The sequence below is a fragment of the Megascapheus bottae genome, chromosome 2 (genome assembly GCF_031878675.1).
Source record: "Megascapheus bottae isolate mThoBot1 chromosome 2, mThoBot2.hap1, whole genome shotgun sequence".
Classification (NCBI taxonomy): domain Eukaryota; kingdom Metazoa; phylum Chordata; class Mammalia; order Rodentia; family Geomyidae; genus Megascapheus; species Megascapheus bottae.
This window is the reverse complement of record NC_143510.1, coordinates 49255823-49324469: the sequence shown is the minus strand read 5'-3', so window position 1 is coordinate 49324469 and position 68647 is coordinate 49255823. Positions and strand designations below refer to the sequence as shown.

Below are 68647 nucleotides of genomic sequence, written 5' to 3'. Positions count from 1 at the left end.
TCTCATGAACCACTTGGTTCTCTCCTTGGTCTCCAGAACACCAAGCTGGAGGCTGCTGTGTCCCAGTCTCAACAACAGGGTGAGGCAGCTCTCAATGATGCCCGCTCCAAGCTGGCCGAGCTGGAGGGCGCCCTGCAGAAGGCCAAGCAGGACATGGCCTGCCTGCTGAAGGAGTACCAGGAGGTGATGAACTCCAAGCTGGGTCTGGACATCGAGATCGCCACCTACAGGCGCCTGCTGGAGGGCGAGGAGCACAGGTGAGTCCTTGCCTAGGTTGGGTCAGAACCACCCCTTCTATTTTTTTGCAGAAACTCCACCATACTCTTGTCAGGGTTTACAGGTAAAACCTGTTACGTATTGCTTGGGAAACTGTTATTTATGGTAGGTAGCATGTTCTCTAGCTAATGGATTCCCAGTTCTGTGACAATTATTAGCTTTACCTGAAGACTTTTGGAATAGTCCTTTGTTATTGTGTCACTAATTCTCTGTGTCTGTTTCTCTCTCCCTCTCTGTCTCTCTCTCTCTTTCTGTCTTTCTTCTTCATCCATTCTCAGGCTGTGTGAAGGTGTTGGATCTGTGAATGTCTGTGAGTATCTGGGCAATGAGAAATACTTAGTTCCTATCTGAAAGGAAGGCAGAGAAGTGGGATGGGAGGATTCCTTTCAGTGAGCTGAGTCTAAAATGGCACAGCCAGACAGATTTGGGGCAGACAGCTCGAAAAATCACTGCTTTGGCAATCGATGAACCACTGATGGTTCACTGAAAAGATGAGCTGGATTTCGGGGTGGGGGGTTCGTTTTGTTTTGTTGGTGATTAAAGGGAGAATAGGGTCCTAATTTCCTTCTGAAGCTGGCTTTGAACCACACTCACTCAATCTCAGCTTCCTGAGTAGCAAGGATCATAGGAGTGAACCACTGGCATCCTTCTGATGGCTGGTTTTAATCCCCAGAGCACATAGGTTTCAGGAAATGGGGACCACTTCCTCCAAATCCCCAATGCTGACTCCGTCTCTGGTTGCCCACAGGTGTCAGCAGCTCCCGGGGCGGGGTCGTGTCTGGTGACCTCAGCATGTCCAGCTCCCGGCCAGCGACAGGCAGTGCGCGCAGTGCCCCAAGCAGTGGGAAGCCGAGGGCGAGCACTGGCTTGTGCCCACCCCGTGGGTCTGGGGCTTCCCACCGTGGCGGCTCCTCTGGAAGCAGCTCCAAGAAATGTTAGATTGGGCAGATCCACACCCAGGACCCTCAGCTGCGCATCAATCGATCCTGTGCAACTAGCCCTTTCCATTCAGTCCTGGGGCCTGGAGCATGACTTCGACTACTTTCGCACTCTCAATGGTCCCTCCCGCTCTCTACCCCATCTTGGATCTCTCCATGGTCCCTGATGTCTGGCTTTGATGCCTAGTCAGCATGGGGATGGGCTTCTCCAGAAATCTTGGAGACATAAGAAGGGGGCCCAGGGCTGGGGAGGACTGAATCCTGGGCTGCTGTAGGTCTAGAGCCTCAGCCTCTCCTCACCTCACCCCCTTGCCCAGTCCCTCCCTCACCCTCTATAATCCAGTCTCTATCTTGCTTTGTGTTTCCAATAAATCAATGTAGCCAGTGCTGTGTCTTGTCTGCATGTCTGTGAACTTTCTTGGAGGATGGGATGGGGTGCAGTCAGGATTCATGGGCTTCCTCCAATTCCCATGAGAAAGAAACAGGGGGCTCCAGATCATGTTACCCCCCTGTGAAAACTAGAATCTCACTAAAAACAGGGGTGATTTCTCTTCCATCCTCTGGCCCTGAGCCCTGAGAATACCCTACCTACCCTGAAGAAAAGGGAAGAGAAGAGTGAGTGGGTTAGTTGTGTGCTACATATAGCAGCACCGCTATTCAGGTGCTGCCTGTACTGAGGGAAGGTGACAGGCAGGTGGGAGTACAGGAGACAAACACATCCTTCCCACTGGAGTCAAGCACACAAGCCTGAGGGTCACCTCTGTCTTTCTCAGCTGAGCACATCTCTGAACTTCCCTGGTCCTGAGAACACCAGCCTCAGAAGATACCTGTAGGAATTCCTGCCTGACCACACATGTTGGGCTTTCCTCAGAGTATCAAGTATGAATTGAGATGAACATTGAGAGATTTGTAGGGCTAAAGTGGAGCTCAGTTAATTGAGAACTTGTCTAGAATATACAGGCTCTGGGTTTTATCACTAGCACCACAAAGAGGGTAAGGGAGAGAATTTCGTTTTAGGGGGTTGTCTATTCTTTGGTGCCAGTCCTGGGGCTTGTACTCAGGGCCTGGGTACTATTTCTGAATTTTGATTTTACTCAGCACTAGCACTCTACTTGACCACAGTTGTACTTCTAGCTCCTGGTGATTCATTGGAGAGTCTCCTAGACATATCTGCCCAGGCTGGCTTTGAACAGTTTTCCTCAAATCTTAGCCTCCCAAATAGATAGGATTACAAGTGTGAACCTCTGGTACCTGGCAAGATTTATTTCCTTTTAATTTTGAAGAAGACTATCACAACACTAAATACATATTTGTATAATGTGTGTGTGTGTGTGTGTGAGAGAGAGAGAGAGAGAGAGGGAGAGAGAGAGAGAGAGAGAGAGAGAGAGAGGAGAGAGAGAGAGAGAGAGAGAGAGAGAGAGAGAGAGAGAGAGAGAGAGAGAGAGAGAGTATGTAGGGAGGCTTAAACTCAGGGCTTAGAAATTGACCCTTAGTTTTTCTGCTCAAAACTAGTGTTGCCACTTGAGCATAGTTCCAATTCTGACTTTTGGGGTTAACTGGAGATAGGGTTCTCATGGATTCCAAAGCTGACTTTGAACCATGATCCTCAGATCTCAGCCTCCTGAGTAGCCAGGATTACAAGCATGAGCCTCTGACACCAAGTTGTCTTTGTATAACCTTAAAGAGCCTCCATGGAAATTTGGATGGATGCTCCAGAAGACATGGGCAGAACATCCATGGCAGCTCCTAAGTCACAGTGTGCTCTTTCTTCCTATGGTCACAGGTGCAGCACCTGGACACACTTCAGAGTAAACAAAACTTTAACTTCCACAAAGTTGAACAGCATTAACTTTATACTGTCAGAGCCTAGGGCAGACAACAGAGAGATTATTCCACCAGTGTCGGGGTTTTTAGCACTCTTTTGCCTCCTGACCAGCAGGAAGGACAAAGAGAACTCGCCCCGACTAAGAGGAGACCGAGAAAAGATAGGGCCAGCTGGCAGCCTTCACCCAGCCCTCCCTTCTCCAGAGGGAAGACACAGACGCGCCAGCGAGAATGTCATGGCAGACTCGTTTAATGGGAAGATACCAGGGGCTAAAGAAAGAAGCAGGAATCTATTAACATAAAAGTAGGCAGAACAGGGGGAGGTAGGTGTGGTCAGAGAGGGCAGTGGGGCCAATCCATGGGCTCGAGGTAGCCTTATTTTACATCACAAACCATAGCCCAACCTCCCAACCAGGAGACAGGCAGGTTGTATCTCCAAAACCAGGAAGTGAGCACTGGGCCATGAGGTAGGCCCTTTACCCTTGATGTGACCTGCCCCACATCTCCTCCCTTTTGTTTTATTAAGCAGGTATTTGCCTTACTGGAGAAGTGTGCCTGTCTTAGGTTGTCCCCCTCTGGAGATCTTACCCATCATTGACTACCACTCTAGCACTTCAGGCAATTTACCTGTAGGGTTGGCAGACCCAAACGGAGGTTTGAAATAAGGAGGATGGCCAACGTCAGCAAAGGAAACCCTTCTGTACACCTGCACATCCTGGTAAGGGCTGGGGTCAACCTCACAGAGTTCCCAGTCCGCCATTTCATAGCACAGCATATTGTCTCCAGACCACCATTAGCTGAACAGCTTCCCCTGATCCTGCTTTCTAAGACACTGAAGGAGCTTATGGATTACACAAGATAAGAATGTGAATACAAAACCCACTGTAACCAAGGGGCCCACCCACAAAGAGGAGAAGGTAAGGAAGCCAACCATAGTCCAGTCCATAGATAGTTTGTATGGAGTTCATTTTGGAGGCATTTGGGAACCTCCTGTAGCCTTTTTAAGCAGATCAAGGCCTCGACTATTTGGAGGGCTCCTGCAGTCAGGAAATCAAGCTGAGATTGTAGGTAGCATCTTTGTGGGCGGCGTGGATAATGATGCTCAGGATGAGGAGAAGACAGGTGACTGAGCATTCCAACCACAGCTAAGCAGGGCGTCCGGTATGGTCTCCTTATTCCTGTGAATGAGAGGGAGAAAGCATACCTCAAGAGGGGGTGCTCTTGGGTAATTAATTTTTTGTTGGCTGACTATTTTAAATCTCTAGCCGATACCCAAATTGGGTTTAGTTCTCCCACCAGGAAGACACATCCAAATCCTCTCCCCACATTAATGAGGGGATCAGGGCCTCTCCAGTAAGAGGATCTCTTCAATGGACTTCAACCTTTAAATAAGGTGTCTGATTAGACCAATGTCTCTGAAAGGCAGTCAGAGGCTGATCCTTGGAAAAATTTAAAATAATGTAAGTATAGCTGTCCTCAATTGGTCATGGGGGTTGCCTCCCCCATTTTGTTTTATTAAAACAAGGCCCATTATCCATTTTAACCTGTAGGGGTAAACTCAACATAACAAAACATTGTAAAGAATGGCTTTCAGCGTGTCAGGCTCTTTCGTGTCAGGCTCTTTCGCAGGAATGCGCAGTGGCCCAACAAGCATGTGAATGAGTATCTATAGACATAATTTTCCAAAGGGTGCTTAGTGGGTTACATCAGTCTGGCAGATAACGTTAGGTTTAAGGCCCCAGGGATTGACCCCAGGGGATTGTAGAGGTGGGACTTGTAAAAATGGTAAAACGATTTACATGTCCTCACGATCTTTTTTTCAGTTCACGTGGCAGGGATCTGACTTGAATCATTAGGGGACAAGTTTGAGAAATACTAATCATATCACCCACTTTACCAGATTTTCTTTTTAAATGCAGATTTTAGAATCTTTAGAAAACTTCTCTTGTGTTTTAATTATGAATTTATCCATTGTTTTGGATGCTGACAATTTAACCTTGAACATGTTTACTCACACCCATTTACACACACATTCATGAAGATCTTAAAGCGCGCAAAATATCGGCCGTTCATTTTAAAAGGATACGCGTACGCTCACTCACACAAACCACAAGGATCCATATTTAGGATGATTATCAATTTTATCATAATACTTTTTGCAGTCGGAATTTGTGTGGGAGTCTTAAACCTAGGAGAACTAAGACTGAGGTCTGCATCCTGCTACCCATGGTCTCTAGACTATCACTACTAAGCCTGCTGAGTGGGAGGGGCCATACCAGGCCCTAGACCTACCCCAGGTGGGGACAGACTTTTGTTTTAAAGACAGAGAAGCAGACTTTTAAGAAACTCCTAAACTTCTGATGGCATGCCTGGCCTTAAACTACCAGAGTGATGGAAAGACCGTGGGGCCCTGGAATCGGGAATTCAGGGGGCGCCTCCCCTACAGAAATTTCCATTCCTTGGTAGCTGGCTGGCGGAGGCCATCCTAATCTCCATCCTAACCTACTCTCAAACAGAACCAGACACTTAACACAACATTTAACACAACAACACAAACTCAGATGAACGCTCTCACCAAACAACTTATTTAGACAGACATACAGGGTGGTCGGCCGACTTTTACTTACCTCCAGAGGCCTTTGCTTTAAATCTGGGTGTCTTTTCCAAAAAGGGTTGTTAAAGGAAAACCACTGTTTCTAGAAAAAGCAATCTTTTATCTCAATAGCATAAATATACCAATTATTAGGCATTGACGAAAGACTTGGGAGCCCTGGTCGGGTGGCTTCCATGGGTGTCATTACTGCAGGGAGATCATGAAGAAACCTGTATTTGAAATTTGCCTGATCCTTATTAACTTTAGTAGCTCCAACTGTTTTTCTGGCCAATAAGCCACTGCTCCCCATGCGATTAGACTGCGGCCTCTAGAATTGGGGGAGCAGTTCTATGCTAATTTTTTCATAACTAATGCAGTTATCATAGAATGTCACAACATCCGTATCTTGTCCCTCCCTAGAGATTATAGGGCAGGTCCTCTTTAAGAGCAGCAGCTGAATGGCTCTGGCCAGGACAGGGGCGTGCCAATTGCTAAGATGCTGCTAAGCCAGCTAGCTGGGGCCTGCAGCAGTTTTTTGGTGGAGTTAGGCCTTTTGTTGGCCTGAAAGACTTCCCTGTGGGGGATCCATCCCCCAGGGCTATCTCTTTTGAATTGGCCTTGCTGGCCACCCCCATAAACTCCTCTCCCAGCGCCACTGGAAGAGGTAAGAGTGGTAGAAAGCGCCTAGGCCTTTTGGGCTTGTAGGGCTGCAACCAGCGCCGGTGACTGGTGGGCCTGAGTGTCCACAGCTCTCCAGCTCAAGGCTAGCACTTTGCCACTTTGAGCTCCAAAGCAACTCTGCCCCAGCATTTTTCTGCTGGCAGATTAGACACCACAGTCTCACAGGGACTTTGCTTTGCCTGGGCTGGCTCAAAACTGCAGCTTTCAACTAAGCAATCATTTTGGTAGTCCTAATTTTTCTTGAAACATTTAGGACAACTTCACTTTCAAATTTTGTTCAGAAACCCATTTCTAATGTTCTTTAAAACTTTTACAGATATTTGCTTAAACACTTAATACTTTAGTCTTTATTTGCATTTGAAAAACCTTTAAGGGCTCAAGGAACTTCCTTTGTCTCCAGGCCTCCTAGGGCTCAAGGCACTCCCTTTGCCTTTTAGAAAAGGCTTTTTGTTTGTTTGTTTGTTTTTGCAGTTTAGATTACTGTCTAAAACTCCAACAGTTCAAACTCAAATAAGTTTTTCTAAATCTGGACCTAGTTTCCTTCTTTTTCTAAGATACGTCCAATTGAAGGAGATAAACTTTTAATCACATTAGCATCCCTTGAGTCACGGGAACTGGGGGATTAACAGCCTGGTTCCTTTCAGCCTGGGCATGGCACTCCTAATTAAAAAGGCACACCAGTTGAGATACAGGGGGCCAGGAAGATCAGCCTTAGTTACATTTTTCCAGTCCTGGGTGGTACACTGATGAGCCAGGCCTTGAAGGATGGTTTTGGCCTAGGGCGAATTAGGCCCATCTTTGGAGACTGCTTTCTTAAGCTCTTTCAGGGCTGGTCTGTTGCCCCCAGGGTTAGCATTTACCAAGCAGGGTGGGGAGGAGTTGCCGTGGTATGGCGGGTTAACCACCTCTTCCTGTGCAGGGGAGGAACAAGATGGCGACTTGACCTCCTCTTCCGGCTTAACACGTGGTGAAGAGTGGGAGGAAGTACAGTAAAATGGCGGAGGTCCCTCTACACCCCAATTGTCTGCAGCAAATTCTGGGACAGGAGCACTTGGTGTAGGGCTCTGGGGCCCGGTCCCAGGATCAAAGGGGTCCAAAAATCCCTCCTCAGGGTGAGGCTCTAAACCCTTTCTTTCCTGAGCAGCGGGAGGGCCAACTCTCCACAACTCTGAACATTCCGTAATTAAAGTTTCCTTGGCCCTAGATGTAACTGAGCCAGGATAGAAGCAGGCCTTAAGGGCAGACAAGGTCGGAGAGACCCCGAGGGCAGGGTCCTCTCCCAAGTTAATCTTCCTCCTTCTCACCAGGAGTTCCACTCGGTCCCATGCGGCCCAATTGAAAAGAATGGCCGCCATTAACACGGCACGTGTTAAGGCCTCCCAGACCTTCTCAGCCTGGGGGTCTGAAATCTCCAAACCTCTGCTTTTAAATCGAGACGCTAGGAGCGTCAAGAATGAGGGCTCCTCATTCTTGGTGTGAGATTGCCCCATCTTTTCAGGGAGACCTGTACCTCGTCATCCGCATGGCTCGGCTCGCAGACAATTCCGCTTCTGATGAGCGTTCCTCTCGTTCCCCACGTTGGGCGCCAGAAATATCGGGATTTTTAGCACTCTTTGCCACTTGACCAGCAGGAAGGGCAAAGAGAACACGCCCCGACTAAGACGAGACCGAGAAAGGATAGGGCCAGCTGGCCGCCTTCACCCAGCCCTCCCTCTCCAGAGGGAAGACACAGACGCACCAGGGAGAATGTCACAGCATACTCGTTTAATGGGAAGATAGCAGGGGCTAAAGTAAGAAGCAGGAATCTATTAACATAAAAGTAGGCAGAACAGGGGGAGGTAGGTGAGGTCAGAGAGGGCGGTGGGGCCAATCTATGGGTTCCAGGTAGCCTTATTTTACATCACAAACCATAGCCCAACCTCCCAACCAGGAGACAGGCAGGTTGCATCTCCAAAACCAGGAAGTGAGCACTGGGCCAAGAGGTAGGCCCTTTACCCTTGATGTGACCTGCCCCACACACCAGCTCTCCCCCATTCCCTCTCTTATCCCTCCCTACCCTTTCCTTCTCTCTCCCAGACCCCTTCTCCATCCTCCCATCTTCACCCCTCCCTCCTTCCCTATCACAAGCTTTTGCACTGGGGAGGAGGGGTGGGAAAGTGGGGGCAGACATGTTGAGTATCATTTTCCATCTTGAATGTTAGCAGTGATGAGCAATTCCTGAAGTTTAATGAAGTAGTGTGTCACATTCAGGTTTTAAATTGCTTCTTTTGGCTTGAAAATTACCTCGCGAAGACTAGTCACTAGTAATTAGCTCATGCTTGTGCATGGCATTTTATTAGGAGTGCCACTGTCAGAAAAGGCAAAGTATGAAAGAAGCACCTTGACTCAGTTTCCTACCTGACCGCCATAGGCTGGGGACAAAATTGCTGAGTTGTGGGGAGTGCCTAGAATGCAAGCAAGTGAGGGCACAAAGAACGTTAGAAGTGCTGGAGGTCCTGAACAGGCAAAATGCCAGCCAGGGCCACACCCTCCTCCAGGGTGACCTTGACCTCATGTCCATCCTGTCAAAACTTCTGAATGCTTTACCTTGCCCTCTAGTTCCCTCCCTTAGCCCATCTTTGCATCAAACCCAGGCCCTGGCTCTTCCTTAAGGGTCCACCACCTGTCTCGTCCCTGGGGGCTGCAAGCCATGTCATGCTCTGTCCTTCTCATCATCTCCTGCTCCAACCAAACCTCTGCAACCTTAGGAAGCCATTTTTCCAAGACTTATCCCATTAACGTATGGAGGCTCAGGAGGCTGAGATCTGAGGCTTCTGATTTGAAATCCACCCTGGCAGGAAAGTCCATAAGTGTCTTGGTTCCAAATATTCATGAAAAATCCAAAAATGGAGCTGTGGCTCAAGTGATAGAGTTCCAGCCTCTAGTGATAATGCTAAGGGGCAGTGCTTAGACCTTGAGTTCAAGCCCCAGGACCAGCACACACACACATGCACACATGCTTGGGCACACATACACACACACACACACCACACAAAGTAGGACTTAGTAAAATCTATCAAAGCAATTGCAATATGCCTGTTGTATACAAGCAGTAAACACTGATGCTTTCTGTCCCTCTCTTAGTCTTGCAAATCCATCCTTAGCTCTAATGCAGTTCCTACTGCCTGTGCCATACACAGACCCAAGGGCACTCCCCTCCACCCACCCAGTCTTCCATTTTGCCTATCCTCCTTAGCCTGCTTCCTTTACCCTAAGCCCACAAAGATCCCCTTCCAGCCATCACTCTCTACACTCTGAACTGTTCCAGGGATTCAGAAATGCATGGGTCCTCATAACAGAGGAAAATGCAGGGTATCTTTGCTTCTGTGACTTGGCAGTTGAGAAACATTGGGAAATTTTTGTAACTTATCTGAGCTTGTTTCCTTATCTATTAAACAGGAATCATATACACGTTCTATATGGTGATGTAAGAAACAGGAGATCATTTATGACTTAACTTGATGATCATATAGTAACTAACCAATAGAAAAAGAAACACGGAGATATTTCTACATGTAAAGAGGAAAACGCACAAAGTAATACAATGTGAGTGTGTGCACACGCTAGTACAGAGGCTTGAAAACAAAGCCTTGCACTCTCCCTTGGCCTTTCAGCTCAAGAATGATGGTCTACCACTTAAGCCACATCTCTGTGCTTTTTTGCTGATTAATTGGAGATAAAAGTCTGCACAGACTTTTCTACCTGACTGGCTTTGAAATTTGATCCCCAGATCTCAACCTCTTGAAAAGCTAGAATTACAGATGTAAGCCATTGGAGCCTAACACTATTTTTTTGTTGTTGTTGTTTTGCATTTTTTGAGACCCAGTCTCACTACGTAGCCCAGAATGGTCTTGAACTTCAAATCTTTCTGCCTTGTCCTCCTATGTGCTGGTGTCACTATTTCATTGTACAGAACTGGCCAAAAGTATTTTGTAGGATAGTGGAAATAAATCTTCTTTATCTGTACTATCTAATAAAATAGGCCCTAGTCCTATGTAGCTGAGGACTGAACTGCAAACTAAAGAGCTACATTGTTTTGTTTATGGAATGTTAACTAATTTAAGCTTAAGTAGCCACATGTACTTCCTGCCTAGAATCCTGGACAGTCCAGCTCAAGAACTTCCAGTTTAGAGAAAATACAAGAGGGAGAGGGAGAGAGAGTCACAAGTTATGTCAGGTTCAACTTATTTGCTTTTTAGTCTTTGGACAATTGGAAAAGTTGAATGTGGAATGAATATTAGCCAGCTCTTTTGGAATTTTTCATTATTTTATATGTAAAAATGTTACTGTCTTCATTTGTAAGGACAGTATTTGGGGGGGGGGATGCTGCTCAAGGCTAGTGCTCTCCCACTTGAGCCATAGCTCCACTTCGGCTTTTTAGGTGCTTAATTGGAGAGTTTCATGGTGTTTCCTGTCTGAGCTGGCCTTGATCCCTACATCTCACCTCCTGAGTAGGGAAGGTTCCAGATGTGAGTCGGAAGTGCCTGGCTAGGGGTAATTTGTTGTTGTTGTTGTTGTTGTTACACCATGGCTGAAGTCACTGGGGTATAGCTGAATGTCAGACCCTTGCCTAGTATGTCCATGGCTCAGGGATTGATCCCTAGAAGCACAAAAAGGAAAAGCAAAGAGAGAACAAAAAGATGTGCAGGCAGAAGTAGTCAGGATTACACTTCATATTTTCTGAAACTGAAGAGGGAGGGTGATGTGATGACATGATGTTAATTATCATTGAATCTAATACACCATCAACCAGTGTTTTTCATTTTCTGAAAACTTTCATAGGAAATGTAGGAAGGGACCCAAGAGATAAACAAGTGCCGGGGCCAACCGGCAGCAAACCAGGGTTCGCAGATTGGGGTTCCTGAAATAGGGGGCAAGGACTAGGAAGAAATAGAAGAGAGACAGACACACCAGGTCCGGGATGTCCACAGTCCAGGTAAAGACTGCCGGGTTTCTTTTTCACTCCAGCTTCTTCCCTCCTTGAGACCCAGGGAACTTCCAGGTGTTACATTCATATGGTAATTCTCAGGTCATTTAAACAGAATAAGGCCAGAAAACAATAAGACAATAAAGCCATTGTCTGATGCAAATCAAGGTACAGTTTGATTCCACTCTGGCTCCCAACAAACAAGTACCTGAATGCAGAGTGCTGGCGGGGAGAGACAGTGAAGGGTTTCCAGCAGCCGCCCAGTCACTACATGAAGGAGGCATCCAGGCATCACCTGTCCATGCTGCACCTTCCTCAATCCTCTCAGAATCCAGGCTCCCTTTACCCAGGCCAGCCCACCCCCTGAACACTGGCATGGCCCTCGTGTCCCCCTTTGCCCACAGATAGTGCTTGCCCAGCCTCCAGGCACATTGAAGGTGAAAACTGCTGAGTCCCAGGGCCCAAAAATGAGCTTGCTTGAGCAAAGGAAAGTGTGAGCCAATCCTCCATTAAAGCACAGTCCTCAGAAAGGCTGGCCAGGGCTAACCGCCCAAGCCCATAAACCTCCACTGTCCCAGCCCATCTCCACAGCCAGACCAGCAAAATGGGAGCATAAATAGGGCCAAGAAGGCCCAGAGAGCACACTGGAGTTTCTACCACGTTCCAGATCACACATCTTCACCAGTACAGCCCACTCTCTCAGAAGAACCATGACCTGTGGATCCGGATTCGGGGGACGCACCTTTAGCTGCGCTTCGGCCAGTGGGCCCCAGCAAGGCCGCTGCTGCATCACTGCTGCCCCCTACAAAGGCATCTCCTGCTACCGCGGCCTCAGCAGCCGCAGCGTCTGCGGGGGCTCCCGCTCCAGCTCCAGCTCCAATGGACGCAGCTTTGGCTACCGCTCAGGGGGAGTCTGCAGGCCCAGCCCCCCAAGCATCACCACCGTGTCTGTCAACGAGAGCCTCCTGACGCCCCTCAACCTGCAGATCGACCCCAAAGCTCAGAGTGTGAAGCATGAGGAGAAGGAGCAGATCAAGGGTCTCAACAGCAGGTTTGCAGCCTTCATCGACAAGGTGGGTGTCCTGGAGCGGGCCACACCTGAGCCCCACCTGTCTGCACAGCTAGGCCTGAACTCCGATGGACCATCAGAGGCAGAAATACCTCTACTTCATTAAGAGACTTGATCCAAGCAGGAGCTGAAAGTACTCTCTCACACATATATCCTAAAATTCAGACTCACAAGATTGTTCAGAGACAGGAATATGAGATACAGGAATGGACAGAATATTTTGGAGTTAGGTTTCCTTAGCTAGACTGAGGAATTGCCAGGAGAATCACTCACAGCTTCTGAGAGCTGAGAGGTCCCTGGCTGAGAGCTGAGAGCGTCAAAAGGGATGGGTACCTGCTGGCCAGAGGCAGGGGAAAGGCCTGGAGAGCTGAGCTGCCTGAATGGCACACGACATCTCCTCCTGCAGGAGTCTCTGACACTTCATACTTTAGGATTCAGCTCACCTGAGACAGGGCACTGCCCTCTTCTAGTCCTGTTCCAGTGGGAAAGCAGGCACCAATGAGGGACAGAAAGTGGAGACATCCTCCTACATTCACCTGTGCCTAACTGCTCCCTGTCCTCAGAGGGGGTCCTGCAGCAATCCCTCACCTTCTGTTCCCCATGCTTGAATGGCAGGTGCGCTTCCTGGAGCAGCAGAACAAGCTGCTGGAGACCAAGTGGCAGTTCTACCAGAACCGCAAGTGCTGCGAGAGCAACCTGGAGCCTCTGTTCGAGGGCTACATCCAGACCCTGAAGAGGGAGGCTGAGGCTGTGGAGGCCGACAGTGGGAGGCTGGCCGCAGAGCTCAACAATGTGCAGGAGGTGATGGAGGGCTACAAGAAGAAGTGAGTGTGGTTTACCTTCAAACCTGGCACAGACAAGGAGAGCAGGAGGGAGGCTGTGTGGGGGTCCAGCCAGGCCCTGTGAGCTCCAGGATCCGTGATTCTGTGGCAATCAAGGCCCAACCACTGCTTGCACCAGGCTGAGGGGCTCAGGACATTCTGGTCTCAGTCTTGCCACATGGGACAGAGGCCCTGCTCTCCGGGGAAGCAAACTCCACAGCTTCCTTGTTCCCTTGCTGAACCTCAGGCTCCCATACCCACAGCCCTGACCACATCCACTTCCCCAGTGAGGTTAAATGAGGGTGGTAGAGCAAGATTAGTTAATGTGATAAGAAATCATCCCCGGGGATGAAGAACAGCAGGTTTCAGGCTCCGGGGGTCACAGCCCTTTGAGTGGTCAGTCCTGAGGCCTCTGGGTCCCCACACTGAACCTGGGACTGGCATCTAGGTGAGGGGAGGCTGGTGCTACACAGCCCCAGGGGCTGCAATGGCTGCTCCTCGACAGGGGATCAGGATTCCTCATCTGCCTCTGAGGTGACCTCACAGCAGCCTTGGCAAAGAGCCTAGGGCAGCCACATGAGCCCTCCACCTGCTGGGCAAAGTGCACAGGGAAGCCCTGCTCTATCCCACCAGCCACAAAGTGAGCTCAGGGGAGCCTGGCCTTCTCTGACAACACCCCCCTCTCATCTCAGGTATGAAGAGGAAGTTTCCCTGAGGGCCACAGCTGAGAATGAGTTCGTGGCTCTGAAGAAGGCAAGTAGCAGGGGATGACAGAGCGGGAGGGGTCCCTGGGCAGCTCTTCCTGGGAGCCCCCGTGCTCAGCCTCAGGGTGGGGAGCTTTGCCCATCCTGATGGCACTCTGTGTAGCAGCCAGGGCTCTGGGATGTCCAGTGATGCCTGCCCTTGGGGAGGAGATACCCGCCTTGAGCCCTGCTTGTCTTCTTCTAACCTCTACTTAGAGGCTGTGGTTTGGCCTTTTGTCCCATGGAACTGGTGCCTTCTGTGACTTGAGGGTCAGTGTCTGACCCTGTTATGTGTATAACTGACTAGAAGCCAGGGCCAAATGCCATGTTCAAGAGAACATGGGCAGATCTAGGCCAGATGGACTTGACCTTGGCTGCTGGGTTTAGCACAGGGTGAGCTGATCTTCTGGGAGTTGTGTGGGCATGCTCTCTAGACAAGGAGAGTACAGACAAGAAGACAGAGGGTAAGCCATTTCAAGGAGTCACCTGAAAGCCTTCTAGTGTCTATGAGGGTGAGGAGAGTTTGTCCTTACAGGCTGGAGTCTGTCTGGGGCATGGCAGGAAGGTAATGGAGAGATGGCTTCTGGGAGCCCTCTCTGCCTGTGATCTAACCCAGGAGCTTGGGTCCCTTCAGCCCTGGGCTGGAATGGAAGGGGTGAGAAGAGACACAATTTTGAGGTCTCACCAGCAAGTGCCCTTGAGACTGACTCTTGGACCCCTCTTCCCAGGATGTGGACTCTGCCTACCTGCGCAAGTCTGACCTGGAGGCCAACTCAGAGGCACTGATTCAGGAGATCGACTTCCTGAGGAGACTGTATGAGGAGGTAAGGGTGGGGTGGTCTGGAGTGTGGGAAGGGGTTTGGGCAGTGGATTCTGGTCACGGGGTTGTATGAAGTGGCAGGGATTGGGGCCAGGGTGACTGGCCAGTTGCACTGAAGTGTGCTAGGTAGAGACGCATCCTCCAAAAGCTCTGCCATCCCTTACCCTGGCCTCCTGCAGGAGATCCGCGTCCTCCATGCCCACATCTCAGACACCTCAGTCATCGTCAAGATGGACAACAGCCGGGAACTCAACATGGACTCCATTTTGGCCGAGATCAAGGCTCAGTATGATGACATCGCCACCCGCAGCAGGGCTGAGGCTGAGTCCTGGTACCGCAGCAAGGTAACTGGTCCAGGAAGCCTCCCTCCAGACAGTGAGAGGGAGCAAGTGCCCAGTAGAAGAGGTGGGCTGGGGCGGGAGTGGACAACTCTCAGGCGGGTTCAGGCCAGGGCTGCCATGTGTGTCTGGTGGCACAGGCTGAGCACTGTCCACCCTGAACCTCATGGGCTCCCGTGTCCTCCCCAGTGCGAGGAGATGAAGGCCACCGTGATGCGTCATGGGGAGACCCTGCGCCGCACCAAGGAGGAAATGAATGAGCTGAACCGCACCATCCAGAGGCTGACGGCTGAGATTGAGAATGCCAAGTCCCAGGTATGGGGCCGCTGTGCCCAAGACCAGAGGAGATGGGATGCTGGCCTTGTCACATAGCCAGCATGGTCCATAATTAAATCGTGTCATTCAGTCTCCCATGAGATCTTTGCAGGGTTAGTTTCCCCTTCCTGCGGAGACTGGGTCTTTCTCAGGGAAGACAGAGTGACCCAACTCTCATGAACCACTTGGTTCTCTCCTTGGTCTCCAGAACACCAAGCTGGAGGCTGCTGTGTCCCAGTCTCAACAACAGGGTGAGGCAGCTCTCAATGATGCCCGCTCCAAGCTGGCCGAGCTGGAGGGCGCCCTGCAGAAGGCCAAGCAGGACATGGCCTGCCTGCTGAAGGAGTACCAGGAGGTGATGAACTCCAAGCTGGGCCTGGACATCGAGATCGCCACCTACAGGCGCCTGCTGGAGGGCGAGGAGCACAGGTGAGTCCTTGCCTAGGTTGGGTCAGAACCACCCCTTCTATTTTTTTGCAGAAACTCCACCATACTCTTGTCAGGGTTTACAGGTAAAACCTGTTGCGTATTGCTTTGGGAAACTGTTATTTATGGTAGGTAGCATGTTCTCTAGCTAATGGATTCCCAGTTCTGTGACAATTATTAGCTTTACCTGAAGACTTTTGGAATAGTCCTTTGTTATTGTGTCACTAATTCTCTGTGTCTGTTTCTCTCTCCCTCTCTGTCTCTCTCTCTCTTTCTGTCTTTCTTCTTCATCCATTCTCAGGCTGTGTGAAGGTGTTGGATCTGTGAATGTCTGTGAGTATCTGGGCAATGAGAAATACTTAGTTCCTATCTGAAAGGAAGGCAGAGAAGTGGGATGGGAGGATTCCTTTCAGTGAGCTGAGTCTAAAATGGCACAGCCAGACAGATTTGGGGCAGACAGCTCGAAAAATCACTGCTTTGGCAATCGATGAACCACTGATGGTTCACTGAAAAGATGAGCTGGATTTCGGGGTGGGGGGTTCGTTTTGTTTTGTTGGTGATTAAAGGGAGAATAGGGTCCTAATTTCCTTCTGAAGCTGGCTTTGAACCACACTCACTCAATCTCAGCTTCCTGAGTAGCAAGGATCATAGGAGTGAACCACTGGCATCCTTCTGATGGCTGGTTTTAATCCCCAGGGCGCATAGGTTTCAGGAAATGGGGACCACTTCCTCCAAATCCCCAATGCTGACTCCGTCTCTGGTTGCCCACAGGTGTCAGCAGCTCCCGGGGCGGGGTCGTGTCTGGTGACCTCAGCATGTCCAGCTCCCGGCCAGCGACAGGCAGTGCGCGCAGTGCCCCAAGCAGTGGGAAGCCGAGGGCGAGCACTGGCTCGTGCCCACCCCGTGGGTCTGGGGCTTCCCACCGTGGCGGCTCCTCTGGAAGCAGCTCCAAGAAATGTTAGATTGGGCAGATCCACACCCAGGACCCTCAGCTGCGCATCAATCGATCCTGTGCAACTAGCCCTTTCCATTCAGTCCTGGGGCCTGGAGCATGACTTCGACTACTTTCGCACTCTCAATGGTCCCTCCCGCTCTCTACCCCATCTTGGATCTCTCCATGGTCCCTGATGTCTGGCTTTGATGCCTAGTCAGCATGGGGATGGGCTTCTCCAGAAATCTTGGAGACATAAGAAGGGGGCCCAGGGCTGGGGAGGACTGAATCCTGGGCTGCTATAGGTCTAGAGCCTCAGCCTCTCCTCACCTCACCCCCTTGCCCAGTCCCTCCCTCACCCTCTATAATCCAGTCTCTATCTTGCTTTGTGTTTCCAATAAATCAATGTAGCCACTGCTGTCTTGTCTGCATGTCTGTGAACTTTCTTGGAGGATGGGATGGGGTACAGTCAGGATTCATGGGCTTCCTCAAAGTCCCATGAGAAAGAAACAGGGGGCTCCAGATCATGTTACTCGACATGATGTAATTTTAGGCATGAAATCTCAACATCCTGTAGGTGAATAACTACATCTAAGGCCGGCCTCTACTTCCATTCAGGGATTTAGCTGCCAGTACCTCTTGCATTCCTTCTGCTGCTATCCTGACCTCCCATGAAACAGCACTAGCACATCTGTAAACAGATAGATAATGAGTGTGAGATTTCCTAATTACTGAAAGCTTAAGGAAACATCACTCATGGCTGTGGTGCACAAGTCTCAGCCTGAGTAATTTACTAGAATTCTTCAGAGTGAATGGAGGAACATGCCATAAAGTTTGCAAAAGCCTTTGATAGGTTGCATTTTTTTTTAATGGAGTCCCTTTGAGGTTTTGGAGATCTGTCAGAAGTGAAACATTGCATCAAAGACAGAAATAGCACACCGCAAGATGTTGAACTCCAGATCCAAACTGCTTTGCTACTTCCTAGGTGAAAATGGTGAGACAAAAAATGCCAGAGGATAAAAATCCCCTATCTCAGCAATATCACCCATGGGTAATGTAGGCTGAATATTAATCATTCACACTCATTGCACTTTTGCAGAATGTAAAGTGGGATGTGCATCTCTAAAGCTCACGGCCCTGGCCAGCTCTAACTCTACTCATAGCTCTGATCAGAAATTGCAAGAAGAGAAAGGTATCTGTGTCAGCAAGGCTGTAGAGCCCTCCTCCCTCCCCCGGCATACAGGGAAGAATACACAGGACGCAGATGAGAGTCTCACGAGTAGGATGGGGGTAGCTCACCTGCAATAAGGATCAAGGTGAATTCTGAAACAGAGATCTCTATCGCTGTCGAATGTCTAAAATTCCAGATTCAGGGCAGCCAAAACAATAATAGTATGATTCAGAAATACTGGAAGCTATAAGAGTGTCCTGAAGCCACAGCCTCTTCCTTCTCAGAGGACTCAAGCCATGGTCTCTGACTGTGTGTGATGGGATTTGAGTAGGACAGAGCCCTGCAGAGTCACAGAATGTGTGCGTGTTCTGTGCGTTGCACTACCCCGCTCCAAGAAGCAGGGCCTGTGTCAGGAGTCTAGTCCTAAGGCCCACGCATCCCTCCATGCTGCCTTGGTTCAGAAGCTAGCTATAGTTCCAGAACCAAGGGACTCCCCTCTCTGCCAGTTGGTCCCTCCCTGTGTGTCTCACTGTTCTCTGATCTATGTCACCACCACAGCAGGGACTCTGTGACCTGCTGTCTCATCACAGCCTCATCATCTCTGAAGTTTTTTGTTTTCCTTTTGCTTGTCCTGGGGCTTAAACTCAGGTTCTAGGTGCCATCCCTGAACCTCTTTGTGCTCAAGGCTAGAACTCTATGACTTGAGCCACAGTGCCACTTCCAGCTTTTTCTTCATAGTTTATTGGAGATAAGTCTCAAGTACTTTCCTGCCAGAGCTGGCTTGAGACTGTGATCCTCAGATCTCAGCCTCTTGGGTACCTGGGATTACATGCATGAGACACTGGCACCTACCTGGCTTGTCTGAGCTGTGACTCTCTTTCTTCTCCTCCTCACTCTAGCTCCACAGCCCTTAACCACCTCCCTCATGTTTCTCAATCCAATTTAAAAAAAAGTTCAGTCAGAAGAGCAAGGCTGAAAATGGAGACCCTCACTGCGTAACTTTCTACAAATCACCTCCCCTCTCTAGACTTCATGATATTCTCTAATAAAACGCAAAGGTCCCTTACCACCAAGTATTATGATGTTACTTTTTCATCCTCCTGTGGCTTGAACTCAGGTCCTTGCATACTTCTGAGTCCAGCTTTTTTCTGGTTAGTTGGAGATATGCGTCTCATGGACTTTCCTGCCTGAGCTAACTTTGAACCAGAATCCTCAGATCTCAGCCTTCTGAGTAGCTGAGATGACAGGCAGGAGTCACTGAGGCCTGGATCTGAAGTCTGTACCATTCTTTAGGAGAGCAAGTCCCATGCTGTCTGTATGCTTCTGCAGTCTTCCTGGCTCCCTGTCCACAGTAGTTGTGTACAAACAGAGCCGTCAGACTGCATCCCGACACACACACACACACACACACACACACACACACACACACTTTTCAGCTATGCAAGAGACTAGGCATATGTGATTGTAAGGGTTCTATACATGTGAAGTGTGTGTATATGTGCAAGTTTTCTGAAGAGGGAGGGTTTATGGATACCTGAGTGTACCCATCTGTGCTGGTAACAAAAGAGTCACAGTTAAGTGGAAGTGGTCGTGGATCAGTGCTACTGACTGTCACTTTGGGGAGGAACCCTGTGGTTTCAGAGTCCTTGTGGCTCTAACCTTCAGGCTTCCCTCCCTATTTATCCTGCTTTCGATTACTCTAGCTCTAGCTGGGACAGGGGGAGTCAGCTGATCTTAGGCTTTGTATGAGTTTCTTTAAAAGTGTTTAAAATGCCTCAAAGTCCTGGGATGTAGTTTAGTGACTATATGCTTTGTATGCATGGGTTTGAACTCCCAGGGCCATGACAGATAGATAGATAGATAGATAGATAGATAGATAGATAGATAGATGATTAACAGATTGATAGATAGAAACATATACATATATACATGCATACATACAAAGATAGAGATTTCTGAGGCATTTTTTTTTTTAGTGTAAGACCTGCTAACAATTGGGGTTGGGGGAGGCCCAATGCATTGTTGGCACATCAACCAGAAAGCCTCAACTCATTTACATGCCTGTGTGATTGACTGAAGAAAAAGGAGATGGTCACTGTTCTTGTGAGGCTCAGCTCAAGAAGCTAGTCCATTGGGTGGGGGGCGGGAGAGGAAGGAATAAAGGAAAGTATAACATTGTCAAAAAAAAACTGTATTCATTATATGACTTGTGAAGTGGTAGCCTCTTTGTACATTACGTTGATAGTAACAACAAAATTATTTTTAAAGAAGCCAGCACAGCCAAGTCAGCACCTGGCAAGTGTAAGCGCTAAGAAGTGATTTGATGTGACAGGCACTGGAGCCAAGAGAAGGCTGACCCCTTGTGGACAATCCTTTGTGACTGAACTAAGTTAAAGTTGCCTCTGCTGGCAAGGATTTGTGAGTGATCCACAAAGCACCAAGCCTCTTCCACCCTCCCCCAGTCTAGAATGTGGCCTGTGGCTCTGGGGAACTTCTCAAAAGAATAGGTTCCCAAACCACAAAAGTGCCAGTGACCCACAGCTCCCTGACACAGAAAGAGGCTCCAACCTAATCCCCAACCCCTTGAGATACTCTGGAATGACACCCAGCAGGCCTAGGCTTGGGGTTGGGAAAGAGAACCCACAGGCAGCCAGACCTCCATGATGTGGTTGATGCAGCTGCAGAAATCCCGCCATAAATCCTGTCAGTCCCAGTGACACTCTGGAAGGCTTTTGGCTAACAGATAAGGAGCTGGGAAAACTGGGCTTGAAAAACATAGAATTTCATCATCTGGCATGGAACACAGAGCTGGACTCCAGAAACTGGCAGAAGGGGCAGCTCTGCTTTAGGGCAGCTCTGCTTTAAGACAGCTGCCAAATACTGGGAATGGTGACCAAAACATCTGTACCACTGGTGGAGGTCAGTGCTGATCCTGTGGGGCTGACAGGGGCCCAGCAGGATGTGTGCCCAACCCCTTCTTCAGGTAGATGATTCCCAGCCAGTGAGGTGTCAGTCCCATTCCTTTTGCATGAGACTGTTCTGTTTACTCAGGAAAGGGGCCTTTTGGATACCTGTTCTCCAGGCAGGGGAAGAGGAAAACACAGTAGACACTCTGGCACTAGAGTGCCTTAAAAGGTAAAGCCAGGGCCTTTGGCTCATGACGCTAATTAGCCCCACCCAGAGACACAGAAAGCAGGAACTATTGTTCCCAAAACACACTGATGACTGACGTAATCCATGCTGCAACAGAAAAGAATGTCAGCTCCAGGAGCTCTCCAGTTTGCATGACAAGGGAAGAGCCACACCACCTATCCTGTCCTAACCCTCTGTCCCAAAGTCCCATTTCCTTATGAAAACTTGATCCAACTTGCAAGAGGAGTAGGTCCAGAGCTTCGCCTGGGTATTCTCATCTTTCTGATCTGTTTCCTTGGTTGTGGTCACCCTCACTTGGCCCCCATACACAGGAAGTCATCTCCAAAGAGCCGGTTTACAGTCTCTTACTCACTGCGCGTCCTTTTCTCTTGTACCAAGAATTGCATCCTAGGTAGGAGCCTCGGATGCCAGTCTAGAAGTATTTGGAGCTGGCTGCTGGTGGCTCACACCTGGAATCCTAGCTACTCGGGAGGCAGAGATCAGGAAGATTGAGGTTTAGGCCAATCTGGGCAAAAAAAGTTCACAAGGCCCCATCTCAATCAATAGCTAGGCTCAATGGGAAGCATTTGCCATCCTAAGCAGGAGAGTAAAATAAGATCAAAGTCCAGGTCTGCTTGGGGGGGAGGGGAAATGTGAGCATGTTAAATAAATAATAACAGAGAGGGCAGGGGATGTGACTCAACAGTGGAGCACCTTCCTAGAAATCATGAAGCCCTGAGTTCAAACCTCAGCACAACAGTATTGTTATATTTATTATTAACAATAATAACAAAGTATTATGTATAACAATACATACATACATAATGTGTTCTTCTTATTTATAATAATAGCAATAGCCAAATACTGGTAGCTCATGCCAGTAGTCGTAGTAACTCAGAAGTCTGAGATCTGAAGGTTATGGTTCAAAGCCAGTCCAGCACAGTAGAGTCCTCTCCATTGGAGACTCTCATCTTCAATTAATCACACCCCCACCCCCAAAAAAATAAAGCTCGAAGTGAAGCTGTGGCTAAGCGATAGAACTCTAGCCTTGGGCAGAAACAACTCAAGGCTTAGGCCTTGAGTTCAAATTCCAGGAAGAACACACAAAAATATTTATTTTATTATTATAATGTATTATATCAAATTATTATTATTGGTATTATTATTGTGGATGAGTGAATATGGTTCTTGGTAATCTGCCAAAAGAGCTGACTGGAGAGCCCAGGCCGTCATTCTCCTCTCCTAAAAGTCCTAGTTCTACAATAACAGGTCACCAAAAATCTTAAGGCACAGGGACCCAACACATCCCTGGAGACCTTTCCCCGTTACTGCTTCCTTGTTTGTCCCCCAGTGAGGCCACCCTGGTCTCTGCTGCGCTGGCCTGAAGTTAGTTTCAAAGAGTCTGGCAGCTCGGTTAGTGTAGATAGAACTCTTTATTGCAAGGGAGGGGTCCCTGGAAAGGAGGAGTGGGGACGCGCAAAGGGGCCGGGCGCTGGCGGGGGGCCTCAGCTACCTCCGCACAGCGGTGGGAGCACGAGGGAGAGGTGTGGTGGTAAGATGAGGGTCGGTACAGGGGTGCAGAGGGCGGGTGAGACAGGAAGAACAAGTCTTTGGGACGGAATCGGGGTTCTTCAGTCATCTCCAGAGCTCCACGAGGAGTTCAGCATCCCTGAAATCCACTGCAGCCTAAGCCCTCCACACAGCCCGGGCAGCCGCTGAGCGCGCAGCCGCCGCTAGGGGAGCTCGTGGTCAGGGCGCTGGAGCCCGCTGTGGGCGCCAGCAGGTGGGTGGGACCCGAGGCTGAGCCGGGCTGGCTTGCTGGAGGGCTGTCCAAACCTAGGCAAAGAATGGGGTGGGCTTTCCTCCGACCCACCTCAGCCCCACCCAAAAATGGCAAAGTGCAGGGGACAGATCCACAGACACTCCCCACCTTGAGACATACGCCTTTAAAGTGATCATCACACACACACACACACACACACACACACACATGCCCAAGGACAGAAAAACACCCTGTACCCTACATCTCACACCCCAACTCCACCAAGCAAGCAGCACAAAGCCAGCAAACACAGACACACTTCTCCCTTCTCAGGAGGATTCCTGGGGGGTGGGGAGGAAGGAGAAGCGATGAGATAAAAATCGCACTTCTACTCAAATTGTGCCCATAGTACTTACCCACATTCCCTGACTCAAATCCCCGACCGAGCCTGCTGGGAGAAGAAGCAAGCAAGCGAGTAAATCTGCCTACTAGGTTTGGTGTTTTGCATTTTGTAAGACACTCAAGAGTCTTCGTGATTCCCCGGGGGGTTTTGTTTGTTTGTTTTGCTTGTTTTGTGTTTTCTTTGTTTTGAGTTAAACTCTTTTCAGAGCTTTAAACTCAGTGGTTCTTCTGCTTTAAGTCAAAGGCCTCATTTTTGTTGACTGTGTGTGTGTGTGTGTGTGTGTGTGTGTGTTTCGTGCACTTGCCTGCACCAATACTGGGCTTGAATTCAAGGCCTGGGCACTGTCCCTGAGCTTTTTCACTGAAGGCTGACACCCTGCTACTTGAGCTGCACCTCCACTTCTGGCTTTTTGGTCGTTCCTTGGACTTTTCTAATTGGGCTGGTTTGAACAGTGATTCTTAGACCTCAGCCTCTCTTGTAGCTATGATTACAGAAGAGAGCCACCAGCACCTGGCTTACTGGCATTTTTTTATTCCCCCTTTCTCCATCTCCAAATCCTTTTCCTGAGTGTTGGCTTTTTGAAAGCAAAAGAGCTATCATCCTTTCATTGGTCTAACTTCAACTGGGGAGGTGAAGAAAAGACAGGGCACTATAGGAGAGAGATGGCTCAATTAACTGAAGAATATTGTCCACCCTCACCCCAGTACTTTCTATTCATGTGTCCTTGAAGTGTTAGCTTATCTACCTGGTGACTTAGTTTCCTCATCTGTAACATAGGATGAAGGGTTGCTCCCTTGAGAATATCTAAAGGAGATAACAAATGCAATGTGCCCACCGTGAGTGGCCATCCAGCCCTCTCCTCCCCACCCTGGTGTACCCAGCTCGCTGGTAGCTCTTCGATTCTCACCATTGTCTACAGGGAAAATTCAAACACAGTGGCTTCTCCAGGCCTTGAGACCCCACGTCTCATCGGGAGACCTTATTCCCATTGTCCAGACCTTGTTTCCTGTGCTGTCACAAAGGACAACTCCATCCCATCTGAAACTGGGGATGAGTGACTTGACTCTCCCTACCCTGGGTCCTCATCAATTAGACCTTTTTTTATTTTTTATTTTTATTTATTATTTTTTATGGGTCATGGAGCTTGAACTCAGCCTGGGCCCTGTCCCTGAGCTCTTCAGCTCAAGGCTACCACCCTACCTTTGAGCCAAGGCCCAATTGGAGATAAGAGTATCAGGTCCTTTTATGCCCGAGCTGGCTTTGAACCTTGATCCTCAGATCTCAGCCCCCTGAGTAGCTAGGATTACAGGCATGAGCCACCTCACCTGGCTTCAGTTAGACCTTTTTTGTCTTCCAAGGACAGCAAGATGGTAGAAATGTGGCTGAAGGAGGACTTGGACACGTAGTTCCTCCCACTGAGGAAGAAGATGGCCGTGTGCTACCCCACACTTCTCACCCAGTCAGCGAGAGCACTTTCCACCTCTCACCTGTTCTCCTCGCCCTCTAGCAGCTTGCGGTAGGTGGCAATCTCAAAGTCCAGGCCCAGCTTGACAACCATCAACTCCTGGTACTCGCGCAGCTGTCTTGCCATGTCTTGCTTGGCCTTCTGCAGGGCGGCCTCCAGCCAAGCCAGCTTGCCCTTAGCACTGCCTGAAGCCCTCTCCTGCCGGAGAGCCAGCCGGTCCTTGATTTTCTCTAGTTCACAGGGCTGGGCGTGAAGGAAAGACCAAGAACAGAAGAATGTTGTTGGCCTTTGCTCCTTCCTCTGAAAGATCTAGGATTTGGAACTGGATTGAGTAGACCTGAAGTGTGTGTGTGTGTGTGTGTGTGTGTGTGTGTGTGTGTGTGTGTGTAGACCTCAGGGTGAATGAATCCACCTGCTCTCTGCCACCTGAATTGTCTAAGGAACAGTGTTTTGTCTCTAGCACGGTGACACCTGTCATATGAACAAGGTTTAGGGAAATTATCAAATGTACATATGGGGCTAGTATTTCGTATGGAAATAAGCAGGAAGAATCGCCACTGTAGGCCTCTAGAGTGGGCGGTCTTGAGGAACAATATTAGTAGTAGACATTTGTTTCAGTGAGGCAGGCCTGCTGTGTGGACAACTGGAGAAGCTATGGTGGATGGGACAGTGAGCACCATGGACCCACCTATCTACTTGACCACACTCAACCAACCTTGTTGTCTTTCTCAACAAAGTCATCACTCCTAGACAGGAGCTCCCCATCTCAGGATGGGCCCTTAACACTGAGATAAGTGCATTGACAGAAAGGAAGGAAGGGTGAGAGCAGAAAGAGAAGGCGAGGAGCAAGCCACAGTGTCTCTAGGGACTGTAGTTATGCTAAGGAAGAAATTCTCCATAAGAATCCTCTTTCTAGGGCCAGGAGTTTGGCCTAGTGATAGAGTGCTTGCCCAGCAAGCATGAAGAGTTCTCAGTACCACACAGAAAAAAAGCTGGAAGAGCCAGGTGTGGTGGCTCATGCCTGTAATCCTAGCTACTCAAGAGGCTGAGATCTGAGGATCAAGATACAAAGCCAGCCTGGGCACAAAAGGACCTGAGACTCTTATCTCTGATTAACCTCTAGAAAATGGGAAGTGGGCCTTGGTAAGTCAGTAGCCCTGTCAGGGACAGGGCCCAGGCCACGTTCAAGCTCTATGACCCACAAAGAAAGAAGGAAGGAAAGAAAGAAAGAGAGAAAGAGAGAAAGAAGGAAAGAAAGAGAGAAAGAAAGAAAGAAAGAGAGAAAGAAAGAAAAAAAAAAGCTGGAAGTGGTGCTATGGCTCAAGTGGTAAAACTCTAGCCTTGAGAAAGCCCAAGGACAGTGCTCAGGTCCTGAGTTCAAGGCCCAAGACTGGAAAAAAAAAAAGAACCCTTTTTCTGCAGCCAGAGTCATCAATACAAATGCCTACAGGGCTCAAAATTAACCAGACCTTAAATCAATCAATCAGTGGTGGTGGTATATGCCTATAATCATAACTACTCAGAAGGCTGAGATCTGAGGATGACAGTTCAAAGCCAGCCCAGGCAAAAATGTCCATGTGACTCATTTCTAAGTAACCACTAGCCAAAAAAGTCTGAAGAAGTGGGGCCAGGAGTTTGGCCTAGTGGTTAAAGTGCTTGCCTAGCATGCATGAAGACCCGGGTTTGATTCCTCGGTACCACATACATAGAAAAAAGCCGGAAGTGGTGCTGAGGCTCAAGTGGTAGAGCTCTAGCCTTGAGAAAGTCCAAGGACAGTGCTCAGGCCCTGAGCTCAAGCCCAGGACTGGCAAAAAAAAAAAAAAAAAAAAAAAGTCTGAAGAAGTGGAGGTATAGCTCAAATCGTAGAGCACCAGCCTTGAGTTCAAAAACAAGGAAAGGGTGCCCAGATTCGGAGTTCAAGCCCTAGTACCAGCAAAAAAAAAAAAAAAAAAAATCCATGCATATATCAACAACACAAACAAGCATATGTGCATGTAATTTACTGTTACATAAAATCTTAGGTTTAAATACACAAGAGCTACATATTCCTGTGTGCTCAAAACTCCTGTCACTACTGCTCTGCCTCCGTCTTCCACAGCTCACCTGAGTCTTAGCCCCATCTGTCTCCACCGTCAGCCGCTGGATGGCCTGGTTAAGCCTGTTCAGATCCTCCTTGCCGTGTCTCAGGCTCTGCCTGTGTTTCTGCATCGTCGACTTCATCTCCTCACACTAGAGATAGAGTAGAGAAGTGGGCAGGGAGGGAGGAAAAGGACAAAGCAGCTTCAGTGACCACCCCAGCTACCTGCCGTCCCAGGAAGGTCATCTTACTTCTCTGAGCATTCTTTTCCCTATGTGTGAAATGTTACCTTTCCTGTCTCCAAGAGTTATTGTGAGGGTGTAATGTACTCGTCCAGCTGAGCCAAAAGGGAGCCTGCCGTTGTACACACTGGATAACCATCTGCTAAGGGCATCTTTAGGACTGAGTTCACCCAGGGAGTGGTCACTTGGACTCTGTGGAATCAGTTCTAAGGGGGTGACTGGAGTTATACAGAAAGCATTCAATAAAATCCAGTGGTGCTACATATGGTGGCTTGCACCTATAATCTCATCTGCTCTGGAAACAGAGATTGGAAAGATTATGGTGTGCGGTCAACCTGGGCAAAAAGCAAGAACCCATGCCAAGCACAATGGCCAGTATCTGTGATTCCAGCTATGTAGGTGGATAAGTCAGAGGATGAAGGTACAAGGCCAGTCCCGGACAAAAAAAAAATGCAAGATCCTAGCTGAAACATAATTAAAGCAGAAAGAAAAAAAGAGCTAGGGTGTAGTTCAAGTGGTGGAGCACCTGTCAGGCAAGTGAGAAGCCCTGAGTTTAAAGCCAAGTACCACCCTGACCACCCACCACCTCCAAACCACCAGGAATATGGAGAAACTTCCTTCACTTGATCCATGTTGGGAGTAAGAACCCACAGACTGAATCCAATGCCAGTCCATCTCCAAGCTCAAAGCCACTAATGGCAACTGTTATCTTCAAGGATGAGATGGTATCAGTGGACCTTCTATCTCTACAGGTAACACACAAACATCCCTTTCTCAAGAGCTGAGGCTGAGTAGAATCCTGGAGAGATCCATCCAGCAGATCTGGATAGAGCGTAAGTCCCCTTACCCCTGAGTGACCAGTGTCAGATGGCCAAGTCTCACCATGGTGAAAGAAGCTGTAGCCTCCAAGCCCAACTCCAGCCCAAAATGCTCCTAGAATGCTCACTTCTGAAGCCTCTCCTCTCTGGGGGCTTTGTGACCTCACCTAAATACAGCTGTAGCATTCTAATTGGAGAGCAGTGAAAGGGGTAAAGCAACACTGTGAGCCCAGAAGGGAAGATGGAAGGGTATGGGCTGAAGTAGGAAAGTGAAGGCAAGAGGAGGAAGGTAAAGGTTTCTTCAGGCCAGACTTTGGCCTTTGAGTGGGACAGTGGTAAGCCACAGAATGTGCTAGAGCAGAACGGCTCACTGTGAGAGATTGTTTAGGAAAAGCCCCCTGGGTAATGGACAGGAGAACAGGAAAGTGGGCTAGAGAGGTCATTTCCCAGAGTCAGTAGGGAAGCTGAGGTGAGGCTTTGACACAAAGGAGAGGGCAGGGACTAGAAAACAGAAGCTGCCATCTGCGTTGGCTTTTTGTTCTATAAATTTTTCATGCATGCAAAACAGTATCTATGGTATACAGTAAATGATTGAAAGAACAACAATAGCAAATTGTATTTTTTTTAGCCAGGAACCAGTGGTTTGTTCCTATAATTCTACTTAAGAGAGACCTGGGATCAAAACCATCTCATGCCCCACCCCCCCAAAAAATCCAAAAAACAAGCTGGTTCAAGTGGTAGAGCAACAGCCTTGAGTGAAAAAACTAAAGGACAGCCCTCAGGCCCTGAGTTCATGCTCCAGTATTGGTGCAAACATGTACACACACACACACAGACACACAGACACACAGACACAGACACACACACACACACACACACACACACACACACACACACACACACACACACACACACACTGTGTTCCCAGTGGTAACTTCAAAGCTCCATGGGGTCAATCCCTTGCTGACCCCAGCACCATCTATTTCTGAACCTGCCCAACTCCAAGTAACCATTCTCTTGCCTTTATGTTTTATCATGCATAGATCTCCAAACCAGTGTCTAGTTTTGCCTACTTCAACCTCTATGCAAATAGAATCACGCTAGTTTTATGCTTCCATGGCAACATTTAATTGCATATATGCTAGATTAATCAAAATTTCCTCACAAGTCTTTGAGGTGCTATTTTTTCTTCATTTTTTTCCATTCTTTGAACTGGAAAACTTCTGTGCATCTATCTTCAAGAATCCTGGCTCTATTGTAATGGGAACAACAGAGCAATGGTAGCTGCCAAGCCATTACAAGTAAAGCCCCTCCCCCAAACAGTCATCCTAGGGGAAGACAGGAACTTGGTGACATCTCTCAGACTGGGTTCCCATCACTGCCTTTAAATGGACCATTTGGGCATTTAACGTAAGAAAGCAACCCACACCTCACTCCCTTACATCAACTGCTGGCTACCTCCATTCCTTCCCTCTCCCCAGTTCTGTTTCCATCTTACACACCCAGAGAATGAGGACTGCTTACTTACTGTCTGGTCAGGCCTGTACATAATAAATCAATAAATCTTAGAATTTATTTCCTACTAGGGCTGGGAGTTTGGCCTAGTGGTAGAGTGCTTGCCTAGCATGCATGAAGACCCGGGTTCGATTCCTCATACCACATACATAGAAAAGCCAGAAGTGGTGCTATAGCTCAAGTGGCAGAGCTGTATCCTTGAGGAAAATGCCCAAGGAAAGTGCTCAGGCCTTGAGTTCAAGCCCCAGGACTAGCAAAAAAAAAAAAGAATTTATTTCCTACTGTGTTGTTTTGTCAGAAGAACCAGGGAAGGCTCCCAGGCTGAGTGAGTACACACACACACACACACACACACACACACACATACACACACACACACACTCACACACACCAGGGACTGCTCACCATACCAAAGTGATGGTCAGGCATAGATAAACTGGACCTGAGTCAGGCAAAAAGCCACAAAGGCAACTGCAAACAGGTTTTCTGTGTGAGGGCCCCCTGGTAACAGGTTAGACAACTTGTCATAGGACTTTTGCCAGGTAAAGGAACTATCCCGTAAAAGGAATACTGTGACTACCCAGACAGGTAAAATAAACCCAAGTTCTCAAAACATCTATCTATGATACCTTTAATCTACTATTTAAGTCCATTCATTAAAATTTTCATTATTATAATTTCCAATTCTAGAATTTCTACTTCATTTTTCTATGATTCTCAGTTCTTGTTTACTCATTAAGATCATACAGCTCAGTTGGGCACTGGCGACTCATGCCTACTATAAACCCTAGCTACCCAGAAGGCAGAGATCTGAGATTGTGATTTGAAGCCAGCCTAGACAGGAAAGTCTCTGAGACACTTATCTCCAATTAACCAGCAAAAAGAGGTGGAACATTAGCCTTGAGCAAGAAAAATCTCAGAGACAGTGCCCAGGCCCTGAGTTCAGGTCCCAGAACCAATACAATGCTTACCTGCTCATACAAGGCCTTCAGGAAAGCTAATCTTCATAAGCTGTGGGCATTAGTCTCAGGACTCCCTTGCTCACATAGGCACAGCTAACTTCCTGGAAACACAAAAATACTGTTGGGTCCTTACTCATCATTTTCCAGGGGATTCCCCTTTCCCTACTCTCATTCCCAGCCCTGCACCGCAGGTCACAGGGTCAGAGAAGTTCACTCTCTCTTCAACTCCAGCAGGCTGTAAGTACCTGTCCTTGATGCAGTCTTCTGTATCTTTGAGCCTTTTCCCTCAAGGAAGGTCTAAGAAATTCTTTCCCCATAGATCCAGTGGGGTGGGACAGAGGGAAAATGGTCTGTCATGGATGGGACCTGCCAAGTTCCCAAACCAAGAACCCCCATGCTCACCACTCACCTGCTTGGTTATAACCACATTCTTGGTCAGGGTCCTGCACAAAGGAAAGAGATTTGAAACAAATAAAAGTATTCAGTGCCCTATTAGTAACAGACAACCTGATGTGTCATATCTATCTCCCAGGATCTCTGAAACATTGCTCTCCACAGTCCTAGCCATGTTTCAGTGTCCTCTAACTTGAGCAGATGTTACATACTGAAAGATTTAATAAACGAATTTTCCTGAGCTTATTAGGCTCACCAGGTGGGCTTCACAATGGGAACCAGTGATTGTGAACCATGGAGTCATGTGGTAAGTGTTATCAGATTTGTATCCCCGGTATCTAACACAATAGTGGAACAGAGTTAGTTTCCAGAAATCGTTATGGAATGGAGGAGAAAGGAGGGAAGAGAAAGGAGGGAAGAGGAAGGATGAAAAGTGGATGGGTAGATGGATGACAGAGAGCTCAGCCAAAGCCTGTGAAGTGTCTTTTGTGAGGTAAGGAGTAGAAGGGAGGCTGGGTTATTATGTTCCCTTTGAGGCTTCCAGCTGAGCACATAATCTGACAGTCGTTCAGTTTGGGCTATCTATGGCCAAAGACAAAAATGGCTATCTCCACACTGGGAAAAGCATTCTGGCAGCTTTGAGAAACAGAAGCTACCAGGTATTTGCTCCGGCAGAGCCTAATAAGGTCCAAATTCAAATCCAAGATAATCTGGGACATGTAGCCCCTGACATGGCCTGGAGGTTATATATCCACTCCTAGAAAAAACAGCTGCACAAACAAAACAGTTACTTATTCAGCTCTTCCTCCTGCAGGCCCCATGAACTTGGTAATCATGTGTTAACCTCTGGTCTGAAAGCTCCAAATAACCGAGTCTCCAAAACACCCACCTCCATACCTTCAAGACTGCCTGCCTCCTATCCAACTCAATTTGGCAAAAACCATGGACCTACTCTTCCCATGGCCTCTGTTGAACTGGATACCCTGCAACATGAATTCTGAGCCTGGCCAGCCCACCAGTGTTTGAATTCAGGGGTTAGACTGGAGGTCCCCAGCCAGGAGAGCATTCATGTGCAGGAGGACACAGCCCCAGACCTGGAAGGAGAGCAAAAGCTGTTGGGAGCTCTGGATGGTCACCAAATGCAGATGCTCAGGCTAACTCACACACAGTGCAGAGAAAATAGCAACAGTGATTAAAAAGAGTTAGCCGGGCACTGGTGGCTCATGCCTGTAATCCTAGCTATTCAGGAGGCTGAGATCCAAGGCTCAGGGCTCAAAGCCAGCCCAAGCAAGAAAGTCCTTAATCAGAAAATCCAGAAGTGGTGCTGTGGCTTAAACTGGTAGAGCACTGACCTTGAGCAAAAATGCTCAGGGGTAGCGTCAGGTCCTAAGTTCAAATTCCATGACAGATAATAAAATAAAACAAGTAAAAGCCACTACTTTGTTTTGCTTATTTACCACAGAGCAGGTATTGTATTGCTTTTCACATACCTCACTCTCCTTGGGCAGGTGTGATCACCTAGTTTTAGTTACAGAGGAAACTGAGGCACAAAGAGATTATGTGTACCATTTCATTTAAATTTTAAGTACCGCAGCTGAGATGAATCCAGGGGACACTTGAGGATGAGATGTGTTTAAGGAATAGGTACCCTGATGGTTAAGATGTTTCATAATGAAGTGTCTTCTCCCCCCTCCCCCCCCGCCACACACACACTTTTTACGTAGTGCCCTCATCTGAGTTCCCCCTCATAGCACAGCTCTCTCTGCTGTTCATACTCAGTGCTCAGCGTGACACTCTATTCTCCCCCACATTCCCCCTTGTCCACTTTCTGACCTCAGCTAGCCCCTTCCCCAGCCCTCATCCATCTCCTATTTCTCTGCCAAAGTGGTTTGGGATTTCCAGTTTTACATGTGCTTTGACCTCCCTCTTTTAGTGTCTTTGCCCTCCCTCTTTTAGTGTCTTTGCCCTCCCTCTTTTGGTGTCTTTGCCTACTCCATTCCCTCAGCCCAAATCCTCCTCATCTCTTTCATCTGGGCACTTCTGTTCCTCGCATTCTTCCCTGACCCAACTAGGGTCCCATCTCCTCCAAGGAGCCAGACCTGGCCTGGCCCCAGGCTCCAGTGCTGTAGACTTACTCACAGGAGGTACAGGGTTCCATCTAGGCCCCTGCAACTTTGTATGAAGCTTCTCCATGTAGTCCATGCAGGGGCAGAGAAGAGCAGGGTGGCCCTACAATGTGAATCAAGTTCCTGATAGACACTCAGGTAACTTGTGATTTGTGCCCCAAATTGGTTCCAGGGACTCAGTGGAATGACCAACCAGGCCATTAGTGATAAAGAACAAGTTGAGCAAGTATGGGGTCCTAAGTTCAAACTTCAGTATCTACAAAAAGCTAAGTGCTGGTGACTCATACCTATAATCCTAGCTAGTCAGGAGGCTGAGATATGAGGATTGCAGCTCAAAGCAGCCAGGGCAGAAAGTCTGTAAGACTCTTACCTCCAGTTAACCACAAAAAGCCAGCGGTGGAGCTGTGGCTCAAGTGGTAAAGACTAGCCTTGAGCATAAAAGTTTAGAAACAGCATCCAGGCCCAGAGTTCAAGCCCCAGGACTGACAAGAAAAAAAAAAAATGGCAAATGCTACTCTTCCCAGCATCTTTCACTAACAGCCCTCTTAGGGGAGAGACACTCTTTGCTTTCTCCTCCTCCTCTGTCTCTTTCCTCCCCTCATTTTTCTTTTCCTTTCCTAATAAAAACTTGTATTTACTTATAAGCATTCAAAAATGTCAACAAAACAGCTGCAACTATTTTTTTTTTGCAATTTAGTATTCAGTTAACGGAACAATTATTTTGTATAAGCTTCAACAGACAAATGAAGATGAAAAAAGCTACCATCCCCATATATAACTAATTTGTGCTGTGCACTAACAAGAACCTGCTTTAAATTTCCATGCCAATTTACAACCCTCATACTGTACCAGGCAAGGTTAGTGGCTATTGAAAACACTACCAAGACAGGGTTATCTAAAGACACATTTGGTAACTATACAAAAAAAACACTGTACAGTTTAAAAACAAATCTTACATAATCTTATATTTCAATTTTTTTTTCTTTAAAAGCAATGAGTTGTGTACAGGGGGTTAAATGCTTTATAGACAAGGAAAAACTGTGCTAGAACCAACTTATTCATCATCATCCTCTTCATCTTCCTCCTCTTTCTCCTCTTCCTTCGTTTTCTTGCTCTTTTCAGCCTTCACAACCCCCCTTTTTGCTGTATCAGGCCTTCCTTTAGCTTGGTAGGCAGCAATATCATTTTTGTATTTTTCCTTAGCTCAGCAGTCTCTACCTCATAAGGGTGTTTGGCATCTGCAGCAGTGTTGTTCCACACCTCTCCCAGTTTTATTTTTTTATTTATTTTTTTTTAACAACATCATCAATAGACAGGCCAGAATGTTCCCTTTTGGTTTTAGGGAGATATTCAGAGCAGAACAAGAAGAAGGCTGAAGGAGGCCTCTTGGGTGCACTGGGATCCTTGAACTTCTTTTTTGTTTCCTATTTAGGTTTGCATTTCTCTTTCATAACGAGCCTTCTCTGCCTTGGCCATGTCTTCAAACTTCCCTCTCTCTTTAGCAGACATAGTCTTCCACCTCTCTGATCACTTCTTAGAAAACTCTGAGAAGTTGATGGAAGCATCTGGCTGCTTCTTCTTTGCACAAAGAAGGCATCTGATGACATTTTGCCCCTGGGTTTCTTAGAATCTCTTTTGCCCATGATTAGTTTTTCCTCCTCAAGGCTCAGAGTCACTTGCTTGATGCCGTTCGGCTCTCACTTGCTCCTGCGCTGTCTCTATGGAGCCCAATGTACTGCAATGGAGCAGGAGCCAGACACAGCCTCCTCCTTTTCTTATCTTCCTTTTCCTCTGCTTCCTCTTCTGTGTGTGTGTGTGTGTGTGTGTGTGTGTGTGTGTGTGTGTGTGTGTGTGTTCATACTGGAGCTTGAACTCAGGGCCAGGATGCTATCCCTTAGCTTTTTGGCTCAAGGCTGGCACTGCATCATTTGAGCCACAGCTTCATTTCCAGCTTTGTGGTAGTTGATGGAAGAGAGAGAGAGTCACATGTCACATGGATTTGTCTGCTTGGGCTAGCTTCAAACCGAGATCCTTAGATCTCAGCCTCCTGAGTGGCTAAGATTACAGGCGTGAGCCACCAGTGCCCGACAGATTATTTCTGAAATGTCTCATGCTTCCTCTCATCTCTCTCCCTTGAATCCCCAGAAAAATAAAGGAGCCACCAGGGAGCATGGCTCTCGAAACTGGATCAGAGATTAGTGCTAGCATTTTGGGGTCCCACTGAGTTCTAGACACCAAGTCTTTCAATTCCATCCCCTTTAGGTTCATGAACACAGCTCAACCTGAAGCTGTCCCATCTCTTTGGATTTTAATGCACTTAACTTTCCATGTGGACAAATATAGATTATTAACATCTCCATTGTCTGTGATAGCACCGAAGGCCTACTCCATCTCGGTCCAAGCCAGAAACATGCAAGTGACTCCATGAATCTAATTTAAATCCTATAATGTAAGTCTCCCTTGGGAGACTCCAAGGGAAGAGTCTTCCAACACCATTATTCCCCAAAAGGATGCTCAGGTGTGATTCAGTGGTTGAACAAGATTTTAGTGTGTACAAGACCGTCTCAGCAACAACAACAACAACAAAAAAGGAAAAAATAGAGCAGAAATGCAGTCTTACAGTCAAGTCTTAGTCACATAATCACAGTTGGTGTACCCATTCTGAGGCTTGGGAAGGGAGCCTATGACATGAGCTACTGAGTTCTGTCTTCTACAGAGAAGTGTGGCTGGGCTTAAATTGCTATAACGTAGACCAGGGCTGGATCAAAGGAAGCTAAACCCAGGAGAGTGTGGCAAAGAGCAAAGGAGGTCATTGGATACTCCGTGGAAATGAGGCACCAGGTAGCACAGCCAGGGATGCCCTGATGACCTTGCATTTGCAAGATTTAATTACTGCATGCACAATAACTCATCTTTAAAAGCAAAGGAAGCTCGAGGTGACAGGCAAGCTTCTCTTTAATGCAGGCTGCTGAGCACACACTCTGGTTTCCTCTGCCAATAATGGGCACATAATTAATCTCCTTTATTGTGGCATCTGTTGAGAACATTTAGGATCAGGTCGACTTCTCAAAGAGTCCCAAACTCAGGGTCCATGCAAGAACTCAGCCCCACTCAGCCCCCAAAGACACAGACCTAAGAGAGACCAGTGTCCCTTTCAGCTCTTAAGATCTTCTGTCACTGGAGCACTCCACTGGGAAGACTGCTCTGGCAGTTAGCTATAAGAAAGTACATATTAAAAAGCCTTCCACAAAGCTAGACCTAAACGGCATACATATTCATGGATATTAACATATGTATTTACACCTGAATACATAATTGTGCATATGGATAAACATAGAACAGAGTCTAACTAAGAAACTAAGTAAGAAGGAAAAGGGAAAAAGAAGAATAAAGGAGGAATAGTTTTGAGATCCACTGCAACTATGCTATATTTAAAAACACCATAAAGAACTTCAAGGAGCAAGGTGTCTGTAGTATTCCTGTAATCCTCGCTACTCAGGAGGCTGAGATCTAAGAATCTTGGTATAAAGTCAGCAGGAAAATCTTGGGACTTGTATCTCCAGTCATCTACCAAAACCTCAGAAGTGGAGCTTGGGTTCAAGTGGTAAAGTACCAGTCTTGAGTTCAAATTCCAGTACAGCACACAGAGACACAGACACTGACAGACAGAGAGGCAGACAGAGAGAACAATGAAAGCTATTGCTCTACAGGGGCTTGGGAGGAGGAAAAGAGAAAGTTCTATTGTCAAGAATGAATACTATGGAGCTGAGGTTGAATTAACAGGGGTGAAAGAGAATGAATATGATCCAAATAGGTTGTTAAAGGCAAGTATGACATTAAAACAATGAAATCTGTTGAGACTGTATTAGAAAAGCGAGTGGTAGTAATGGAGAATTACAGAGAGGGGGTTGGTTGAAATATACTGTATACCTGTGTAGAAATCTCAATGAAAATCCCTCTCTTGTCTTAGCATAACGAATGTATGCTAATTTTGAAAACAAGCCAGCCTTCTGCACAGCACTAGGCATACCGTTGGCACCCCATCAAAGTAAGTCCCTCTCCTGCCCTCATCTTTGTGCGAGAGTGAATAGAAGTAATGGTGAGGTGTGCGGGGTGGGTGTGGGGGGCAGGGAAGAGGGAGAAGACCTTCCTAAGAGACGAAGTAGAAGCAGAATTCCCAGAAGGAGAAAAGAGAAAGTGTGGGCCCAGAGGGGACACAGGAGGAGTGACAGATTCATTGCAGTGGAATACCCAGAGCAAATAAATAAACAAGCAAACATGTATGGAGCTCTTAGTAAGCGCTAAGTGGAGCCTAAAGGCTGCAAAGGGGTCCATTCTCTCATTAGATCCTTACAAGGAGTCTCCAATAGGTGCCGTGATTATCCCTTCTTCCGGTGGAGCCTCTGCTCCAAGGTCGGGGCACCTGTGACTCGGAGGCCGGGTCCCCCAGGACACACGGCCCCGCCCTCGGCAGGCCCAGGTCTAGGCTCGCGGCCCCGCAGCCGGGTGCGGCGGGCCGGGTCCCCAGGCGGAGCCCCGCGGAGGGCTGCGTGCGTCCCGCCTGCCCGCCCTGCAGCTCGCGGCCCGGGCAGCTGACCAGGCCCCATAAAGCCAGGGCGGGAGGCGAACGCTGTTTTATGGGGGCGATCAGGGCAGCCCGGCCCGCTTTGATTCCGGGACTCCGCCAGGCGCACCGGGGCCGAGCCCTCCAAGCTCGTAAACGCCTGGGCGGCGAACTCCCTCCCCGGACCCCGGGGTGGGGCGGGAGGTGGGGGGGGACATATAAGGCACCACCGCAGGCTTTGGGGTCCAGTCTATCCCGTCCTCATCGCCAACCATGACCTGCTTCTCCTCCCGACTCGGTGCCCCCAGCGGGACCCGCGCCTTCAGCTGCGCCTCGGCCTGCGGGCCCCGGCCTGGCCGCTGCTGCATCACCGCCGCCCCCTACCGAGGCATCTCCTGCTACCGCGGCCTCACGGGGGGCTTCGGCAGCCGCAGCGTCTGCGGGGGCTCCCGCTCCGGCTCCTACGGACGCAGCTTCGGCTACCGCTCAGGGGGCGTCTGCGGGCCCAGCCCCCCATGCATCACCACCGTGTCCGTCAACGAGAGCCTCCTGACGCCCCTCAACCTGGAGATCGACCCCAGCGCGCAGGGCGTGAAGCATGAGGAGAAGGAGCAGATCAAGGGTCTCAACAGCAGGTTTGCGGCCTTCATCGACAAGGTGGGTGTCCCGGAGCGGGCCACACCTGAGCCTGGGTGTCCTGGCAGGAGATGTGGGGCCAAGGGAGGGGAGAAGACAGGAAACCTCAAGGTAGTCTCCATAGAAATGCATTAAAGGATGGAAGTGGGGCTGTGGCTCCAGGGGCAGGGCGCTAGCCTTCAGCTGAAGAGCTCAGGGACAGTGCCCGGGCCCAGAGTTCAAGCTCCACAAACGACAAAAAAAAAAAAAGGGGGGGGGGGCGGGGAGTGTAGCCTAGTGGTAGAGTGCTTGCCTAGCATGCACGAAGCCCTGGATTCCATTCCTCAGTATAACAAATACAGAAAAAGCCACGAGTGTCACTGTGGCTTAAGTGGCCCGGTGCTAGCCTTGAGCAAAAAGTGTCCAAGGACTGTGCCCAGGCCCTGAGTTCAAGCCCCACAAATGACAAAGAAAGAAAGAAAGAAAGAAAGAAAGAAAGAAAGAAAGAAAGAAAGAAAGAAAAAGGTAAAATGGGAAGTGCTGTTTTATGATGAGTTTAGTTAGTCCCTGCCCCATGATAATTAAATAGCACTGAAAATTCTGAGGAGAAAATGTTATTCTTTCCTGGATGTTTCTGTCCTGCAAAAACAGGTGGAGAAAAGTCTCACTGTATGCGAATGTCTTTAGTGTTTCTCTAGTGTTCCCTTCCCTCCCATGGTGTGTGTGTGTGTGTGTGTTTGTGTGTGTGTGTGTGTATGTGTGTGTGTGTACTCAGGGCCTGGACCCTCTCCTTTGGCGTGGTGTTTTTGTTTGCTTTTCCGAAGCCCTACCACTTGAGCTACAGCGTCACCTCAGCCTTTTAGGTGGTTAATTGGGGATGGGGGCTGTCCAGGCTGACTGGCAGCCATGGTCCTCAGATCTCAGCCTCTCGAGTCACACCAGAGATCTATGACAGTGTCTGACACAAATGTAGGCCCCAAAGGACTTCATCTCACTCAAAGCCTCTCCAGACCACAGGTGTCCAGCTTGGCCAGAGCCTTATCTGTCTGTCCTCCTAGCTACGAAGCCCTTCCCACCCTGACCACTCAGCCACACTGCTCTGCAGTCCTGTTTCCAAGGCTGATGATGAGCACACCCTCCACTCTCTCCCTCTTCTCATCCACACCCACCCAGCAGACCCTCATTCAGGCCTGAACAAGCCATTATGAACCAAGAGCTTGCTCAGGGCACCCTCACCCAGGATGCACTGGGGCCATCTGCCCACTGGGCTATGACACTCCCTACTGCTACTCCTGCATGTTCAATGAGCGGGATGAAGGATGTTGGCTTCTCCCACAGACTTGCTCCCTCTCCCATCCCAGGTGCGCTTCCTGGAGCAGCAGAACAAGCTGCTGGAGACCAAGTGGCAGTTCTACCAGAACCGCAAGTGCTGCGAGAGCAACTTGGAGCCTCTGTTCGAGGGCTACATCGAGACCCTGAGAAGGGAGGCTGAGGCTGTGGAGGCCGACAGTGGGAGACTGGCCGCAGAGCTCAACAATGTGCAGGAGGTGATGGAGGGCTACAAGAAGAAGTGAGTGCCATGGGGAAGAAGTTTGTAGTTACTGCCCGATAGATTTGGGTAGAGCTTAGGAGGAACTTCCCGGACAGTGTGCCTCTCTGGGGCAGGAAAGAATTTCTTTTCTGGGCCTTGAGTTTAAAGACTGTAGAAATTTTGAGATGCTCCAGCTACTTTATCATATATTTATCTCATTAGTCATCACATGTCCGTTGAGCATCTCTTGGTCTTGGGTACTATGTTAGGGCCCGAGTGGAGAAAAGGTAAGAAAGTAAGGAAGGGAAAGGATAGGTACCAGAACCAGGGCAGAACCCTAACACACACGCACACACACACACACACACACACACACACACACACACACACACGAGGCTGTTGATAAGATCATCGGTGAGAACCCTAGAGGTCAGGAAGTACTTCAGAGGACTTGTTGGTTTCTGCCCAGGGGACAGGCTGGTAAGGTCCCCTCCACTCCATGCTGTTGAGTTCTATGACTATCTGAGGTGTTTGTCTGAGCCTTAATCTTTTCTTTTTTTCTCTCTAAATCTAAGCCTTATATTTTTTGTCCCCAGATATGAAGAGGAAGTGGCTCTAAGGGCCACAGCTGAGAATGAATTTGTGGCCTTAAAGAAGGTGAGTGACCTCCAATTACTCATCCTCCAATCAGAACTTAGGGCAGAGGCAACAGGGGGCGCCTGGCAATTCAGACTCACACTGCCCACACTGCACCTGGCCCTGTCCCCAGGTGCAAGCTCCCTGGGTGGCTGCTGGCATCCAAGTCCACTGCCAGCCTCAAGCAGGGCAGTGTCTTCCCCCATTCATAGGGACAGTAGCTGTCCACCTTTCAGATCTGTGCCTGGCAGAGAATGACAGACTGGACCCTCGATATCTAGATGAGGTACACTAATGCCAGGAACAGGGTGTGCCCTCTGGATGCCACCACTGGGAAATGATGGTGGAGCCCCATTCTAGCAAGTGTGAGGCCCTGAATCCAAATTCCAGTGCTGGGCGGTAGTGTGGGGCGGGAGGGAGAGGGAAGGAAGGAAGGGAAGGGCCTATTTTTCACCCAATCTTGAATTGAGGGGATAGGGTCAGGTATAAGTTTAGGGGGATCACCCCAGTGGTACTCAAGGAAGGGCTTAGAAACCCCAGGATTCTCCTCCCTTCCCATGCCTGCTCCTGTCCCAACCAGCTACATAATAAGCATTGCTTACACCATGACACCAGGCTCATGGATGACCATCTAAGGAGGGTTTCCAGGAAGGTTTGCCTATATAATGGCTTCTACACACTCAGGGGGAGAAATGACAATGTGGGTTGCCTCTTAGTGAGATGTCCAACCTATCTTCCCCTTTTAGGACGTGGACTGTGCCTACCTGCGCAAGTCTGACATGGAGGCCAACTCAGAGGCACTGATCCAGGAGCTCGACTTCCTGAGGAGACTCTATGAGGAGGTGAGGGGCCACAGAGTAGAGGGTGGCAAAGAGGATGTGCTAACTCTTAGGAGGAGAGATCACTGTTTGGTTTGTGAATCCCATGGTGGAGTGGGATGTAGAGCAGTTGAAAGACACGAGGTAGGTTCTCAGGAAATGAAAGAGCATACGTAGGGAAGCCAGAATGTCTGGTGTCTGGTTACTATAGTAACAACCAGCACACCTTGGTAAAACCTGGTCCTGGACCCTAAGATCAAGCTGCAGGTCTGGAGTGAAATCAGGCAGCTGGCCTTACACACGAACTCTATCTCCCTCCTCCTCTCAGTCCTGGGATTCAAGGCCCAAGGGGCACTGAGATGTCTCAGGGCTGAGAGGAGAGGATGTGTGTTTACTGGGGGGGGAGGAGGGGGGGAGGAAGAAGAGGGGAAAGGGCCAGACATAGACCACAAAATGATGCACTGTCCATGGTTGGGCTCTACATTAACAAGCACCTCCACTCGCCCACCTCCTCCTGCAGGAGATCCGCGTCCTCCACGCCCACATCTCAGACACCTCAGTCATCGTCAAGATGGACAACAGCCGGGAACTCAACATGGACTGCATCGTGGCCGAGATCAAGGCTCAGTACGATGACATCGCCACCCGCAGCAGGGCTGAGGCTGAGTCCTGGTACCGCAGCAAGGTAACTGGTCCAGGAAGCTTCCCTGCAGACAGTGAGAGGGAGCAGGTGCCCAGTAGAAGAGGTGGGCGGGGGAAGAAGGGGGGCAGCTCTCAGGCGGGGTTCAGGCCAGGGCTGCCATGTGTGTCTGGTGGCACAGGCTGAGCACTGTCCACCCTGGACCTCATGGGCTCCCGTGTCCTCCCCAGTGCGAGGAGATCAAGGCCACCGTGGTCCGTCATGGGGAGACCCTGCGCCGCACCAGGGAGGAGATGAATGAGCTGAACCGCATCATCCAGAGGCTGACAGCTGAGATTGAGAATGCCAAGTGCCAGGTATGGGGCCTCTGTGTTCTGCTTAGTGCAGGAAGAGATTGGAGTCAGCAAGCAGCGGAAGGATTTCTGTTCTTTGTCAGTGTGTGGGAAGATGGAGCAAACAGCAAGCATGAGCCTTGCGATGGGAAATACTCTCATTCTGTCTGAAAAGAGAAGGGGGAGCATGATGAGGAAAACTACTGAGGTTATTTCCTGGTCCCCAGGGCTCAGGGTTAGAGGAATTAGCTTTGGTTTGAGGTTCAGAAGAGCTGGGCTGCTATCGCAGGCCATGAGATCAGAGTGAGCCATGGACCATTCTGGTTCTGCGTTCTACATCAACAATCACACACTCAGACATCAATGAAGCTAGTAAAAGAATACAGCAGGCCACGTGCAAGGAACTGGGGTGAGCCAGGGAAGGGACTGCAGTCAACCAGAAAACACAAGGACAGAGCAAACCAGAGCCAAGAGAGACAGCTTAGCCAGAAGGAAATTCAGGTCTACTATGGTTAGATTCTCTGAAGCCAAGAATCTGGATTGTTACAGGAAATGTCCAAAAGAGACAGCACTGGGCTAACATTTCCAGGAATGTAGCTTTCCTGGAAGCCCTGTCCTGATACCAAGGCCTCTGACTCTGACCATGAAGCCGAGGGCCTTCAGTAACCCTCCCCTTCCTTCCAGAACACCAAACTGGAGGCTGCTGTGTCCCAGTCTGAACAGCAGGGTGAGGCAGCTCTCAATGATGCCCGCTCCAAGCTGGCCGAGTTGGAGGGCGCCCTGCAGAAGGCCAAGCAGGACATGGCCTGCCTGCTGAAGGAGTACCAGGAGGTGATGAACTCCAAGCTGGGCCTGGACATCGAGATCGCCACCTACAGGCGCCTGCTGGAGGGCGAGGAGCACAGGTGAGGCTCTTCACTCTCAAGGAAGAGGAGGTGCTTCAAGAGCCAGGAGCACATTTGCATGTTGTTTGCATCTGGTTTGCATCGACATCATTTAGAGGGGAATTTGCCAGTGAAAAGACCTTCTCAGCACTGCCCAGCCCAACTGATGACGGTTTCTTTGTTTTTCCCCAGGTTGTGTGAGGGTGTTGGTGCCGTGAATGTCTGTAAGTAAAATCCACTGTGACTTCTGAAATAAGAGCTCTGGGTTCCCAAGGACAAACTTTTCCTAAAGAGTGAAATAATGAATAGTTAATGCTTGTGGGTCATATAGTCTTTATGTCAACTGCTCAGTTCTCTCCTTGTAATGTGAAAGTTGTGACAGCCATAGGCCATAAGGAGGAATGATTAGATTCCAATACAATGTAGTCTACAAACCAGGGGACCAGCTGGTGGCCATGATTTGCAGAGGCTAAAATGCAGGAGGCAGTGATGATGATAACTTAAGTTGCCATTGCTGCCTAGGGTGGGCCTGGGCTGTTAAGACTGCAGGAAAGTGTACAGGGAAGGGAAGAGGGATTCGAGGCAGAGGGAAGAAGCCCTGAGCAAGACTAGGTGGCTTTGGCTTCCAGGTACTGGCCATCAGTGACCATCTCTGTGGGGCTAAGACTTGTCTTCTTCCTGCAGGTGTCAGCAGCTCCCGGGGCGGGGTCGTGTGTGGTGACCTGTGCGTGTCTGGCTCCAGGCCCGTGACTGGCAGCGTGTGCAGTGCCCCGTGCAGCGGGAACCTGGCAGTGAGCACGGGCATGTGCGCGCCCTGCGGACAGGGCTGTGGCAGTGGCCGTTCTGTGCGGTTCGCATAATGCCACCCCATAACCCTGCCACCCCCCACAACCCAGTCTCCCCACTTTGGCTACTCTATGAACCCCAATTCCTGCCTCTGTTGTGTTCCTGTGGCCCTAAAGGCTCCCTGAACTTGAGGAAGAAGAGCTACATGGCCTCACTGCCATCTCATGCCTATTGGCACTTGTCCCTCCATCTCTTCCACAGTTGGGCTCCTGGACCATAAATCTGGCAGGGCTCTCTCACTCCTAAGTGTGTAAATGACTCCTTTTCTTGCTGCTTTGGGCAAAGACCCATTCCCAGGGGGCTTGGGCCCCTCTAGCTTGGAAGGGATAGACTGGTCCCAAGCCCTGTGGCTTTACACTCTCCACCTTCCCAACCCCGAGATGGCGGTGAAAGTCTGTCTTTTGCTCTCCAAAAGGCCAAAGTTCTGGTTACCTGGGCTTCTGCTCCTCCCTTCTGCCTGGTCTTGTTTCCAATAAAGCTCATGGTCATATATGGTGTGTGTTCTGATCCCTTCCCTCTGGCCTTGCCTACCTCTTGCCAGCCCAACTCTTGCCAGCCCAGAACTGTTTTAGACCTGGGGGAAGGGCTATCCCTGGGTATCCTGCCCTTGCTACATCCTGAAAGGCAGAGGGGATGTGTTGCAGCTCCCAAACCCTGACACACAGACTAGAAGGAGATTCAGGGCTTGGCAGGGACTCTAGTTAGGAGAGGAAAAGCCTAGATCACCTGACCTCATTCCTGGGATACAGTGATCTCAGCTCCAGCTCCTTGGCCCATGGTGTCAAATACATAAACTCTAATATTGACCTCTAAGACCAGGATGCTCTCCTCCTTACCACCACCACTCATACACATGCCAACAACATCACCAACCTCCCTTTCCCTGGGGACCTTAGATATAAAGATGACCCCCTCCCCCCCAATATTCACCAGATGTGCTCATACTATCAAACACACAAACCCCCATGCTGGAGACCCTGTCACTTGGATGTCCCCCCCCACCATAAGGTAAACCCAGGAATCACATTGTGACACCTCCCCTTCACCCCCATACCCCACTCCCCACCACCGGATCCAGACAGAGTCCAGCCTGTTCCTAGGCACTGAACAGGGCCCTACAAGGACCTACAATCTGAGATACCTTCCCATATATACTCAGCCCTCCTTCACTGCCTCAGATACAGAGCCTGGAAAACCCAGTACCCAGAAAGGCCTCAGAAAAATGGTATAAAAGTTGGCTGGAAGCCAGGCATGGTGGCTCACACCTGTAATCCTAGCTATTCAGGAGGCTGAGATCTGAGGATCAAGATTCAAAGCCAGCCTGGGCATGAAAGTCCAGGAGATTCTTATCTCCAGTTAACCACCAGAAAACTGGAAGTGGGGTGCTGTGGCTCAAAGTGGTAGAGCATTAGCCTTGAGCTGAAGAGCTCAGGGACAGTAGCCAGGCCCTGAGTTCAAGCCCCATGAGTGACATAAAAGAAGGTTGGTTGGGACACCCAAAGTGTGGCCTTCACACTACAAGAAAAAATGTGGTATAAGCAGCCCTTGCCAACCTGGGCAAAGGAGGGCTTTACGACTCACTTGCTGGCTGTGCTTTCCTTTGCTTCTATAAACAGTGCTAGGACCAGCCAGGATGCCAGGCATTGCATAGGCACCCCAAGCTTCCGAGGGGCTCTTTATTAAAGCTGTTTGTATACAAGTTTCAGGCAGCTTTTCTGTCTGAGGACAGAGATGGGAAGGTAATGAGCCTGCTATGATGAGGGCAGAGGGAGAGGGGTCTCCGCACACCCACAGCTCAGTTGTGAGTGCTCCTGCGCGTGGCAGATGTGGTTCTGATGGAGTAAGCCTTCAGGGCCCCCGGACCCCCGCTGCTTGAGAAGCCCAGGGCATTGCTTCCCATGGTTCCTCCGATGACCAGCCCTCTGCCGCTGCCCCCGATGGAATTCACCATAGCTGGGAGAGAAAAGAAGAGGCTCTATTGGTGTGAGACCTTCCCCCATCCCATCCACTTCATACGCCTGCCCCTCTCCCTCACTTCTGCCTGCCATCCCTGACTCCCCCACCAACCAGTCCAAAAGAAGCCTCTGACAGAAGCCCTCCCTCCCCCTATCACCCTGCGCCTTCTTATACTGCTGCCCTGGACCTCAGAGCTGGACCTGAGCTCCAGGGAACCTGCCAGCACTGTGGAAAGAAAGGAGACCCTGACCCCACAAGCAAAGCCCCCAAATTAGTCTGCCACCCTCGACACCTGGCCTCATCTGCTTAGCACAGGATGGGGGATAAGAACTTACAAATGTTCACAGCTCCTGCTCCATCTTCCACCAGCCTAGGGACAAAAGACAGGTAGATTAAAGCTCCTGCTTCAGTGCTGGTGATAATCACTCCTACCCACCTCCTTCCAGGGAGGTCCTCATCCCTTTCTTCTTGTCCCATACCTCCAGCCTGCCTTCAGTAAGGTTATAAAATGTGGGAAAATGAGTGAGGGCAGGTAGGATTCCATTAGATCCTTTTATCTCCTGGCCATATGACCCCCTGGGCCATCCCAGGGCTGTTTCTCACTTATACATTGGATGGAAAATGGTGTGTGTGTGTGTGTGTGTGTGTGTGTGTGTGTGTGTGTGTGTGTGTGTACAAGTATTGACATTTGAAGTCAAGACTCAAGAGACATCTCTTACCCTTTTTGCTGAAGTCTGGTACTCTACCACCTAAGCCATAGCTCAACTTCTAGCCATTTGCTGACTAACTGGAGATAAGAATCGCCTGGATACTGAGTGTCAGTGGCTCACATCTGTAATCCTAGCTCCTAAGGAAACTGAGATCTGAGAATTTAAGTTCAAAGCCAGCCTAGGCAGAAAGACCATGAGATTTTTATTTCCAATTAACTACCCAAAAAGCCAGAACTGGAGCTATGGTTCAAGTGGTAGAACACTAGCCTTGAACAAAAAAAGCTCAGGGATAGTGCCCTGAGTTCAAGACCAGGACCATCACAAAGAGAGAGAGAGAGAGAGAGAGAGAGAGAGAGAGAGAGAGAGAGAGAGGGAGAGAGAAACTCGTAACCTGTCAAGGCTGGTTTTGAATCTCAACCCTCAGATCTCATCTTCCTCACGAGCTAGGCTAACAGATGGGAGCCACCACCATTCAGCTGGATTTTGAGAAGGGGGTATATTATTTGAGATATTAGGCTTGTGTTGGTTAGATAGTATAGCTCACCCACAAGTCCTGCACACCCAGGATTTGGCAAGTGGTAGCTGTACTTATCATCTGTCACAATCCGCTTTCTCTCATCACACCATAAGATGCTAAGAGGTGGGCTGTTGCCTACTGATTCCTGTGTCTCCAGCTGCCTGGCATGAGGCCTGGAACTAATAGTATTTAATAGGTGTTGAAATAATTCATGAATTGTTGACTGACTGAATGAGAATCTAGCTAAGACTGAGGAGGGGCAGTAGGTGGAGTAGCTTTTGGCAACATGTAGGGATGAAACAGGTATTACGGTGGAAATTAGAAGTCTTTTCTGAAGTAGCTGGGTGTGTTTATTCGGTGACTCAGTTCCATTGTCACCAAGCCCTAGGGAATCTGTTCCTTCTGCAAAAGGGAGAGCCTGGAGAAGAGAGCCCAACTCTCACTCAGAAGGGAGCCAAAGATAGACTTTCCAGAAGCTTTCCGAATGTTTACTCAAATGATCTCTGCAAATGCTGGGAATTGTTAGAATTTGTGAGTGACAGCCGGGTTTAGTGAAGCAGTAATTCTATATAAGAATTTCTGGGCCGGGAATCTGGCCTAGTGGTAGAGTGCTTGCGTAGAATGCACGAAGACCTGGACCTGGGTGTGATTCCTCAGTACCACATACATAGAAAAGCCAGAAGTGGTGCTATGGCTCAAGTGGTAGAGCTCTAGCTTTGAGGAAAGCCCAAAGACAGTGCTTAGTCCCCAGGACTGGCAAAAAAAATAAATAAAAATTCTGGTTTGATGGCTAACAAATTCACAAGGAAGAGACCTAAACATTCAAGTTATAGTGATTTGTGTGATCTCTTTCTGTATTCCAAAGTGTTTATTATTGTACTTTATTTTACAAGTAAGCAACCTAAGGAAGACAAAGGAAATAGGCATCTTCTGAAAACCTCAGGCATGCCAGCTTTTTTTTTTCTCCCAAGTGGCTACTTTTCTGAGTGTGCTTCATTTTATTTTTGTAACTTCATATTCTCAAAGAAGGTCCTCTAGATTGCCTACATTTCAGGACCATAATCCTGAATCTGCTCCAGGTAGTACTACAGGGTAAGGGATAAATACTAAGTGTCCTCCTCTGCACCCTCATGGGATAGGGAGGGCAGTCTCCTCTCCAGGAACTAGGATGGAAATGTCACTTCCCATGCAGACTGGGAAAAGCTTTCAGGAGAGATATGTACTTGCTGTACATTGAGGCACATGCCTTACTCTCTCTGAGCTCTAGACCCCTCATGACCGCATAGGAGGAAGCTGGATCAAGTCCTTCTATAAAACTACCCCTGACTTCTAGGAATTAAAGAGGCTCAGGTTATGGGTTCCCAAGAAATGGGAAACTCCAGGCCTATGGGAGTGAATGTCGCAAAGAGAGACATTTTGGTTGCGACTCCTCATTCTTCTAGCCTCAATTCTCTGACACCTTTATTCCTCTCTCCTTCCCAGCTTTTTTCATCCTCCATCTTCTCCCCCAACCACTCAGAAAAGGTTCTTTGACAAATTTCATACTTTTAAAACACAAGTGCTTGGTCTCTGTGTGCTTCCTTGGTAGGTAATTTGTCTCCTCAATTGATTTGTACCCTCCCTGAGGGCAGAAACATGTCTTGCACATTAGTTACCTCTCTCCACGCTGAGTTCTAACAAGCATGACAAGTCCTCTCCCAAGCCTTTGCCCCCGCTATTGCTTCTCACCTCCCCAGATCCTAACCTCCCCTAGGCACAACTCTAAAGCCCTGTGTTGACAGAAAGAATCAATCACCCTAACAATGTGGAAACCAAACCCCAACTACATAGATGAAGCACCCTTGCATGAAAGACTCAGAGTCTTTCAGGTACAATATCCTACTGGACTAACTCATCCAGTTTCCTTTCTGATTTGCAGGCAAATATGTAAATTTCTCTGAGGACAAAGGAAATGGTCCTCTTCCAGCATAGTCAGTCCCATGTGGCTTGGTTTAGTTATAAGGTGAGAAGCAGCCTCGGCTCAGGAAGGATGCATGGATTAGGAACCCATAGGCCTCGATTACAACAAATGAAAGTGAACTCCAGATTTCACACCCTTTACATGGTAGAACCAAAATTCCCTCACCTATTTCTGTGCATATGTACTGAGGATCAAATAAGATAATGCTGCTAAAGCCAGGTTCTGGTGGCTCATGTCTGTCATCAAAGCTATTCACAAGGCTTCAGTCTGATTCAAAGCCAGGCCTGGAAGAAAAGTCCATAAGACTTTTATCTCAGTTAAAAAAAAAAAAAGCAAAAAGTGGAGGTATGGTTCAACTGGCAGAGTACCAGTCTTGAGCAAAATTCTGAGTTCACTAAAACACAATACCAACAAAAGATACCCCTGTTAATATCCCTTCATAACAACCTGTGGCCTTTCCTTCCAGAGGATTGTCTAGTTGAGAGCTAAGCAGCAAGCATCAGCTCTGTGCAACCGTACCTCTTACTCCTGTGCCCTGCAGAAGAGGGACACTCAGGAAATACTTGTAGATGGATGGATGAATGTTAAACCTAGCCCCCCCACCAACTCTCACCGGCTCTCCTCGCCCTCCAGCAGCTTGCGGTAGGTGGCAATCTCGATGTCCAGCGCCAGCTTGACATTCATCAGCTCCTGGTACTCACGCAGCATCCGCGCCATGTCCTGCTTGGCCCGCTGCAGGGCACCCTCCAGCTCCTCTTGCTTGGCGCGAGCATCTTTGAGGGCCAGCTCCCCACGTTCCTCTGCCTCAGCAATGGCAGCCTCCAACTTGGCACGCTGTGGGCAGCAGGAAGCTGTGAGCTGGAGGAAAGGGCCCACAGCCAGCACTCCCTTCCTGCTGACCCGCCCTACGGCACATACCTGGGCAGCTTAAGGTGGCTCCATCGGCCCTTCATCACACTCCAGGGAAGCCCCAGGGTGAAACACATACATGGATTTGGAGATGCAATGCCTAGCTTTCAATTTGGTCTGCCACTTACTAGCTAGGTGGCCTAGGCTCAGTCAGTCCTTCTAAGCCCAACTCTCTTCTTCTCTAAAAGATGGTCTCAGTACCTAAATTACAGGTCTATTGCCAGAAATTTTAGCATAGTGGCTAGCACTAAGTGCTTAATAAATGTCACTATGATTGCAATTCTTAATAAATGCTACCATGATGTGTGTGTGTGTGTGTGTGTGCGCGCACGCACACGTGCACGCACATGAGCATACACACCTGTGCCAGTCCTGGGACTTGAACTTGGGCCTGGGCACTGTCCCAGAATTCTTTTGTCTAAGGCTAGTGCTCTACCATGGGAGCTTCAGCTCTATTACCAGCTTTTTAGAGTTAATTGTAGATAAGTATCTCATAGACTTTTCCTACCCTGGCTTGCTTTGAGGTAAGAGCCTTAGATCTCAGCCTCCTTAGTAGCTGGGATTACAGGCATGAGCCACTGGTACTTGGTGATTACAATTAATAAATGCTACTATGATTATACATCCCTGGTCACCAGGTTCTCAGCTGGAGAGGTTCTAAGATCATGGGATCCTGGCTGAATTCCCAAATGCCAGGCCACTGACAAGGACCAATAACTTGCCTTTTAAAACAGAGACCCTGCTAATCACCCTAGATGACCCACAGGCCATGAGTTTGGGAAGGGACAATCTGGTTCTAATGGACTGGCATCTGCCTTGAGCAACTGCCAAACACTACTTGGCATTAGAGGGCCCCTGCTTTTGGGTCCACTCCCATGCTTAATGAGTTGGATCTTGAATCCCTCCTCCCCCTGAAAATCCATGTGGTTGGCTCCCAGCGAATAGCAGCACTATTGGGAGGTGTGGCCTAATGGAAGGAAGTTAGGACATTGGAAGTATGTCCTTGAAGGAGATGTGGGTACCCTATCTCATTCCCTTCTCTCTCTTTTGCTTCCTCGCTGAAAGAGGGAAGCCATTTTTCTTTACCACATGTTTCTGTCCATGATGTTCTGCCTGCCCTTGGGCTGGAAGCAATGACACTTAGCAACCATGTTCTGAAATCTCTTAAACCATGAGCCAAAACCAACCTTTCCCCCTTGGTGCTGGTTTTCTTAGGCATTTTTTTTCACAAGGATAGAAAACTGGTGGATGCCCCTACCACTCGGAGCTATCTCATCCTGAACCTCCTCTCATTCAGCTCAGAGACACATCTGCATCCCTTCATCCAGGGCTTCTTCTTGGCCTGCGGCCACGCTCTGCCCTCAGGTGCTTTTGTCTCATCATCGGAGGATCCTGCCTCTCGTCCCATGGTTATCCCCTTGGTGCTTTGTGCTGCTTGAGTTAAGACTATTCTCCTGCCTACTACCAGCCTCTCCCCAGACTCCTCAACGATGACAGGCACCCTGCCTCTGGGGCCCAACTCTGTCCTGTTTGTGGGTGCGTGTAAGAGCAGAGTTGGATATGGTGGAGGCTGCAAGGTTGGAAAAACATTATTCATTATTCTGAGTCTTCCCTCCTGGCCTGAAGGCTGGCCCCCTTCAGGGGGTGACTCACAGGCCCTTCATCCGTGCCAGGAGGCAGCCTCACCCTTGTGTAAACAAGCCTTCAGAGCCCAAGGGGAGGATGTGTGTGGGTCCCATCCCCCATCTCATCTGGAAATACCCTCACCAGTGCCCCACCAGTACACTGCAATCCAGCTCCCTGCAAAATGTCTCCATCAGTCTCATATCTGAGACCTGAGCCCCTATCATGAGTCAAGGGCTGGAAGAGAGGACAGGTGAGCCAGGTGGAGAGATTCTGCTCTCAAGGCATTGTCCCTTTTGGCAGGGGAGAGGGACAGTGTGCTGTGTACTGTATAACTTAACAATAAAACAACATGCCAGAAAGGGGTGGGCGCGTCAGGCAACTGTCAATGGGCTGCTGACATAGAGGCTGGCTGTTTGAAGAAGCCATTACCCAGAAAGGGTCTTTTGTTTTAAACTCTAGCTATGGGAAAGGGACAGCTACCACTGGAACTGGGAGAACTACATTCCAGGTGGAGAGAAAGCAAGTACACAGGGCCTGAAGCATAAACATGCATGTCTCAGACCGGATCCAGGAAGTAGTCCAGGGTGGCCCTCTCAGAGTGAGGGTGGGAAATCATGGGAAAGGTGATCAGAGTTAGGAAGGGGCTCCTGAGCCACATACTAGGTCTCTGCTGGTTTCAATCGCCCCTAGGAGCTGTGTGCACTCCAATGTCCCAAACTACCAGAGAGCCAGCTCTAAGTAGAACACTTTGTGTGAGTGTGGTGTGACCTCAGTCTGAGAACCCTTCTGCAGACTTTATACTCAATCAGGACTCTTCTTCTGGTCTCAAGTCAGACTCCAGACATGCACATTCGGGCCCCCTAAGCCTCACCAGGCAGCTGGAAATGGGAGTTACACCAGCCTCAGCCTGAGGAGGGTAGTATGGCACCTCCTCCCTCTGCCTCTAGGCCTCACCCTGAACTTGGCCTTGTTGGCTGCCTCACTTGTGCTCCCATAGAGCAAGGTAGGTGCAGGGAGAGGGGCTCATTCCCACCTGGTTCTTCAGACTGTCAATCTCAGCCTGCAGCCTCTGGATGGCCCTGTTCATGTCTGCAATCTCGTTGCGGGTGTTCCGAAGGTCATCTCCATGCTTCCCAGCCTGGGCCTGGAGAGTCTCAAGCTGCAAGAGTGACACAGGGGGAGGAGGGAGCACAAACCATGACTTCAGGACCTCTCCCTATCCAAGGAAAGCCCTGCCCAACCTTCGTTTCCACAGAAGGACACAGTCCAACTCCAAGTGAAGACTGCCAGGCAGAGGGATGGATCAGGGTTTAGTCCCTTCCTAACTAGGATAGTGCGGATCTAGAGATCAACCTTGGAGCTCTTCACACTGCCCTAGTGCTATGGAATTACGGCAAGTCTGGGAGGTTTACCATCAGCTCCCCCAGCCCCACCCAGTTCATAGATGTAAAGAGTGAGTCCAGAGGAAGGGTGCCCCAACCAGAGGATCCCAGAGCAAGTAGACAGCAACAGAGAGTCTGTGCTCTCATCCATGCACCCCAGAGGACTCCTGCTTGGGCTCAATGACACTGGTCCACCTCTGTGTCCCCTCTTGTTCCTTATCACCATGTCCTCAGCTGTCAGCTTCCATGAAAGAGGCTTCACAATGGAGTTTCCAGAGTTGAGGTCCTCAGTTCAAGATCTAATCCCTGCTCTTCTATCCTCTAGTTGGATGCAGTTAGGCCATCTAATTTCTCTGTGCCTTAGCTTCCTCGTCTCTCAAATGGTGGTCATAATTACTGCACACTTCATAGATCTGCTCTTGGATTAAATGAGTCAACAGAGATAGAATATTTGAAATATCACTCAGCACTAGGCAAGTGTTCCAGGTGTGATAGGTACTGAAACTATGTCTTGCTGAATTTAAGTATGTTTTTTTAATATTGGAAGTATTGGGATTTGGACTCAGAAACTTGTGTTTCCTCTTGAGCCACACCTCCAGCCCCTTTATTTTTCAATATAGGGTCTCACATTTATGGCCTGGGATATGATCCTATTTACACTTTCTGCATAGCTAAGGTGACAGATATGCACCACCACACCCAGCTATCTGTTGAGATGGGGTGCGGTCTCCAAAAATGTTTGCCTGAAACCATGATCCTCCTGACCTCTGATTCCCAAGTAGCTAGGATTTCCCACTTAGGGCTCCCCAGTTTAATTACTAATGCCTGTCCATTGCCTCTGCCTGTTTCTGAAACAAGGCTGGGACCTCCCCCAAGTTGGGGGTCTGATTTCATATCCTCTTCTTCATGGGTTCTAGAGAATTCAATGATCCTAAGTCACCAGTGCCTACCAGGTTCTGAAAGCTCCAGACTGGGTTAGGAGGAAGGCAAGATCCCACCGAGGACTCTGGCAAGAACAAGGAAAATATCCTAGTGACCACATACCTTGGTCTGGTACATGTGCTCGGCCTCAGCCCTGCTGCGGTTAGCCATCTCCTCATACTGGGCCTTGACCTCAGCGATGATGCCGTCCATGTCCAGGGAGCGGCTGTTGTCCATGGACAGCACCACGGACGTGTCCGAGATCTGCGACTGCAGCTCTGCCAACTCCTACAAAGAAGACATACAGAACACTGGGAATAGGCCATGATCCACCTCTGTGCCCATACCTGCCCTGAGGTCTCACTCAAGGAAGGGAAAAGAGAAAGGAAACTGGAGTGGCTTGAGTGGCCAGGCAAGGAAGAACATAGACCCAGCATATGCTGAACAGTTCTGCCCCCAGAATGTCCAGTGACAGTCTGGTAGGATGAAAGGGGGTGAAATGGTGGAGGCGTACTGTGTGGTGGCCCAGGGCTCAGGCTCCAGTGTGATGGGGGAGTGGACATGGAGAATCAAGCCATACTCCACGCTGTAAGGGAGGTTCTCTACAACCTTTAAAACAGGGGAAGCGGCTATACTGATGGGCAGGGAAGCTTGTCAGTGAGAAGTGTTAACATCATAAGAGATATGATTATTTTTATAAAAATGTATCACTCTAAGTAGACAAAGTCTGGAAAGATAACTACAAAGATGGTAGCAGTAAGTATATATGTTTTTGTTTTGTTTTTTTCTTTTAAACGTTTTTTATTAAAGAATTTATTAACATTGATTTTTACATCATATTTCAAATGTCATGTTTAACAAACAAATATTCAAGAAGGGAATCTCTATGTACAATCACTGGCACTTAGATTTTAGAACATTATTAAAATTAAGCTGAGGGTTATATAGATACATATCTATATAACATAACATTATGCCTATAGAGTATATAACCCATCCTACAATTTTGTGTCTATGTAGTTATGTTTATATCTCCAAGACCATTCTTTTCAGTTTTATGCCTTACTTAATGTTCTGCCTTGGGCAATGAGTATGTACTACTTTTACAATGCTACTTCCACAAGGAAGCAATCAGATGTCCTATATAACTTACACAGATGTAACATATATATGCATGTGTATATAGATACCTGAGGTGATAGATAGATAGAGGAAAAAGAGAGATAGAATAGATAAAGGCAGGCAAACAGATTGGCGGACAGACAGACAGAGAATGTAAGGTCGGCCCAGAAAGGCTGTTCTGGAGTGACCCCTTCCCCCCTTCCTGGCTAAGTCTCTGCTCAGTATCTGAGTTACCTAGGAAGCTGGCACACCTGGAGGCAGTCACCTCCCCCTTCTCAGAGGTCACATCGGTCATACGTCCCATGGGACTGTGGGAGGGTCCCAGGCTCTGACATCACATCCTCATCCATTGTGGCCACATGTCTCCCTCACCTGGCCACACTTTCTCCCTGCTCCTCCCCTACATAAGTAAGGGCCATGACCCTTTGACTATGTGTCTCCATCATGCATGGTGGGGCACAGTTCAGAATAAATGTTTCCTTCCGGCCTGAATACCATATGGTGTTCTCTTCTCATCAGCCTAACTTAAACTTAAATCTTACAGATAGATGATAGATAGATAGATAGATAGATAGATAGATAGATAGATAGATAGATAGATAGATAGATTACACCAGGCATAGGAAGACATGGGCTGAGCTGGGTTCGTGTGAATACCCCTGAGGACCTGGCCCCTGAAATTCATGTACACATAGGCATTTGCTCTGAAAGGCTGATGGAGGCTAGGTGGTTCATACAAAGATGAGGCAGGCTGAAGGAACTGAGAACTGGTGTGTACTTAGCCAGCCCCAGCCTCTGCCAGATGACTACCATCCTATCTCCTGCCTAAGGCCAAGGAGGTTGTGAAATCCCCTTAAGGGATTTTAAAATAATGGAAGCCCAGGAATGCAAAGAGAAAGAGTGACAAGGGAAGCATAAAGAGAAGAGCAGCTGCTTAGTGGGTAGCTACATCCCCAGACTCTCTCAGACACCCCATATCTCCTAACTTGGGCTTCTCTGCCCTCTACTACAGCTAGTTTGCCTTTGAAGCCCCTCACAGCCTGGGGGCCTCTCTGATTTCTTCCAGGCTCCTGTCAGCCCTGCCTCACAAATGCTGCAGAGATCCCACATTTCCCCAGAGGCTGATCCTGATCCACTCAACCTTTCTGCTACTTCCAGCTTTTCCCAACCCCTGAGTGAATCATGGATTTCCCAGTCCAGAAAGGACTCCCCTCCCCTAACACACATCAGGATGGGAGTGACCACCTGAGTGTTTCTTGAGGTCCTCACCTGCTCATTAAGAGTCTTGAGGAAGTTAATCTCATCATTTAGGCTGTCCACCTTAGCCTCCAGCTCTACCTTGTTTATGTAGGCAGCATCCACGTCCTAGAGAAAGAGGGAGCAGAGGGAAACCAGGTTTTCAGCACAGAGAACATTTCATGTATGATAGGAACAAATGAGCCAGCCCTGTCTAATCCTCTGGGCTAAACCCCCCTGGCCTATCCAGAAACCTGGCTTCTCCATGCCATGCGAGAACTCATCTCTGGTTCTCCAGGCTGTGAGCTGGATGTGAAGCATCTGGACATATCCCCAAGTCCAGCAATATCTTCCTGACTCCACTGGTAATCCAGGGCAGCCAGAAGTCTCAAACCTAGCACTTGACCAATCCCCAAAGGCGCGCGCACGCGCGCACACAGACACACACACAGACACACAGACACACACACACCAAGCTGTGCTATGCAAATTTCTCTCTCTAGTAGTCTATCACTCCTCTTTGTGTAGCCCAGGCCAGATTTGCCCGCCCCCCCCAAAAAAAACCCAAACATGGTCTCCTGTCCCATATGCTTTCAGACACCCCACTATCCTGGGTGCACCTCACCTTCTTCAACACCACAAATTCATTCTCAGCAGCTGTACGACGGTTGATTTCCTCTTCATATCTGCGGGGGGGGGGGGGGAGAGAAGCGGCATGGTGCAGGCACAGCTTTGCCTCTAAGCCCCTTGTAGACAGGTGGGAAACTTTGACAAGTAATACATGTGAACTAAAGGACAAAGGCAGCATCCGCTCAGGGCAGGGCAAGGCAAACAAGAACCTTGCTTAGGGCCTGCTTTGGGGCCTGCACTGTTGTGTACTTCCTGTGCACCAGCTCATTTCATCCTCAACACAATCCTGTAAGGACAGCATTGCGATTGCAAGAGGTAGGAATGGTGGCACAGAGAAATAAAATAACCAGGTACCAAGTCACTAAGATGATAAGGGACAAGCCCAGACTTGAGTCCTGACCCCACAGTCTCCATTCAGCTCATGCTTAAATCCCACCCAGGAGGAGTAAAGCTGGGCTGTGCAGTGGGGTCAGCTTCTGGAGTTGAAGAAGAACCAGGCCCCAGCTGCATGGCTCAGCTCTCATTCCTTCCAAATCCTGCCTCCTTCCAAGAGTCAGCTCTTGAGTTTTGGAGGACCATGGCAAGTAGCAAAGAGGAAGAGGGCACGCTGACTTGACAGCATGCTTATGTGGATGCTCAGAAATAGATTTTAAAAAAGAGAGATAGCGCAGCAGTGCCCAAGAGCGGCTGGAGGCAACAGGCAGAGCCTGGGTGTTGAAGCAATAGGCTGCCCACACAGACTAACCCTTTCAGGACCCTTCAAGTCTTAGGGTATCCCAGCCACAAAGTTGCTCTTAGATTCTTACAGAAGCTATGGGGATTTGTATGAGACCCCCTGTCCAGCCCTGCTTCTGTGCTGCCTTGCTGGGCCCAGAGGATACACAGATTGGGGTTTCCAGAGCAGCAGTGCCAAATCTCCTCCCCACTCCTGTTTCCTCTGCCAGCCTCTCCTGCAACCCAGGCCTGGAGCTCAGCCAGGGTCCACCAGAAGGGACTCGGAGAGCCTTGGAATAGAGGGAGGTGGGTGTGGGGTGTACACACAGGCATACCAGTGAGTCCCTGACAGCAGGAGGCTGGGTGGTTACCCTGTCTAGTTCCATCTGTTGTAGATTAATTTGTTGACTTTTGCTCTAGGGAGGTACCAGATGGGGGGACACTTCATAGAAGCCCTGTTTGCTCTCTTCCAGTCACTGCCTGTATACCTGTCTCTGCTTAGTCACACAGTTACAGGCAGAGCACAGAGCAAACTCACTGTCCCCAATGTCCACTGGCAGGTGTGTCAGGGTGGGGCCCACCTGAGCTTCCAGCTTTGATTTCTGCTCAATGGGAAGAACAAAGGAAAAGAGAGCCCAGCAATCATTTAAAGAACTGTCCTGAGACCGCAGGGCCCCCTCCTTCTTGCAGCCTCCTTCCTGGCTCTGCTCTGACTTCAGTCCTGGCACCTCTGCCCATCACTGGCCAGGACAAGTTCTCCCTCCTTGCTTCTTACTCCCCACACTGCCTCTTTGTCCCCTTCCTGGGAGTTACTGGGCAGAGCAGCTACCCACTCTGACTCCCTGAGCCAGGGACTTGCACAGGGTCCCCAGATTATCCCAGGCTAGGGATCCTTGAGCCTGGCACTAGGGAGCTTACTTATTCTTGAAGTCTTCCACCACATCCTGCATGCTTCGCAGTTCCACCTCCAGGCGGCCCCCATCCAACTGCAGTGCCTCCAGCTGTCCTCGAAGGCCAGTAATCTGGGCCTCAAAGATGCTGGGGAGGCGACTGCTCTTAGTTGACTTCTGTTCCTGTAGCAGTGCCCACTTGGTCTCTAGCATCTTGTTCTGCTGTTCTAAGAACCGCACCTGGGAGGGACATGGAGGAGGAAATTCCTGAGGCTCTGACTATGCCACCATGCTAGGTAGAAGAGAGCTGCCCGGTCTCCCATGCTCCCATTGCCTGGTCCCCTGACCAAAATGCCTTGTACTTGTTCCATTTCTCTTCTCCAGGACTCTGTTTCAAGCAAACAAATGTGAGCCAAGGAGCAAATCAGCCTGGCCTACTAATGTGTGGGGGTTCCCACCTGCCTTTGTTCCCCACTCAGTTCTCTTCCTCCCTTCCTTCCCCACACGAGGGCCCCTGTACACCCCCAAGGCCTGCCTGGGGATGTCAGAGCCAGTCCCTTCCTTATGGCCTGGACATCTGTTCCTTCTAGTATCCTCTCTCCTTCCCTTTGTCTCCAGTGAGACTGAGGATCAAGTGCTAAAATCAGTGCAACATAAAAGAAGCACCTTTTCTGTGCTGGGCTCTGGGACCCAAACAGGCTCTTAGGAAGCACCCAGCATGCCTCGGGGTGCGAGGCAAGCCAAGCCACTCAATAGCAGCATCACAGGGTTACAGACCTGGGTTGCACAAAAGGTAGGAATCTGGGCCTGAGGCTACCTAGGGAGGCTCCAGGTGTACCTGAAGCCGGGATAAGACTGAATAGTAAAGGCAGTACAAGGGAACAGAGGCATTGAGGAAAAAGAGGGAAAGTTTTGACTAAGCCGAAGAGAGAGAACCTAGCAGACGGATATTATGGTAGAACCCCATTGGAGCTAATGGCAGGCAAAGAAAAGGGGAACTTGCCAATCTTTGTTCTCTAAGTCTTTTTTATCTTCCCTTAGTTCCTGGATTCAGCTCCACTTAGCCCCACTTCTCCCAGACCCACAAGTCAAGTGTGATTCTCCTCACCCCCCCCCCCCAATCAACCACTGCTCCTGAGAACTTGTGTGTAGCTAGAACAGATAGGGACAACTCTTCCCTGGGGCCACTCATTCCCACTCTCTGTCCCCTACTAGGCTTTCATTAGGGGCTCACAGTAACTTCACCTGGGACTACCAAGGCTGGCTGGAGAATCAGGAGTAGGTGGGTGGGGCTGAAGACCCCCTCCTCCCCTTCTTCCCCTTCCCAGGCATTGATTTCAGTGGCCACACTCTCTTATAATCCATGGCTCTTCAGTAGGAAGGCCATGTCCCCCCAATCGTGGCTCTTCACAGCCTACCCCTGTGAGGAAAGAGGCCCACAAGATGGCCTGCTTTCTGGATCTCCCAGTCAGATGCCTAAGATCCTGGTTCAAGAACCTCAGAAAACTTAGAAACAGCCAGCCAGGGCAGCCAGCTAGAACCTGGGAAACCTTCCTGGAGCAAAGAGAGGGACCATGGGGCAAGTGGAGGAAAGGAGAGGTCTTGCAGACAGAAGGGGACCAAAGAGCAGACTCAGTTAATTAGTGGGCAGCTGGAAAGCTACAGCGCCCTATCACTCCCGATACCGGTGGGAAGAGAAGCACGCCAGGCCTCCTGGGGCGCGCAGTGGACACCCGCAGGCAGGTTCCTTAGGGCTGCCGGGCTGGGTCCTCCTGCCTGGCTCACCTTGTCTATGAAGGAGGCGAACTTGTTGTTGAGGGTCTTGATCTGCTCCCGCTCCTCCTGGCGTACTTGCTGGATGGTGGGATCGAAGTCCATCCGCAGTGGAGCCAGCAGGTTCTGATTGATGGTAACCTCACGGATGCCGGCACCCACGGGGGCCCCATAGGCGGAGCGCCTGGCCACGCGCGGCCGCGAGGCGCCCAGGCCATAGAGGCTGCTGCTCCCAAAGCCGCTCTGGCGTCCTGAACTCAGGCGCACCTGGGGCCCGGGGCCCGGGAAGGCGGCAGAGCGCGAGCTGAACATCTGAGAGCTCAAGTGGATGGACATCCTGGCCCGACCCAGAAGGATCTAGCAGCGGCGGGGGAGGAGGAGCCCGAACTCGCTGACCCCTGGCAGACTGCTCCCCTTATACTGCGCAGGGCGCTGGCTGCTGGGCTCACCCAGGTAGAGGGGCGGGGCCGGGCTGGCCGCCGGCCACCTTTCTTTGCCTCCAGGCCACTCTGAGCAGCCTTGAGACCTCCTCCAGGCCGCCCACAGCCACCGCCCAGACCTTGGGTCCACGCAGGAATGGCCTGCAGAAATATCCCGAGACAGGGCCCACCTCAGGACACAGAGAGCGCAGCAGGGAACGCGAGGAGCCTGGACACCTCTTGGAGACATCTCTGGAAGATATCTCACAGAGATTACGCGCAGCTGGTCAGGAAAGGCTTCCTGGAGCAGGCTGGGGAACCCGAGAAAGAGCCCCCCCCCCCCCCCCCCCCCCGTCTGAAGGGAGGCCAAACAGGAAGAGAAAAGGGAAGAGGGGGACCAACATTGCAACCCACAGGCTACTAAACCCAGAGAGAAACTCCCTGACACTCTCCATCCCCCAGACCAGCTGCCCCAGAGAGGATCTGCTCCATTCTTGAGCAATCTGGCCCTGGAATGGACCTGACTTACTGTTTTCCCTGGCCATGCCCCAACAACATACCACGTTTCCATAGAAACTAGTACACACTTCTGGCCCCTCCCCATCCCATTCCAAAGGGCCTCTGCAGCCCAGCGGCCAGTATCTGTATCTGGCCCCTACTCACCTTCCTGCCCACTTATTTTATGTGTTTCTGTAGAACAGAGGGTCACTTGTGTGTAACTGTGGCGTCCTGTGGTGTGGGTACAGTTCTGTGTGCCTACACACCTAGATGTCTTCATAGGCTCGATATATAACTGCACACATCAAAGCTCAGTGCCAGTATCTCACACCTGTGATTCTAAGGCTAAGATGTGAGGATCTCAGTTCTAAGCCAGCCCTGGCAGAAAAGTGCTTTAGTTTCTTATCTCCAATTACCCACCAAAAAGCTGGAAGTGGATCTATGGTTCAGAGTTGAGTACCAACCCTGAGGGAAAAAGTTAAGGGCCAGCACTCAGGCCCACATCTATAGCCACACCTGTGTGTGTACATGCTTCTTTCCCTCCAACGTTGTTCCATTTTCCTGTGTAAAGGTCCCAGTGTGATGGTGGCTCTACTTCCCAATTCCCTGTACTTTCTCCAGTGGAACCCAGTTGTACACCTAGAATAGGAAATCTGGGCCACATCAGCAAGCTAAGTGCCAGCTCGCGTCATTTAACTCCCAGCATCCCGCAGCAACACCGGTTCCACATGCTGTACACTCCCCTCCCCCATTTTTCCCAGACAGGAAGTTGGTCTTTAGCCAACCTGTAACACTGCCCAATGAGTTGACCACAGCTCTCACCTCCTACCTGCCTGCCAAGCCCTTAGAGGAGACCTGCGTAGGGAGGGTAAGGATGGAACGTCCTTCCTGGTTTGCAACTTCAATTAAAAAAAACCCTAAGCAAGCAAAAGAGACCGATTGTTTAATTTATACTCTCTGTGTGTGTGTGTGTGTGTGTGTGTGTGTGTGTGTGTGTGTGTGTGTGTGTATGTCCCCTCAACTTCCTTATCTCTCAGGACTCATCCTCAACTCTTTTACTCTTTCAGCCCTACCCATTGTCCTGAAGCTGGCCCCCTCCTCCCCTCTGCATCTATAGTCCCCACCCCCACTCTACCTCATCTGTACCCTTTGCTTTCCTCCCAAGGAGTTTCCTCCCTGCTCCTGAGATGACTAAGAAGCAGGGCATTGCTGGCATGTGCTCACCCAGAGAGGGGTTCCATACCAATTGAGAGCTTAGGGAGACTATTGCAAAAAGAAAATGTATCTAGGCTCTCCAGCCCCAGGCCTTGGGCTCTTTCCTTCAACTACACTTCCCCATTCCAGGCCTCCCCATATCTACCCTGGGCCTCTCATCCCCTCCCTGAAGCATTCTGGCGAGCTCCAGTGCTCACCAGATTCCTCCTGTCTCTACATTCCCAGGTCCACCCTAGGGGCCCACTCAGTGCCAGGCAGCTTACCCACAACCTCCTCTGGAGGACTCCCCAAAGAGCTCCCAACACCCAGAGGCCTCCGATCAAATTCCTGCCTTGCAAAAGTTACTACACACACACACACACACATACACACACACACACAAACACTACCCTTTGTAGTCATAGACTGGCCACAAAGCCTCTCTATGACCTCTACTCCCCAACAAAGACACATTCTCTTTCTGTCACTGTCTGTCTGTCTGTCTGCCTGACTCTAACACACACAAACATGCATCAATACACACTTTCTCACTCCTCTCACTGTCCTACTACACCTTCTGAAACCCAGCAAGGAACAACCATAGGCCCCAGTCCACAGCCCTGCTCAATTCTATAAAGCCTGGCCTGGATGCTTAGGCCTGCAGCTCCGGCTCACAGAAGACCTTGCTCACGCTCTCCCAGGGAGATGGAGACCTGCTTTCTGCCTCTCTGCTGCCACTATTACTCATTGTCTAGCCCCTGAGACAGTGCTCGGATTCTATGTTCATTTGGAGGCAGAGTCTGTCTCACTCTGTACCCTAGGCTGACTTAGAACTCACTATCTTCTAACCTCGGCTACTTGAATGCAGGGATTACGAGCATCCTCTGATTTTTCAAAGGGAAAAACAACTTGTATACCTGCTATTTTTTATTATCTTGGCATGTGAATGCTTGTAATCATAACTAAAGCAAGTTAACATTCTGCATAGAATATTTATATATGTATGTGTGTGTGCATGTGTGCATGCATGCATGTGTATCACATAACAGCTAGTCATGAGGCAGAGTTTGGAGGATGTAGTTTGAGCCAATCTGGGGAAAATTTATGAAGATCTTGTCCCAGAAACACTGCTTATTTCCACACCAGCACCCACATTCTCCATGCCAATACTCCACCTACATCTGTGTATACATGTGTGCACACATACCTGTGCCAGTACTGGGGCTCGAACTCTGCCTAAGCTCTCTTCCTTAGCTTCCTCACTCAATCTGGTGCTCTACCACTTAACGCCACTACTCCATTTGTGGCATTTTACTGGTTACTTGAAGATAAAAGTCTCATGGACTTTGTTTCCAGACTGGGATTTGAACTTTGATCCTTAGATCTCAGCCTCCTGAATAGCTAAAACTATACTTATGAGTCACTTGTGCCTTGCTTCCACCCATAGCTTATTCAGAATCCTCCAAATGTTTGATTCCAGGACCTACCACTCCCATTCTTCTTAGACTCCATCTGTGGTCACATGCTGGACCCTCGATTGATTTCTTTAAGATTATATGCTACAGGACCATTTCCAAGTGTCTTTCTGTCAGCAGGTGGATTCCGCAGTGACCCCAGCACCTCTAGCCTCAAACCCAGCTAGTCCATTTTTGTCCCTGTGTGCCTTCAGTCTTAAACTTGATCAGAATCTCATGCTCCAACCTTTTACCTGTCATTTCTTCCATCCACTTAAAGCCCCAGCCATCTTCAGCCTAGGCACTGACCTTCCCTCTTCAACCTTTAAACTAGAGCATCACTGCAGAAAACTGTATTCCCCGAGTTTGGTGCCATGGCCAAGCATTGTCCCCAGCTCAGCTTAGTCCTGTACGACACTCTTTGCCCTCCCAGGGCACCTAGCTGCCCATCACAGGCACTCTTCCCATGCTCCACTCTACCCTTCACCAAAGAAGCAATGGAGCTCATACCTGTAATCTCCAGGAGGCTGAGATCTGAATATCAAAGATCAAAGCCAGCCTAGGCAGGATTGTCATCGAGAAAACTCTGAGTGACAATGCCTTAGCAAAAAGCCAGAAGTGGAATTGTGGCACACGTGGTAGAGTGCCAGTCTTGAGCAAGAAAAGTTAAAGCTAAAGGAGAACACTCAGACTCAGAGTTCCAGTTTCATTAGTGGTGTGTGTGTGCGTGCACACACACATACAGATGCTGCACTCATCTTCACTGAGGAAATCACAACCATTTTATTAAAAATCACTTACTCTCCTGACCCACTAAACCTTACCCGTGTGCACCTTTCTTGAAGATAAATTGTTTCCATCTGTGCCCTAAACACCAGCCTGTGTCTCCTCCTTCAGCATTCAGCTCCATCCGCTGCCCTTCCTTCCTTGGCAAGAAGGGAGAGGGACATGGGAAGTCAACTTGTACAGAACAATGCTAAAGGAAAGAATACCTGAGCATGTGGGATGACAGAAGAGGAGACAGAGACAAGTTAAAGAGATTTTTTTTATTTTTTTGCCAGTCTTGGGGCCTGAACTCAGGGCCTGGACACTGTTCCTGTGCTCCTGGTCAGAACTCTACCTTGAGCCACAACTCTACTTCCAACTTTTTAATGGTTAATTGGAGATCAGAGCCTCACAAATGAGTGCACAGGCTGGCTTTGAACTGTGATTCTCAGATCTTAGCCTCCTAAGTGGCCAGAATTACAGATGTGAGCCACCCTCAGCCTGCTTTTGCTGCTGCTGCTGCTTCTTCTTCTTCCTCTTCCTCTTCCTCTCCTTCTTCTCCTTCTCCTCCTCCTCTTCCTCCTCCTCCTCCTTCTTCTTCTTCTCCTTCTCCTTCTTTTTCTTCATCTTCTCCTTCTTCTTCTTCTTCCTCCTCCTCCTCCTCCTCCTCCTCCTCCTCCTCCTCCTCCTTCTTCTTCTTCTTCTTCTTCTTCTTCTTCTTCTTCCTTCTTCCTCTCTCTCTCTCTCTCTCTCTCTCTCTCTCTCTCTCTCTCTCTCTAACATAGTAAGGCCTCACATCTTCTAGAGGTGCTCTACCATGTTAACTACAATCACAGCCCAAGAGCTTTTAATAAAGATGCTTTTTTTCCCCCTGTGCCCTTTGATCTGAATTATTCTCTGCTGTCTCTCCCTTTTGCAATCACCTTGTTTGAAGATGAAAAGATTCAGATAACCATTTTGTATGGCAGGCAAACTTTCCCTCAACTCAAATAAGCAATGTTTTCTTAGACCAAAAAAAAAAAAAAAAAAAAAAGGTCGACGGAATGCTACCTGTGACTCAGGACTGTTTTTTTAACTGCATACTTTTCTTCCCCTTACCCCCCAGTTCTCCTTATTTGAACTCGAAGCCAGTGGCTGAGGGTGAACTGACATGCTGACATCCCATGGCTGCTGTGTAATAAATCTCATTTCTCTGTCCTTCAGTATGTCTCTTTGTTTGGCATATGAGGCCAAGTGGCTTGGCCTCACTTGGGACTCCTAAACTTTGAGCCTGGGGTCTAAAAATCTGGCTTCAAGAGAACGGAGCTAAACCGTAGGGTCAAAGAGTTCAGATAGGGGCAATCAAGTGCTCAGAGGAAATGTCTGCATGTCTGTGCAGGAGGAAAAGCCGAGGATGGACAAGAACACAGATAATCACAGGTAGGTAGCAGAGACCAGATCACAGAAATGGCCACAGGCTTTAAGGCAGCAGTCTTCATCTGCAGATCTGACCAAGTCTCTAGACTTGCTCACTTGCATGCAGGCTCCTCCAGTCTCCATCTACAGGGCATCATACCTCGAAAGTGGGATCAGCAGTCTCGGGAGGAAGCGGGAGGATTGGGCTCTGGTTTGGCTCAGCTGTGTCTTCCTAGCTAGGTGGCCTGGGAGCTGGCCTCTGTGCGCCTCAGCTTTACCAGTCAGTCAGGGGATCAACCGTGTCTGTTTCGTGGGACCTAAGCTGGTGTACACCAGGTGCTTAGACACAGGCACACGTCACAAAGAACCCATAATGCAGCTCGGGTCACTGGAACATCCGCCCTGCTAGCATGCCTATGCTCTTCCTGCTGGGGAGGGCCCAGGAAATTAGAACTTGGTACCTCTCCTCCCTTGATTTGTCCCTCATTACAAGAGATTACTGGATGTTGCCAGAGGGAATTTTATAGGACCTTACTCCCTCCCATTTGTTCCCCTTCTCTCCATCCCAGGGTTCCCATGGTTCTGGGTGCGCTCCTTCTTGTACACCCAACTATCTCCCCCATTTCTTTTTTCTGGCCCTTTACATCATGTCATTCCCCATTTATTTCCAGAATATTCTAGGCTTGTGGAACTGGAACTGCAAAAAAAAAAATTGTTTTCCCTGCTTCCTGGCTGTTCTCTGTGGTGTACAGCACCCAGATGGCCAGCTGGAAGCAGGAGCTGTTCAGCCACCTGCAGGAGTTGCTGGTGGGGAAGAGGAAAGGGGGGGCTCTCCCAACCCCAGCTTTGAGAGATTCTTGTTCAAGAGCATTGCAGAGAGCCACGACCTGCAGTTGGAGTGCTTCCTGGTGGCAGACAGGCGAAAGGAGACAGCTCCGTGGATGTGGTGGTCTGCACGCTGGTGCTGTGCTCCAGGTAAAACCCTGAACAGATTCCCTGAGAAGTAGGCAGAGTGCTGGAGCTGGTGAGTGAGAGGGGGGTGGCACTGGGCAGGGCCGGGCACCTAGCTGGGTGAAGACACCTGTGGATTCAAATGCAGCTAGCTCTCAGAGGTTGAAAGTGAACAAGGCACTTCATTTGTTTATTCATCATGTATCCCACAGATATACAGAGGATTATGATGGTGCTTCTGGGTTGAGTAAGTTAGTAAGAATAGAAAACATCTGGGTGCCAGGAGCTCGTCTCTGTAATCCTTGATACTCAGGAGGCTGCAACCTGAGGATCACAGTTCAAAGCCAGCCTGAATAGGAAAGTTCGTGAGACTCTTATCTTCAATTAAACATCACACACACACACACAGACACACACACACACACACACGCTTGCATAATGACAGATAGCTCATAAAAATGGCACGGCCACAACTAAAACTCAGACACCTTAGCTTCCAGGCCAGGAATCTTCTTATTATGCTGCTCCTCCCGTCATTTTCTGAATCCACTCCCATCACCCAGTCCTACTTTCACAAGATGAGAACAATGGATACCATACAAGACATGCCAGAACACTACCCTACTCCAACAAATAAGGACCTGTAAATACACAGATAGCCATCTTTATTTGTCATGCGTTCTTCAGTTTTTTCCTTTGGGGCCCCTGGAGTTATCTACACTCATTTTCCAGCCCTTTTCCCTAGTGACAGTCATTATCTCCCAGAAGAAGCAAAACAGTCTGGAAGAGAAAGGAAGGGAGGGTGGGATCCAGTCCACACACACTTTTCAGTGTGTCTTATTGCTTTGCATTTTAAAGGCAACTGAGCATTGCAGAAATATGGTATAAAAAGAACTTGAAAATCAAAGAAGAGGTGAACCAATGAAACAATGGTACTCATTAGACACTATGCTAAAAATGAACTATACAACTTGTGGATGGGGCAGGAGGGGAAAACTGGGGAGAGCAAGGGAAGGGGTGACAGTGTCTGAAAAGAAACACATTACCTCACTTATATAATTGTCATCCCTCTGTGCATCACCTTCATAATAACAATTTAAAATCAGAAATTAAAAATTAAAGAAGGATTAGGGTAAGTGAAAATTATCCCTCTACCTCTCTATAGTCCACTCCTTTCCCTGTCCTGTAATTTGCTACTCATACCCTCTCCTTCCTATTTGGGAGTTTTTCTACCCCAAGCTTACTTTCATTTTTCAGGTTATAGATGAGCCCAGAGTTCAATACCAAAAGAGGATAATAATGTGACCCATTTATTCCAGAACTGCAGCAGGGTTTCTTTTTTGTTGTTTCTTGTTGTTTTTGTTGGTCTTAAGGCTTGAACTTAGAGCCTGGGTAATTCTCCTTCTGCTTTTTTACTCAGAGCTGGAGTTCTACTACTTGAGCCATAGCTTCACTTCTTGTTTTTTAGTGGTTAAAGATAAAATTCTCACTGACTTTCCTGCCTGGGCTGGTATTGAACTGGGATCCTCAGATCTCAGCCTTATGAGTACTTAGAGGTATAAATGTGAGCCACCTGAACCCCACTTTCCATTCAATTTTATTTTATTTCTATGTATGTAGTACCGAGGAATCAAACCCGGGTCTTTGTGCATGCTAGGCAAGCACTCTACCACTAGGCCAAACTCCCGGCCCCTCCATTCAATTTTAAATTAAGGTTTTTTTTGGTGAATTTTTCCAGATCACTCTTGAGCAATGTTTTTGACTCCTCACCAAAACATTTTATTAATGCAGATTCCTTTTTAGTTTCTATCTTATATGTTCCACTAATTTTTCTTCAAATGGAGGTATCTGTTCTGCTTACTCCAGTTCAACCACCATTCTCCTGACTTGGGATGAGATAGATAGATAGATAGATAGATAGATAGATAGATAGATAGATAGAAGATAGATAG

The 68647-nt window shown here is 49.0% G+C and overlaps 5 protein-coding genes and 1 pseudogene across 7 annotated transcripts in view; 3 read left to right on the top strand and 3 right to left on the bottom strand.

Annotated features, from left to right (window-relative positions):
- LOC150066869 (keratin, type II cuticular Hb1-like) overlaps positions 1-1473 on the top strand; it is a 5042-nt gene extending 3569 nt beyond the window's left edge. The window contains exons 7-9 of the mRNA XM_090356021.1: positions 37-257; positions 555-586; positions 1025-1473. Coding sequence (XP_090212147.1) covers positions 37-257; positions 555-586; positions 1025-1215 — 444 coding nt within the window. The 3' untranslated portion in view covers positions 1216-1473. The remainder of the gene's footprint in view (positions 1-36; positions 258-554; positions 587-1024) is intronic.
- Positions 1474-11988: 10515 nt separating this feature from the next.
- On the top strand, positions 11989-17147 carry LOC150066868 (keratin, type II cuticular Hb1-like). Its single transcript, XM_090356008.1, has 9 exons — positions 11989-12351; positions 12963-13171; positions 13861-13921; positions 14640-14735; positions 14911-15075; positions 15259-15384; positions 15593-15813; positions 16112-16143; positions 16582-17147. Exons 1-9 carry the CDS (start codon positions 11989-11991, stop codon positions 16770-16772), a joined length of 1464 nt encoding a protein of 487 aa, XP_090212134.1. The 3' UTR covers positions 16773-17147.
- A 5326-nt stretch (positions 17148-22473) lies between these two features.
- On the bottom strand, positions 22474-30551 carry LOC150066867 (keratin, type II cuticular Hb3-like). 3 transcript variants are annotated; one of them, XM_090355995.1, is made up of 6 exons: positions 30534-30551; positions 30298-30389; positions 26778-26903; positions 24697-24917; positions 23223-23257; positions 22474-22880 (listed from the first exon to the last, which is right to left on the bottom strand). In XM_090355995.1, exons 3-6 carry the CDS (start codon positions 26892-26894, stop codon positions 22705-22707), a joined length of 549 nt encoding a protein of 182 aa, XP_090212121.1. In that variant the 5' UTR covers positions 26895-26903; positions 30298-30389; positions 30534-30551; the 3' UTR covers positions 22474-22704. The 3 variants fall into 3 exon arrangements, with proteins under 3 accessions (XP_090212121.1, XP_090212104.1, XP_090212112.1); XM_090355978.1 differs by lacking the exons at positions 30298-30389; positions 30534-30551 and adding an exon at positions 27876-27957; XM_090355986.1 differs by lacking the exons at positions 30298-30389; positions 30534-30551 and adding an exon at positions 27876-27957 and having other exon boundaries at positions 23223-23254.
- A 3271-nt stretch (positions 30552-33822) lies between these two features.
- On the bottom strand, positions 33823-34852 carry LOC150066866 (high mobility group protein B1 pseudogene; annotated as a pseudogene).
- Positions 34853-37254: 2402 nt separating this feature from the next.
- On the top strand, positions 37255-43770 carry LOC150066865 (keratin, type II microfibrillar, component 7C-like). Its single transcript, XM_090326079.1, has 9 exons — positions 37255-38028; positions 39348-39556; positions 40114-40174; positions 40900-40995; positions 41492-41656; positions 41842-41967; positions 42628-42848; positions 43020-43051; positions 43512-43770. The coding sequence occupies exons 1-9, from the start codon at positions 37645-37647 to the stop codon at positions 43685-43687; spliced, it is 1470 nt and encodes a 489-aa protein (XP_090182205.1). The 5' UTR covers positions 37255-37644; the 3' UTR covers positions 43688-43770.
- A 1529-nt stretch (positions 43771-45299) lies between these two features.
- On the bottom strand, positions 45300-60430 carry Krt7 (keratin 7). The gene is made up of 9 exons (XM_090326071.1): positions 60032-60430; positions 58275-58486; positions 56638-56698; positions 56046-56141; positions 53778-53942; positions 52385-52510; positions 49430-49650; positions 45965-45999; positions 45300-45626 (listed from the first exon to the last, which is right to left on the bottom strand). Exons 1-9 carry the CDS (start codon positions 60353-60355, stop codon positions 45469-45471), a joined length of 1398 nt encoding a protein of 465 aa, XP_090182197.1. The 5' UTR covers positions 60356-60430; the 3' UTR covers positions 45300-45468.
- Positions 60431-68647: the final 8217 nt, after the last annotated feature.

Bases quoted from the DNA above. Each gene is read 5' to 3' on its own strand.
- Krt7 (XM_090326071.1), bottom strand. From the start codon at position 60,355: ATGTCCATCCACTTGAGCTCTCAGATGTTCAGCTCGCGCTCTGCCGCC. The intron at 53,943-56,045 runs GTGAGGACCTCA...TCTTCTTTGTAG, and splicing joins TCAAGACTCTTAATGAGCAG to GAGTTGGCAGAGCTGCAGTC. The intron at 52,511-53,777 runs GTATGTGGTCAC...TCACTCTTGCAG, and splicing joins AGCACATGTACCAGACCAAG to CTTGAGACTCTCCAGGCCCA.
- LOC150066868 (XM_090356008.1), top strand. From the start codon at position 11,989: ATGACCTGTGGATCCGGATTCGGGGGACGCACCTTTAGCTGCGCTTCG. The intron at 13,172-13,860 runs GTGAGTGTGGTT...CTCTCATCTCAG, and splicing joins ATGGAGGGCTACAAGAAGAA to GTATGAAGAGGAAGTTTCCC. The intron at 13,922-14,639 runs GCAAGTAGCAGG...CCCTCTTCCCAG, and splicing joins AGTTCGTGGCTCTGAAGAAG to GATGTGGACTCTGCCTACCT.
- LOC150066867 (XM_090355978.1), bottom strand. The intron at 24,918-26,777 runs GTGAGCTGTGGA...CTTCACGCCCAG, and splicing joins CAGATGGGGCTAAGACTCAG to CCCTGTGAACTAGAGAAAAT. The intron at 22,881-23,222 runs GTAAGTACTATG...TTCTTTGCCTAG, and splicing joins ATTTGAGTCAGGGAATGTGG to GTTTGGACAGCCCTCCAGCA.
- LOC150066865 (XM_090326079.1), top strand. From the start codon at position 37,645: ATGACCTGCTTCTCCTCCCGACTCGGTGCCCCCAGCGGGACCCGCGCC. The intron at 40,175-40,899 runs GTGAGTGACCTC...TTCCCCTTTTAG, and splicing joins AATTTGTGGCCTTAAAGAAG to GACGTGGACTGTGCCTACCT. The intron at 40,996-41,491 runs GTGAGGGGCCAC...CTCCTCCTGCAG, and splicing joins TGAGGAGACTCTATGAGGAG to GAGATCCGCGTCCTCCACGC.